This window comes from Antechinus flavipes, chromosome 3 (genome assembly GCF_016432865.1).
Source record: "Antechinus flavipes isolate AdamAnt ecotype Samford, QLD, Australia chromosome 3, AdamAnt_v2, whole genome shotgun sequence".
Taxonomy (NCBI): Eukaryota; Metazoa; Chordata; class Mammalia; order Dasyuromorphia; family Dasyuridae; genus Antechinus; species Antechinus flavipes.
In genome coordinates, this window is record NC_067400.1 from 223,670,728 (window position 1) to 223,742,816 (window position 72,089).

At 33.1% G+C, this 72,089-nt stretch overlaps 1 protein-coding gene across 3 annotated transcripts; it reads right to left on the bottom strand.

The window, feature by feature from the left end:
- Positions 1 to 1,748: 1,748 nt before the first annotated feature.
- On the bottom strand, positions 1,749 to 28,834 carry GYG2 (glycogenin 2). Of its 3 annotated transcripts, XM_051984577.1 has the most exons (7): positions 28,724 to 28,834; positions 27,120 to 27,282; positions 26,056 to 26,182; positions 21,555 to 21,777; positions 18,273 to 18,413; positions 6,258 to 6,365; positions 1,749 to 3,866 (listed from the first exon to the last, which is right to left on the bottom strand). In XM_051984577.1, the coding sequence occupies exons 1-7, from the start codon at positions 28,739 to 28,741 to the stop codon at positions 3,705 to 3,707; spliced, it is 942 nt and encodes a 313-aa protein (XP_051840537.1). In that variant the 5' UTR covers positions 28,742 to 28,834; the 3' UTR covers positions 1,749 to 3,704. The 3 variants fall into 3 exon arrangements, with proteins under 3 accessions (XP_051840537.1, XP_051840538.1, XP_051840539.1); XM_051984578.1 differs by lacking the exon at positions 6,258 to 6,365; XM_051984579.1 differs by lacking the exons at positions 1,749 to 3,866; positions 6,258 to 6,365 and adding an exon at positions 6,374 to 6,799.
- Between the last annotated feature and the right edge of the window lie 43,255 nt (positions 28,835 to 72,089).

The window sequence follows — 72,089 nt, forward strand, 5'->3', positions numbered from 1 at the left end:
AAATAGACACAAAAAATTTAGTCCTCATCCTTCTCTTCTCTCTACACTCTTACATGGAGAACCATTCGATTCCATGGATGACTCTTCATTCTCTGCACCAATGATTCCCAAACCTGTATCTCCAACTCTGGCCACACAAATTTCATATCTCTGCTTGCTGAACATTTACATTTAAATGTCCTGCCATGACCTCAAATCCAATATATTTATATAGATATCTATCAAAATAGATATCTATCAATGCTGTTATGATTCTCCCTATTATATAACCCCCTAACTTCAGGCATTTTTAAACATATGTGTGTTGTTCTCTGAATGTCAGAAACTAAAGCATAAGGAGCTCACAATCACCAAGCCATGGTGACTTTTCAGTTTTCTTACATCTACTCATCCATTCCTTCCTTCCACTGCTATCACTTTAGTTTAAGATCTCTTTTACCTCATTCCAAACTGGTTTTCTTTAGATTCACCACATTCCAGTTAATTCTACTAACACTAGATGGCTCTTCCTAAATACGTATGTGATGTCTAAATATTCCATGGCTACCAATTGCCTAAAAAAGCCTAGGTGGCAAATGAATTTAAACATTAAGTTCCACCAAATTAAGAACCCCTAACTAGCACATTATGTCTAAACTTCTTTGACTACCATTGAAAGATCTCTATACTCTGGCCTTAACCTACCTTTTCCAACTCCCTCTACTGCCCTACCTGAACCCCTTGCTTCAGTCATGCCTCCTTATTCATTATTGTTTTAAAAATTACTAGTGGAATATTGTCTCCATATCTTTATATATACTGTTTCCCTTGATTACAATACAATCCATTTTCTACCAATATGAAGTTATTTATAATTAAAATTCAAGTTGAAGTCCTTAATCTCTGCAAAGATTAATTCTTATATCTCCTCAGAATTTAATAAAATTTATTAAATTATCACTGATTATCATATATTCTGTCTGTATGTATGTGCAGCCCCAAGTCAGTTTCATAGGGTGCTCTTTGACCTGTCTCGGCTTTTCTTTTGTCTTTAAAGCTGGAAACTACACACTACGCATAAGATATAGGACCAGAGGTAAATATTTATGCACAAACACATACGTGCATATATGTGTGTGTATATATGTGGCTCCCAATCATTTTGTTTGTTACTTGATTGCAGATCTACATTTTTCACAGCAGCTAAGATGTCAGACAGTTAGGTAGATCTTTCCTTTGAAATAAGCCAGAAAACTTTAAGATAGGAATCTATTATTGCCTCTATACAGATGACACCTAGATCTGTATCCAATGTTGATCTCTCTCCAAAGAGTTCCAGCTCCTCTTCTCCAATTGGCTATCCAGTACAAATGTCGAACAAGAAATAACCATATTTCCATTATTCTCTTCTATAACTTCCTTATTTTTCTTGAAAGCACCATTATGCCAATGGTCAAACATTTGCCATTTTAGAATCATCCAAATCATTCTTGTTCTCTCTCTCGCTCACTTAATATATAAAGAATGCTTAATATATTATACTATAATTATGTATATAATATAACATACTTAATATATAAGAGTACTTAACATCTCAAGGTTCTTCTGAATTTCCATATGTCTATAAAGAGTCAACCAAAAGTATGTGTAAATATAAAAATATGAAAAGCATCATTGGAAAGGCATCAGCTTTCTCAGGTGTCATTTGAAAAAATAAGCACTTTCAGATATTTTATTTCCAAAAGCAGTTATGAAAAATCCATTTAGCATATATTTGCTTATTTTTTTATTTGGAGAATTTGGAAATATGTAGTAAAACTGCTTTCCTTTGAACATAAAACATCATCCTGTGTTCCCAGAACACACATGCAAAGCACAAATTAGTAGATTATACAACATTTAAACAGGAACAGTTTAAGTCAGAAGAAAAATCCTGATGCTAATAGAGAGTACAGCAAGACTGGCCTGCACAGTTTAATTTGCACCAGGGAAAAATTTAGCTATCTCTGTTAACACATTCCCAAAAACAAAAGAAGCTGAGAACAAAGTTAGTTCACTTAACTCCACATTTTATGTTTGTTTTAGACTTATTAATTATTATCCACTGTTCAATATCATAACATACAATATTTGCATTCCTTAATTAAACAGTATTGAATATAGATCATCAGTTCTATATTTGACCCACAACTCATGCTCTTTTAATGTTATTTTTAAATAAACTTTCCCTAATCAATATGCATATGGTACTAGCAAAGACTATTGGGTCAGCAATCATTCAGTCATAAGCAGAAATAAAGCTTCTAAATCCTTCTTCCTCAGATAAGCTGATGCCCTAACAGAAAAGAGCTATTTTAAAGTTCATTTTTATCTCCTTGACCCAGAACCAAACAACCTCAGGGAGATTTTAAATGTTTTCACATATATTCATTCATTTAAAACACCACAGGATGTAGGTGAACTTCCCAGCCCCTCCAAACTACACTGCAAATTAGTCATTCATTTTTCAATAGGCTTCTAATAAGTATATCACTAAAATTTTAAAAATTAATTTTTCCTCTTATTTCAATAGGATGAATTGCCTGGTTATTATGGTAAATGTGCCTGGTCAGTAACAGTGGTCATAAGAAATGTAACAATATCCATTGAAGGTTCATGAAATACAGATTCTTTTGAGAACTTCTCATGAGATTAAGCAACCAGTCTCATAAAACTGAGAATTCCTTTAAATCTATTGAAAGAGTTTGTAGAGCACCATGATTAAATAAGTTAGTTAAAATTGAGGTAGTGAGTATTAGATACACACATATATATATATGTGTGTGTGTGTGTGTGTGTATGTGTGTGTGTGTGTGTGCATATATGTATATATTGATAAGGAGAGGAGGGAAGAAAGAATTTAACAGAGAAAAAAAGATTTCCTTTTTTTTCAAACAAAAAATATTTTAAGTATTGCTGCAATGAATTGATCTATGAAAAACTAAAATAAACTATGAATTCTTTGGAAACCTTATGGTTAACTCCTTTACATAAAACTAAAGAAATTCTTTTATCAATCAGGTGAACATCTCTCTTTGTGTTATGTTCAAAATCAGTGTTCCTGCCAGAGACATCAAAAAAAGTCCATGAGATCTTAAAACTGAAAGTGAAATAAAAAAGGTGAGTTGCTGAAATTTAACTCAACTCACACAGGAATAGATAAGCATTTATCATCAATCTTTCCCAGAACATCAACTGCATCTTTTAACTCAACTCACACAGGAATAGATATGCATTTATCATCGATCTTTCCCAGAACATCAACAGCATTTTTTAAAAAAAAGAAAATTGCAAGGCTGATCTGTAATTTTTAACTACACTAAGCAGCAATATTTTTGCACCTGAATAGGTCTACATTTTAAGTATTCTTCCCATTATAATGCATACGTTTACCAAAAAGTCTATATTTATTCCAAATCATTTTGCTGGCAAGATTAATAAGGTACAGAGCTAATAGGGAATACTAGAAGTTATTTTTCTTGGGTCAGTTAGGCATTTCAAGCTAGACTTGAATTTTCTGCACTACTTATATTGAGGCACTCAAGTTGGCTGAAAATAAATAGAGGCACATTATTTAAAAGGCCTTTGCTATTACTAAGAGCTAAAAGAGAGTTTTTGTCATTTCACAGAAGCTTGAGCATAATGGCAACAACATTTTCATGAGAATACAGACACAGCTGACAAAATTACTGTAAAAATCTATCCAATTTTTCCTGAATACGTGCAAATGCATCTTTTCCCATGTAGTCCACACGGCCTTCTTCCCATTTCCTTCTTTCTTCTTCTGCACTGGGTTCCTTTACTTTCTGTTGAATGGAAAGCTCTGTTACAGAAAAGGCCAACTCAACCTAGAAGAAAAAAGATGACAAAAATCAACGTTTTCTTCTGTTGATTACAACAGAATTGTACTCAAATAAAATTATGGAGAAAGTCTTCTCACAGGATCATATTAATTGGCTGGACTTTTTAAAGACACAAAATTATACATTTAGCAACTTCTAAGCACTTTAGTGATTTACAAAGCAAATCTTTTTTTTTCTAGAATAACATTCGACTTACTCTTCCATAGAATTATACAAAGAGACACACACAGAGATGCATATATATATGTATTGAATTTATAGGATATAACCTTAGACTTTGCTGAAAAGGTTTTTTTTTTTTAATTGTCCACATAAATGTAAAATCCTATAATATAATTTCAGATTGCTTGATAAGAAAATTGAATTATACTGGTTCTCTCTAATCATACTGTCACTTCTTCATGTAGGTATACAAGAAAAAATGGAAAAAAAGAAAGGAGAAACCCATATCTATGCCTTTCAAAGATCCTTCTATTGACAATATCATTATCTAATAACTTGAGTATAAATACATAATGTATAACTTGAGTTCTTTTGAAATTGAACACATATCCAGTTTCTTTTCTGCTTAATATCTGTGACTATTGTTTAATAATCTTGGTACTATTAGTGGCTCTGCCTCTATAATTGAAAATTTTTGTTATAATAGAGATGTTCAAGTTCTGAAGGTCCAGCATCTTCATGGCTTGTCAACTGTTGGAAAATGAGAAATATAATTTGCTGGTTTTGAGATTGCAAACAGTCTTCTCTGTTGAGAATCCACCCACACACAATTAGTATAAGTAGATTTTAAATTTATTTTCATGTTCCCTGATAGTACAAGATCACACAGTAAGTCAATACCAATTGTCATTCAACAAAATTAGAGTAATTCAATCCAATGAATAAGCATTTATTAAATATTTACCATGTCATTAGCACCAAGGTATTGTAAGTACAAAAACAACAACAACAACAACAAAAAAAAAAAAAAACGGTTCCTGCCCATAAAGAACTTATGATCTGCCTATTACTATGACTTGGCTATTATTATGCTACAAAATACTACACATATACAGAGAGAGAGGGAGGGAGGGAGGAAGGGAAGGAGGGAAGGAGATATACTCACAGATCATTTGTCAAGTGAGTAACAAATTCTCTTAAGAAGAGAAACGCAATAACTCTTAGTCATCAAGCCTATAACTTTAAATCAAATGATAAAAATTATGCTGCTAGTAATGGCTACTGATAAATATTTTCATAGACCATGTACTCATAAAATCATAAGTTTAGATCTAGAAAATACCTGAATGCATTAGGAAAATAAGGAAGCCCCAAGAGTTTAAGTATTTTAAAAGTAGCAAAACCAGAATTTGAACTTTTGGGATTCGAATATAAAATATTTTCACTTTGCCACATTGCTTTTTCAATAATTAAGTAAAATCTTTTATGTCCAAAGAGTAGGTTTCTTTAGGAGGCAGAAAAAGATGCACCAGTAGTAAGTCAGGAAAATTAAAATGGTTTTTAATATACTGGCAAAATAGATAATAACCTCTCATTTTCCAAAATTAACATAATGGCTTAAAATATGTTAACAGAACTCACAAAATTCTGTTCTAAAGAGGTTTAGGAAATTTGAATCAGGGATTTCAGTAAAAAAGAGAAGAAAAATTTAGATTTCCCTTGCCAAAAAATTGCTATATCTAAGAAATATTTTTGAAACTAAAATGATTTTATATTTAATCAAAGACTGTTATTTACGAGAAATTCCACTCCAAATTTACTTTAATCTCAAATATGACCTTAACTCCCAACCTGTACCTGAATCTGTTCTTTATTATTTAATCAAGAACTTAGGTGTATTGGAACTTAACAAAGAGAATGCTAAAAAAACATGGTCCCTGTTCTCAAGAGTAAGAATATAATTCTCAAGAATTCTTCCTTAAGAAAAATATAAGATAACACACTTCTTTTGATTCTTTAAAAAGTAGCATTCTTTCTCTTTGCCAGTATATATCTCTCCAAGTCTGAAAAATGTTTAACTAATTTGTAATCAGACACTCCTTATTTGAAAATGAATTAACTTCGCTATTTACTATTACTATCCCCTCCAAACAATAACAAACCCAACTCCTAATTTTTCTTCATTTAATATGCTTTCACCATGTTAATTTTTTAAGTGAACATAATTATCACATTATTTATATATTCAACAATTAAATTATGCAAAAAATCAGCTACCTTAAGGAAAATCTTTACATGGGAACAGGAATTTGTTATTAAAAGAGAGACTGGCATGCTCTCATTTTAGTGACTGTAAAAATAAAAAATAATATCAATAGAACTGATTCATCAGGTGTATTAGACAATATGGGACATAAAGGTTGCATATATCACCTCCAAATTGTGTAGAGAAACAGGGTCACTGGTAAACTGTGCAGATGGTTCATTGTTTTGTTCCAGGAAACATTCAGGAGAATTGGGTTCCTCTTTATGGACTGGCTGCTAAGAACATAACCATTTTTTCATTAGTTAATAATTTGCTCTTGAGTGACTACACATTATGCAAAATTGCAAACCTTATCAGCCTACAACAATTAAGTTGGAGGTCTGTTTTAATTTTTATTTTGTCCTGGAAAAGACTAAACAAACCAGATTCATCCTCCCCCTGCAAAAATAAAAACAAAACCATTTAAAGGTAGACTGGTATGCTTTAGTTTTAATAATATCAAATTCAAAATTTATATCAATTAATTGACCAAACATTAGGATATAGAGCTGATTCATCAAGTGTATTAAACAAGATAGGACACAAAGGCTGAAAATATCACCTCCAAACTGTGTAGAGGAACAGGGTCACTGGTGAATTCTACAAGTGGCTCATTATTTGGTTCCAGGAAACACTCAGGAGAATTATGTTCATCTTTCTGGACTGGCTGCTAAGAATATAATCATTTTTCCATTAGTTAACAATTTGCTCTTGGGTTACCATGCACTAACAAATACTGTAAAATGTATTGGCCTATAGGAATCAAGTTGGAGTTGTTTTGATTATTTTCGTCTGAGAAAACACTAAATAAAGCAGTCCCATTATCTCTATCCTACCCCACTCCCCAAAAATTCTTAAAATTGCTATTAAAAAGTAGATTAAAAGGTAGACAGACATAAAGATTGTATATATAACTTCCAAAGTGTATAAAGTAATGGGGTTACTGGTAAAATAGGCAGGTAGTTCATTATTTGATTCCAGGAAACACTCAGTAGAACTGGGTTCTTTCTGAACTAGCAGCTGAAAAATAACCATTTTTCCATTAGTTAACACTTTGTGCATCGGCCCTGGAGTCAGTTCAAATCCAGTTCAAATCTACTCTTAAGCATAAACTAGCTGTGTAATCCTGGGCAAGTCACTTAATCCTGATTGCCTCCAAAAAAAAGTTAAAAAAAAAATTGTTCTTAAAAGGTCAAGAATTTCAAAGAAATTAACGGAAAAAATGCAAATGAAGGTGGCCTAGTGGTACCAGATCTAAAACTATATAATAAAGCAGTAGTTGTCAAAACCAATTTGTACTGGCTAAGAAATAGAGAAATAGATCAGTGGAATAGGTTAGGTACACAGGACAAAACAGTCAATGACTGTAGTAATCTAGTGTTTGACAATTCCAGAGACCCCAGCTTTTGGGATAAGAATTCACTATTTGACAAAAACTGTTGGGAAAATTGGAAACTAGTATGGCAGAAACTAGACATTGACCCATACCTAACACCAAAATACAAGATAAAGTGAAATGGGTTCATGATCTAGATATAAAGAATGATACTATAAATAAATTAGAAGAACACAGGATAGTTTACCTTTCAGATTTGTGGAGGAGGAAGGAATTTGTGATCAAAGAAGAACTAGAGATCATTATTGATCACAAAATAGATAATTTTGATTGTATTAATTTTAATTGTATAAATATGCATGCATATATTGATTTAAATATGTATGCATATATTGATTTAACATATATTTCTACCATGATTAACATATATTGGACTACCTGTCATCTAAGGGAGGGCATGGGGGAAGGGTGTAGGGTAAGAGGGAGAAAAATTGGAACACAAAGTTTTGCAAGGGCTAAAATTAAAGAATTGTCCACATATAGGTTTTGAAAAATAAAAAGTTTTAATAAAGAAAAAAAATTGTTTTTGGAAGACTGAATATTATCCAAAATTGTAAAGCCTATCACTCTAAAAGAATCAAGATGGAGGTCTGTTATAATTGATTTTTGTCTAAGAAAAACAAAGAAACCTGTCCAAGCTGCCAAATACAAAAAAGGAAGTAATCCATCCTTTTAAATCACTTTTATATATTCTATCAATTGTACGTAAGCAGGTGAAAAAGAGACAATTCTTAATGTGCCTTTGATTATCAATAGGATCCAATCATGGTTAAAATGAAAAATTAAGCACAGAATCTAAGAAGAGTTAACGTACTTTGCTTCCTTTCTATTCATTTTGTTTTTCATAGATATTAGTGTTTGTGGAGAAATTTTATGAGGGCACTTTATAAAAGACAGATTAGTGTTTATACGATTTCGGTTTAAATCTGATTGTCAAAGTGATGAGCAATCTAGGAAAAAAAAATAAAGGTGTTAGAGAAATGGGTTATAGAAGGCTTTTCAAAAAGGACAAAAGCAGCTATAAACATACATATCCCCCTGCAACTATTCTTTGATTCTTGCTTCCTTCCTGCTTCAGACTTAAAAGACCAAAGAGATATTTAGTTCGAATTCTCACTTCATGGATAAGGAAAAAAAAACCAGTTAGCCTTAGATTCTGATTACTACATCCCAAACTTCCATGGTCATTAATAATAATATTCACTAATTATATAGGCAATAGGAGTTAAAGAATACTTTATATTTTATCCTTCCAATAACTACTAGCTACTAAAAATATTACAAATAAGAAACCTGAAGCTCGAGGAGATAATGTGATACAACTGGGATAAGCAATGGAATTCAAACTCAGATCTCTTCTAACTTCAAGTTGAACCTGAAGTCCCCCTCAGAGACAAAAAGTTAATTGACTTTTTCCTGGCATTCCTTCTCTTTCCTCTTGTTGCTAACGTCTTCCTAATCTCAGATCTTCTTTTTATTTTGTATATACCTCATTATTTACAAGTTGTCTTCTCTATTGAATGTAAGAGCCTTTAAGGAAGGGACTATTTTTAAACCTTTTTTTGTATCTCTAGCACTTAAAAAGGGTGCCTTAACATAGCAAGCACTTAAATGCTTATTGACTGTTAAAGTTCCTCTTTGCAAAAACATTCAAATTCTTTTTTTTTCTTTCTTTTTTGGACCAAGATGCAACATCTTGCATGGTGGAAGGTAATATAGGAACAATTCAGTAGGGTACTCAGGATGAAATAATAAGAACCACTGACCTAGCAATCAGGAAAATAGAGCAGTGCTTAGTGTATTGTTGGCATTCACCAATTCAACTGAATTAAAAAAAAAAAAACCACACATACTATTTAGGAAATGATTAAGGAAGAAAGAAGAAACATTTGTAAATGTCAATGGGATCAATACAAACTTGGCAAACCAAACTGCATTTCAATAGACTTCATAATTTTTAGAAATTATATGTAAGACTGAAAACAACTTAATTGTTAATAGCTTTCTCCCATATTTTATTTTTCACTTTCCCAAAAGGTTCTTAGGATGATGGGGGGAGGGGCAGAAACAAAGAAAAGGGAGGGAAAATAGAAGGAAAGTTAAAAAAAAACATACAAAATAATTTGAAAATTGAGTAAAACCAAGAAACTAGTTTAAGGCAAGAACCAGAACACGTTTTAATACATGGCATATTTTAAAAAACTGATAATTTTTACCTACTTCAACAGTTTTAAAATTTATATAACAACAAAAAAAAAAAAATTGTACTAGCCAGAAAGTCTATCTCCTATGATCTTACTAGCTTGTTTCCACATATTTACATATGATTGTTTTAAAAATAAATTCCGAAATTTTTCAACTCATTTCAAAAGACTTCATAAATCATTCAGACTTTTATTTGTGATTTCAAATTATTATAAAAGAAATGAATAGTAGACAAAAATTAATAAATGTTGCTTATGTCAAAAGTTCAATGTAAAAAATACAAAACTACAATGAAAAATTGTAAAAGTTGGATATGTCATGCCATCATATATTTCTTCCCCCTGCTCCTTTTCCATATCTCTTTATGTCTCTTCATGAAAGTAGAGACAGCCTAATTTGCTCCTTTGTCTTACTATTACTAGCATTGCTAGAGTACCAAGTATTGCTAGTGTTTACAAGTTAAAATGCTCATTGTATCCATAAATTTGTTCTCCTTAACTTCACTTTTTTCTCCCTGTTTAAATTTACAATTAATATTTTCAAATAATGCTTCAAAATACTGATTCCACTGCTATTCGTTCAAAGTGAAAATTATAAGAATAAGCAATTTAGTATCTAATAATAAATTTGAGGTCCTTGACAGATCTACCTTTAAATATCTAGGAAATCTGAAATGATTACTTGAAAAAAGATGAGTGGTTCTATTTATTATTGACATTCAAGATTTATGACATAGAAAACTCCAAAATAAAAAAAAAAATCATTATTTATATTTACTGTATTCATAAGGGCCCTAAAGTATACAGATTTGCTATTGGTTCAGCTATTTCAACTAGGCCTGACTCCTCATGATCCCATGTGAGGTTTTCTTAGCAAAGATATTGGAATGGTTTGCCATTTCCCTCTCCAGTTCATTTTACAGATGAGGAAACTAAGGCAAATAGAGTTAAGTGACTTATCCACAGCCAGTAAGTATCTGAGGACATGTGCCACCTAGCTGCCATAAACTGCTGAAGGAAAACATAAAATTATAAAGACAAGATTCTTGCTATCAAAGATTTCATAATACATGTGGGAATGCTACATATAATCTATGTGTTTGTTACCATCACATGGCATGCTATTTAGTAACTCTGGGATTAAAGACTGGTCCCATAATTTCATTATTATAATGAAATCTCCATGAAGAACTTCCTTCCAATGAGGCAAGTCATAACCTTTTTTTTGGCCACCTAATGTATTGCCAAAAGTCCTAATAGGTTAAATGACTTGAGCAAAATCATACAAGTGATTTCATGTGCCAGAGATGGGAATAAAATCCGTTTTCTGGTATTCAAGATCAATTCTGTAGGTTGCTCCATGAGCAATGTGCTGGATCATGAATCAAGAAGAACCGAGCATAAATCTGGCCTCAATCACTTACTAGTTTTGTGACTTTTAAGACATCACTTAGCCTTAGTTTCTTCATTTTAAAATAGGGATGATAATAGTACATCTTCCAGACTTGTTATGAAGACAAAATGAGATAATACTTGCAAAGTATTTTGCAAGCAGTAAAGTATTTTATGTGTGCTATTCTTGTTGTTTCTTTGTAACAAAAAATCAACACATCTAAATTACTTGTTAATTTTGTTAAAAATATATTTTGCTAAGTGATTTTATTCAGATTGCAATTACTAGTAATTAATACATAAAATGGTTTTTGATTTTCCATGTCTTAAGTTCAACAAAACCCAGATAAATTTGAGCAATATATTCAAATAGATAACTGCATACTCATCTAAATCATTGTTTAATAAAAATCATATTCATGGTTATAAGAAGGTGAGCCACTAATTTTTAAAATTATCTTTTCTGCAACAAATAGAACTTCTGTCTTGAGGTAATTTATGTAATGCAGAGATAATATTAAGACTAGATTGAGAAATAATACAATTCTATAATTTCATAGTATTCAGATATTATTTACATGCATATTTAAACAAATGATGTTAATTGAAGCTTTTTTAGCCTAATATAAAACTATGGTACATCAACACTTGGACTACTGCCTAAATTTATAGTGAAGTTGGAAAAGGATCAAAGAAGAGCTTGCATTATGCAAAAAAAACTTAAAAAAAAAAAAAAGAAATTTTCTTCTTACACAAATAAAAACTATGAAGGTATATCATCTTATGTAAGATATGGATAAAATGACCAGAGCCTTTTTCCATAGTATTCTGGAACTGAAAGAATAACCCTGTTTAAAGTCTAAAGGACGTAAATTTAAGACAGATAATAGAGAATTACAAATCTTTGACTGGTGCTACTGGTGGACAGAAATCTGGTCCCAGAATTGAATAGGAGGGTACAAATGACCTCACAATTGTGTATGGTTGCAATGATCCTGAGCTGATTCATAAACACATCTTTTAAACATCAATATTCTCCTAGTGATATTATATGGCTATGGATCATGGAAAACTATAAAAGAATTATAATTGCAGTGATCAAAAAAAAAGAAATACAACTGTATATAAGGATATCTGTAGGCTGTAGTTTAATACTAATAGTTACTCACACACTATAAGAGATAAAGCTATCATAGAAAAATGTGATATGGTTATGTGCCTAGAATGAGAGTAACAGATAATATTGCCCAAGTAATCACTAAATGCTAAAATCTTTAAATTAAAGTGTGGGAGAGAAGAGGCATTAGGCTGTACTGACCTCATTGTTGTATTGCTGTGAGACCTGTACACTACACCCAAGCCAGGCCAGGAAATTGAATTGCTTCCATTTGGATTGACTTGGGAAAATTCTGAAGATCATCTAGCAAGGTAAGATATTGGACTCTGAGGTCCTTTCTCTAGTTAAATTGCCAAGCATTCAAATTCTTACTGCAAAGAGTGCAACTACAATGGGCTAGCTATGCTATATAAATACCAAACAAAGATTTATCTAGAAAACTATCTTATCAAGAACTCATAGAAGTCAAGCACTCACACATAGGTAAGCAGAAATTATACAAGGACAATCTCAAGGTTTCTCTGAAGAACTTTGGAATCGATTGTGAGACATGAGAGAATCAAGTACAGGACCACCATGACATGTATGCATCAAAGAAGGCTCTATATTATATGAGCAAAGCAGAATTGCAGTAGCCCAAAAGAAATATGAAATGTGCAAATCTAGGCACTTTTTGTGCCTAACCTGTGGCAGAGACTTCTGAGTTCATATTGGTTTGATCAACTTACATCCTTGTGAACTCACACTGCTCAAACAGACTGTATCTTGACCCCAACTTAGTAATGTCATTTTGATCCTCTTAGAGCACAAAAGACAATAACTAAAATATCTATATTTATCTATATTTAGTATACTATATTTAGTAGAGACACTATGGAAGATTTTTGGAAATGTTTACAAAGGCCAAAAAATGAGTTCTGGGTAAATGTCTTATAGCACTAAAAATATAACCCATCATGACCAAATAAAAGACCCAATGATGTGTCTATGTAACACTGAAATACTACTTTTCATGGTGGATAATAAGCTCATGGAATTCGTCAATCAAGGTGATGGTCTAATAGGTATTTTTTTTTAAATACTGGTATATGGAATTCACTCTGTCACTAATGGTACCTGCTTTGTAACAGAATCTTAGAGAGTCTCCTGGCACTGAAAGGTTAACTAAGTTGTCTGGTCAGTTATCACAAAACAAGTATAGGCCAGATACAGGACATGAATCTCTCTATTATTATTTCTTTCTACTTCTGAAAAGATGGCATAAGCTTAATAAGTCATATAAAAGTTAATTTTTAATAATAATAATTTTTAAATATTAATTACAGATTCATAATGTGTTATTTTTAGAAAGCAGGATGCAGTCCCAACTTTTTAAGGCTGGCATATAGGGGGATAAATATACCTTCCCATAAATGTCCCACTGTATTATTTTCTGAGACAGGCTACTGGACTTTGAGCAAGAAATAAAAATGTTTGTAAATCAGTTTTGAAAAAAAACAAAGCAGGCAATTCTACTTATACAATTGTCAAAAGAAAAATAATGGAAAAGATTAGGAGACTGAAAATAAAGAAAGGTGAATTTAATTCTCATCTTTATATTATATGAGCTTAGCTAACTCACCAAATGTCTTTGAGCCTCAATTCCAAATCTATAAAAGCTGAATCAGATGCTCTCTGAGGTTTTTTTACAGCTCAGAAACTTTATGATTCTGTGGGTGATCAGCAGGTGGCAGTCAAGCAACATGAAAAAATGACAGAGCATCCACAGAAAATAAAAAATATCAAATACATTTTAAAACCCAAAGATTATATTGCACTGGATCTATATTTTGTCCATTATATAACCATTCCATACTTTTCCAACCCATATAATTTTTAAACATGCCTTCTCCTTCCTCTGATTCTTTTAATACATGATGGATATTGGGAAGGCACTTAGGCTGACCATCAGTTACATCTTCCTCTTGATACATGACTAGCCTATCTTTTTTTTGGGGGGGGGGGGTTATTAATTTGTCATGATATAAGTTATATTATGTCTCACATATAATTCATTATTGTTAATAATATGCTAAAGTCTACACTTTCAATTCTCTTTTGGTCATTGAGTTACCTGAAATTGTGATTCTTCTGACATAATGGCTTGTGATTCACATCTATATAAGATTAATAGGAGAATTTTCACTTTACAAACATGGTGTTTTGTGGCAATGGGTAGTATGGGATCATTTAAAGTTCTATGCAGTTTCCTCAGTGGAATCTAGCACTTTATCCCCCTATTCAATTCTAGGCTTAGCTCATTGTCTCCCCAAGTGATGTTGATGTACTGATGAATATCACAATCAATATATCATCTTGATGTACATGACAGTCTGGCCAATAAGTATTGTCTGTCCACTTTATTTTATTATGTAGATGGCCAGGATGGTCATGTGCTAGAGAATGGATTAAAACTGCTGGACTGGTAATGGTCTGGGGGGAAATGCTTGAGATAGTCATTTGTGGCTAAACATTGGCAGTCAGTATTGATTTTTTTCAAAAACAGCATCAGTAAGTCTAGTCTCCAACTGTAGAATAAGGTATGGTTTTATACATAATTCAATAGCAAACTGACAAGTAAGTTATTTACAGTCTGACTTGAAAAAAATCAGACACTATTTCATTCTCACAGTAATATTCCATTGGCCAGCTTCAGAATGTTATCCTTTTAGAATGTTAATGATAAACATTAGAGGCAGAACCTGGGACTAAACCTAGAACTGTGATATCATTGGTATGAAGAGTTCTGGGTAGGGTGCTACCAACTTCTATACTTGCCTATAGAACTGAGAGACTATGATTAGTTGAGGATTACACAGCCAGTATATGTCTGAGTAGAGCTTAAATCTAGATATTTGTGCCTCCAAAGTTAGCTTTCTATCTTCTACAGGTGAGATTAAATGGGTTAAAGTAAGGAAGTGCTTCATTTCATTTTAACACTTCAGTCTTGACCTTCAAAGCCAGAGGTAACCTTATTTACTTGACAATATGCTGATGTGAAATCAGGAATTCAGGAATTTACTCATGAAATTAATATCTTCATTCCATACGTCATTGTGAAGTGTGATGTTTTCAGAAGACTAAAAATTATTATCCAAAGGATAATAGAAAAATGAAAGTTCTATGATAATTTCTATATAATTGTGGGTAAACAAGAGCAATGACATGATCAAGGGCATTGTCAAAAACTACAAAATAGCTTTGGAGAGGACAGGTCACAATTTGTACCAGTTTCTCAAATAATTACATTGATGACACCATAAAATATTGCAATATTGACATAAGTGATGTTTTACATAGGACTATTTAGATACTTCAATGGATATTATTAGCAATCAACTTAAAGCCTTAAATCAGACATCTTCAGAGTGATATCAAGAACCATGTCAGATTTAAACAAAAGCATTACTATCTTGGCATTCCCTGTCCAAATTCATCCTCATTTATAAAACTAAAAATTCTTTCATTAAGATAAGTAGTTGATATTTATAGACATATGAAAATATGCTCCAAATCATTATTAATCAGAGAAATGCAAACTAAGACAACTCTGAGATACCACTACACACCTGTCAGATTGGCTAGAATGACAGGGAAAGATAATGTGGAATGTTGGAGGGGATGTGGGAAAACAGGGACACTGATACATTGTTGGTGGAATTGTGAACACATCCAGCCATTCTGGAGAGCAGTTTGGAACTATGCTCAAAAAGTTATCAAAGTGTGCATACCCTTTGATCCAGCAGTGTTTCTACTGGGCTTATACCCTAAAGAGATACTAAAGAAAGGAAAGGGACCTGTATGTGCCAAAATGTTTGTGGCAGCCCTGTTTGTAGTGGCTAGAAGCTGGAAAATGAAAAGATGCCCATCAATTGGAGAATGGTTGAGTAAATTGTGGTATATGAATGTTATGGAATATTATTGTTCTGTAAGGAATGACCAGCAGGATGAATACAGAGAAGACTGGCAAGACTTACATGAACTGATGCTACATGAAATGAGTAGAACCAGGAGATCATTATATACCTCAATAACAATACTGTTTGAGGATGTATTCTGATGGAAGTGGATCTCTTCGATAAAGAGAGCTTTAATTGATCAAAGATGGACAGAAGTAGCTACTCCCAAAGAAAGAATGTTGGGAAATGAATATAAACTGCTTGCATTTTTGTTTTTCTTCCCGGGTTATTTCTACCTTCTGAATTCAATTCTCCCTGCGCAACAAGAAAACTTTTCGGTTCTGCACACATATATTGTATCTAAGATATACTGTAACCTATTTAACATGTAAAGGACTGCTTGCCATCTGGGGGAGGGGGTGGAGGGAGGAAGGGGAAAAATCAGAACAGAAGTGAATGCAAGGGATAATGCTGTAAAAAAAATTACCCTGGCATGTGTTCCATCAATAAAAAGTTATTAAAAAAAAAAAAAGATAAGTAGTTGAGCAATTCTTCTGAACATGGTCATTTAAAATCAGAATCTGTTCTAACAGCACAGAAAACTATTCCAGCTGGAGAGACAAAATGAATGAATCACATAATATTTTACCCTAGAAACCCGATGCCTTATTTTTATTTTTGTTGGCAGATATAATATATTAGAAACAACAATGATATACATGACTTGAGATATCTGTCAATCATTTAAAATGTTGTTTAGAAATCTCTTGTGAATGTGTAAAGTTAGTAAATAATAATATTAACAAAAATAGCATTTAAATAATTCTTTATGGTTTACCAAATGTTTTACAAATGCCTCATTCTAACCTCACAATTACCATGGCAGGTAAATGTTATTATTATTCCCATTGTATTAAAAAAAAAAAAAAAAAAAGGAAAGGTCTATTAAAGTACATACTAAATGCCAGTCACTATGCTAAGTATTTTATAAGTAATAGTTCATTTGATTCTAGTAATAACCCTGAAGGTAGGTGCTACTATAATTACCATTTTATAGTTGAGAAAACTGAGGCAATTAAGTGATTTGTCCAGGGTCACAAAACTTGTAAGTTTTTCAGGTAGGATTGTAATTTAAATCTTCCAAATTTCAGACTCAGTGTTCTGTCCAATGTGATACTTGAATATCTCTAATTAAGGGCATCATAATAGCATCATATAATGAATAAGGAGCTGGTTTTTGAGACAGGAAGATCTGGGTTCTTTTGCCACCTGCGACACATACTGACTGTGTGACTCCAGGCAAGTCACTTAACCTTTCAGTGCTGCAGGAAACATTCCAAAGCCATAGGTTTCAGAGAAGATGCTGACTTACACTGAAAGAAGAATATCTTTATGGAAATTTCAGATGAAATCATAGGAATAAGTAAAATAAATGAATGAATAAGAAGAAAAATAGATAAATTGGTAAGTAAATAAATCAATGAATTAATGAATGAAGGAATGAAGGAATGATGAAGGATTGGGTACGTAGATAAATAAATGAATGAATAGAAGCCTGCAGGTATACAGTGCAAAGTAGTGGTCTGATAACTTTGAAAAAAAGAGAAGGCTGGACCTGGAGAAAAGATCTCAGTTGATTTTTTTTTATCCTAAAAGACTATAAACTTTAAAAAGAAACTTATAGTAGCTTTTCAAAATGCAAAGAATAGTTCAATAATAGGGAGCTATAACATTTTGAGTTAAAGAAAGTCTCCATTCCTGGGCAATTAAGTCAGAATATAAGCCGCTAAGAGTACAAAGAAAGCCAAGATGGGGCTGAACCACTCACCTCCATAAACTGCTATGGAACAGGTCATATCAGAGTGGGATGCCTTGATACTTTTTGAGAATAAGCAGTGTAAGGACATGGGCTTCGTATGCAGCAATGTGTCAGGTCAGAAAAGTTTTCTGGGCAGCAAACATTAGTTCTTCCCAAGGCATTCTCCACAGCTGTCTGGGTAGAAGCTTTTCTCGGTTCTACTTCCACTCTATTACATAAACCCAGCTGTTCATGTACTTATACATGTAAATACATGTAAATATAATCATGTACTTACATCTTTCTCAGTCACTTCTGGTATCAGAATAGGAAGAGTTATTTCCAGTGTCTGTTCTGAAAACTCCTGAACAGGTAAATATTGTTTATGCTCTTGGCTTGAATTTGAACTTTTCCAAAACTTAGTAGCTCTACAAGAAATCTAAAATGAAATAAATCAAGAGAAATTAGACAATAAAATGTCTTAATTTTATACCTTAATCATATACTTTTATGCCATAACCATTTAATTTCCTACATTACTTCCTATTTATATTTACTAATACAGTAAGTTTTATAATTTGTATTTTATTTACACAATTATGCATTTATTAACCATAAATTCTTGAAAAATATCATCTTCCCCCCCTCTTATTAAAAGGGAACTAGCATTAATTAAGCACCTGTTATATACTGAGAACTGGCTAAATCCTTTACAAATATTATCTCATTTAATTCTCAAAACAAGCCTGAGAGGTAGGTGTTATTTTCATTTTACAGTTAAGGCTTGAAGCAAATAGATTAAGTGACTTGTTCAAGATCATAGAGCTGGTGTTTCAGGCTTCTTACTAGTGGGCAACTAGGTGATACAGTGTATAGAGTATCAGACCTAGAATCAGAAAGATTCATTTTTCTAAGTTCAAATCCAGCCTCTGATACTTACTAGCTTTGTGTGACCCTGTTTTATCTCAGCTCTTCATCTGTAAAATGAGTTAGAGAAGGAAATGGCAAACCGTGCTTGTATTCTTGCCAAGAAAAACCCAAATGGGGTCATGGAGTCCATCATGACAGATAGCGAATGATACTTGCAAATTTCAGTCCCAATGTTCTGTCTACAATTCCATCTAACTTCTGCCTTGACCAAAAGATTTAACAAAATTACTCTACACAATAATAGCAAGTGCTTAGTGTTTTTGTTACAAATTCATAGTTCCTATTCAGCAATTGTGTAAATGGGAAATCTGATACAAACTATCATAATAACATCTTTAGCAGTGCTACCAGATTAAACTAAGGAAGCAACTATAAAAGTCTTTGCCTTTTGAGAAGAATCTATAAATTCTCTGGGATGAATAAAAGTCATCCAGAACACTAATAATCCAAATTTACATTTTTTTGAAATGTGTATGTTAGGACTATTTGCTAGGCAATAAAGTGGATAGATTTTTAGACTTGGAAGTAATAAGATATGAGTTTGAATTCTTTCTCAGACATTTACTAAGTAGGTGACCCTAAAATGAAAGAATGGATATTCTTTCCAGCTCTAAATTGACCATAACAGTTCCCAGAAAAGTAGAAAGTATATACACATAAACACAGATACACACACAAACACATATTTTCTGAGGGAAAGCTTGCTTTATATAATATTTTATATGATATTTATGTGTGTACACACATGTATGCATATACACATGTATATACCTACACTCTGTATAGGTATATACATGTGTGTGTTTATATATGCATATATGTACAATGGTATCATTATAAACACATGTATATATACATGTGTGTGTGCAATGATACCATTACAATCACATAAATTATTGGCTTCTCTCAACACTTCCTGTGTATGTCTGTGTGTGTGTGTGTGTGTGTGTATGTGTGTATACACACTCACATAAATATGTGTAAATATATATTATGTAAAACATCTTTCCTTTATGTGTATATATAAATATTCTATTACGTATTCATATATAATGGCTTATACATACAAACACAGAGTTAATTACATCTATATGTGGTTTAATAAAAAAAAAGATTACGGCATTTCGGCATCTTCACAGTTATAGAATTTCATGTTGTCTTAAGATTCTTTCTTCCTTCAGAGCAGTAACTATGAAATGTTCTGTTATAACAACCCCAGCCACTCTATATCAGATTTCAGACTAAGAACTGGAAAGATTTAAGTCAACCATGAAAATGAACACTGACTTCTTAGTCCTAGAAGCTAAAGATAAATTCAATTAGGGCTTTTGGCTGACTTTTGTAGGCAACTTAAAGTAATACCTTTTTAAAATGTTGGATAGCTATACTGCCTTGAGACATAGATTAACTAATATATTACCGTGTTATGATACTCCTAACCTTAAAAGATTGGTGAAATCCATTTAAGCCATAAAAAGTATACACATATACCTTATATATACAATATTTTGCAAAGCAAATTTCCCTATTTAAAATGGAAGGAAGCCTGGGCATACGTGATTATAGGATTTTCTTACATGTGATAAAGAAATCATTAAAAATATATATATATAAGTATAATTCCTTTTCATAATGACAGCTTAGATTTACATAATACCTTGTTGTTTACAAAAGCATTTTCCTCCCCACCACCCTGTATGTTAGGTAGACTAAGAATTTATTATGTACATTTTGTATATGACAAAAATTGAGATCCACAGAGTTGAATGATTTGCCCAACATCAGACAAGTAGTAAATAGAAATTTGAACCCAGGTCTCCAGATTCTAGGAGCAGTGTTCTTTCTATTATTCTATATAGCCTCCTGCAATTCAGATTTATCTAAAGAGATTGTGAAGAATGGATTTCTTTTGAAGTACATTTAAATTCTAGTCTTTATACCGAAAAGTAAAATCAAATCTATCCTACATTTCAATCAAGAAAATAAAGGATTCTTCTGAAGCACTTCTGGTTGCTATTTCAGATTTACTTTGAAATGAGAAAAAGAATTATTCAAACAAAATTGTAATCAACATTCCATTCTATCCACTTACATATCAGTGGCTCTTTCTGTGATAAAAACCCATATAATAAAATATTAACTGCTAATTTAAATGGCCTATTCTTCAGCATTAGAAATTATTCCAACATCTCACACTTTCCTTGTCACTGAATTCTATGCAACCAATAATTTTTCCTCAAAAATAATAATTTTCATCAACAGCATTCTACTACTCAAAACCAGACTTCATACCACAGTGCATACTGCAAAAAATGAATTTGATTTTCAAACAGGAATCTTACTTCCAGAAAAGAATGGCTATACAACGAAAAGGTGAATGACCTTAAAGTCAGAAGACTTGAGTTTTAATTTCAGCTATGGGAACAGCAGCAAGTCAGTAAATGCCTTTGCCCTTATATTTCCTCAGCTATAAAATGTGAATAAAGATATTTTCCCCTCTATCTATTTTATAGCACTATTATAAGGATTAAAATCAAATTACAAATGTCAAAGTACTAGACCAGTGTCAGAATGATTAAAATTCAATGTGATCAACAACTTTATTTTTTTTAATGAGATGGATAGTAGGTAGAATCACCAGTTTACTTACTGTTTGTTCTTGAGATTCATGCTCTGCTACATGCTGGACTTTATCGAAAAAAGGCACAATGCTCTCATCGTATATTTTCCACCAGAGATCAAGAAAGGAGACATGATGCTGAGAATCTGAAGTTAAACTCTCCGAAATCACTGAGCCAGTCTGACGATTATATTTGTAATGCCAAGGCTTTGATGGCCCCAAAAAATGGACCACTTTTACATCCGAGCCAAATCTTGGAAAACAACAATAATCTATTTTTTTTACTTGAGTGATGACATAGCCAAGTAATTTATTCAACAATTGCAAGCTTCTTAAAAATTAAAGGGAACTTGAAGATACTCTGCCTATTTTTAAAATTGAAAATCACTTCATTTCATTTTATATTGAAAATCACTTTCCCTTTTATTAAAAATCAATTCCCCACCAACTTAGATTTCTTATCACTATGTCAAGGAACTCTAATTCATATATGTGAGAACTTCAGACCTTAAAATCTCCCTTCACTGGGATAAATCACAAAGCATTTAAAACATAGAGACTTAGAGAGTTTTCAGAGAAGCAGGAAGGTTAAATAAATGAACCATAATTATGTAGTTTATATATTTTACTGTCAGAGGTTGAGCATGTTTCCCATTCTTCCAAGGTCAGCATTTTATTCTCTGTGCCATATTCCCTTTCATTTTCAGTTTAAAAAAAAAAGTCCTGATGTTTAATATAGCATGAATATATTTTATATAAATAAAAAGGCAATTATGTTTCAAATATCCATATGGGGCTTACCGGGAGAACTACTAGGCTGGGAGTCAGAGAATCTAAGTTTTAATCATAGTTATACCACTAAAGAAGTATAAAATCTTGGGCCATGCTTACCATGCATGTGACCTCAAAGAAATCATGTAACTTTCCTGGATTTCAAATATTCTTATCAACCCAACAAGCAGATTGGATTAAATGATTTTTGAGGTTTCAACCTTACATCTGTGATTCTATGATCCAGTTACTTATAGTCACATAATATTTAGTTTCAAGTCCAAACCAGAACTCATTCTTTCCCTTTAAACTTTTATCTCCTATTCATTACCCTGTTCATGCTGGAAAAAGGAAAGAAACAAATATATTTTAAATGCCTACTATGTGCCAGACATTGTGCTAAGAGCTTTATAAATATTATTTCAATGGTTCCTTACAACAACCATAATTCTCATTTTACAGAAGCATTTTACAGAAAGAAGCTAAATGACTTGTCCAGTGCCACACTGCTACTTTTTGTTGAAGATATCACCAATCTTATAAACACCTAATTTCACCAGTAAGGAGTCATCCTTAACTCTTCAGCCCAACCCATCGTTATTGTATGATGTCAAATAATATGCCAACTGTTACCAATTCCACCTGCCCTACATCTTTCATATTGTTCTCTTTCTTTCTACTCACTTCATCATTTCTCACCTGGACCAAGATGATAGCCTCCTATCTGAGTTCTCTGTGTACAATCTTCTCTCTCCAGACTACCATTAATTCAGTTTCTAAATTAATATTACTAAAATGCAAACCTGATCAAATGTTTCTCCTACTTCACAATCTCCAGTGTTGTTTTGTTTGACATTTAAAACCATTCACAATGTGGCTATAGACTGTCTTTCTAAAGTAATTAATTATTATACTTCCTCATGTGGTCTTTGTTCCAGCAAAGTTGGCCCATTTGCTGTTCCTGATAAAGGACATCCCATTTCTTCCCTTTGTACCTCCACAGTGCCTAGCTTATCCTCCTTCCCTCACTTCACTTTGGAACCTCAAGCTCCCCTTACAGTTCAGTTCAGTACTACTTCTTTCAAAGAGTCTTTTCTGATTCTCTCAGTGATTAGGATTCCTGCCTCCAAGTTCCTATGTATTTATCTTGTATGTATCCTGTACTATCATAACACTCCATTAGACATGCTCTTTGTAACCCCAGGCCTAGCACATGGCCCCACACACAGTAGGCACTTAGATTGTTTCTTAATTGGTTGATTCAGTTGTCAGCTCCATCTACTAAATGACCTTTGAACCTCAGCTTCCTCAACATAGTATGTATGCAATGTATGCAATTATCACTCAGAAAGTTGTTTTTAAGAATTTTGTTTCACTCTAAAGTGCTGGGTAAATGTGAATATTTATAAATATATTATCGACATGTTTTTTGAAGATACAATCTTTCTAGAAATTGAAATTTTTAATGTTACTAAATATAACTTGATTCTATCAGTATATATGTTTGGCAAAATGATGTGAACACAAAGGATAGCTGAGAGCTGCTAATAAATCTAATTGGCTTAGCAGGTTGCTCCATTTCATTAACTAATTCTAAAGGTTTTTGTTTTATTTTATTTTTACTTCATCTGGAACCATTTCATTCCCTTGACTGCTCATTTTAGTATGTACTGCACTAAATCTTTATCACATAATTATCCCCCAAGTTCCTAGAGCAAACAATGAAGAGCATAATGTAATAGAAAGAACTCTGGATTTAGAGTCAGGGACATGACTTCAAGTACTGGCTTTGCTATTTTCTACTTCTGTAATCTTAATTAAAAAGTTTTCTCTCTACACTTCAGTTTACAGCACTGTAAAATAAAAAGATTGAACTAAAGGACTTTTAAATTCTCTTCCATCTCTATATCCATTACTAATAATAGATAATACTGTTAACTAGAAATTTCAGCACTTAGGGTAAATTCAACTAAGCTAGATCTGTAGGGTAGTAGCATGAATGATTGGGCCGAGAGGGTATAGGTTGAAAAGGAAGTTAAAGTACACTGAAGAAAGAGGTCCTAGAGATTAAGGAAAGAACAGAATGTTCCAAGTGGGTATAGGTTGAGGTAGAGAAGAAGACTGTGAGCTAAATATTGAACTAACATTAGCACAATACCTGACACATAGTAGGCACTTAATAAATCTAGTTGACTGACTGATCTAGAGGTCCATAAATATCAGCAACAAAGATCTATTCAAAATGTATTGGAATTTAAAGTGGAAAAGTATTGGTGAGTGACAATAGAGAAGGGAAGATATGAAAGTAGCATTAGAAACAAGGAATATATATATGTCGGCTTGATTTTCTGGCCCTGTAGGTTAAGGTGTGCAAGAGAAAGAGCAGACAAAGCTGGTGAGGTGTCAAAAGACAGACGTGGAACTGAATTTTAGTAAACACCAGACTATGAAATAAATCTCAAAGGAAAACATGGATTTAGAACTGAAGGGGACCTTCATCTTAAGTCTATCTTTATTTTTTTTTCTAGTTGTTCAGAGATAAGAGATTACTTGTTCAAGATCACAAAGAATTCACATTAAATCCTGGGATCTTTCCACTGTACCTTAACAGAGTAAAGCACTTGCACAGTGATGTGAGGGAGTTCTAAAAATGGGTTCCATGAACTTATTTTAAAATATATTTGGATAACTATATTTCAATATAGTTCTCAGGATTTTACTATTCAAGCTTCAGGAAACTGCCAAAGGATTCCATTTTTTAAAAAAGGAAGGAAGAAAGGAAAGAAGGAAAAAAGGAGGGAGCAAGGAAGGTAGAGGGAGAGAAAGAGAAAGAGAGAAAAAAGAAAGAAACAAAGGAAGGGAGGAAGAAATGAAGAAAGAAAAGAATGAAAGAAGGAAGGAGGGAGGGAAGGAAAATGGGAGGGAGGAAGAAGGAAGAAGAAAGAAGGAAGGGAAGAAGGAAAGAAGGAAAGGAGGGAGGGAAGGAGGAAGAAAAGGAGGAAGGAAGAAGAAAGGAAAGGAAGGAAGGGAGGAAGGGAAAGAGGGAGGTAGAGGGAAGGATGGAAGGAAAAAAAGAAAGGACTAAAAACTCCCAGTACAGTATAAAGAAAGAGTAATAAAGTAGAAGCTAGTAATTGGAACAGAGTTATAATTGAGTTTACTGTGGAAGAGGATAGGTAGGGAAGATGATAATGATGGCCAGCTTAACTAGATGGGAACACCCTTCATTACTTATGGCACTTATGATCCCAAACTAATACAAGGAATCCAGTATAGCATGGCTCCCACATGAGGTAGTTTATGTAGAATAATTGCAATCTCTCCTGTCTAGGAAATAAGGCAATGCAGAAAAAGGGAATGATACATTCAAGAGACCCTGATGGAGTGGCAAACTAGGACCTTCAAAAAAGTGAATCAATTGGGCTAATAGTTGGTGCTGGGAGGAATGGATAGTTGACCAGGAAACTGGGAATAAGCCCTAACCATGGAGGATATTCATACTTTCTGAGATGTAGCCTCTTTATCATAGTACCAATCACCCCTATGCTACTACCAGCTCTGCCTATGATTATTACTTGTAAATCAGAAATTCTGGTCTGTGAATAAAGCAATCAAACACTTAAAATCTATGAATCTTGAGCTAGTATGGATATAGTTTGTATTTAAATGTCAGAGTCAGACTGATTGCCATGGAGAGAGAAAAAGTTACTAGATTAAAGAATGGGAAAAAAATAACCAACTCAATAGAAATCAAACTTACTTAGTGAAAGCAGGTCTATATGTATAGATGGTGCTACTGCTCAAGTTATAGAGAAATGGCAAATGTTTGTGAATATCTGAAGTTGCCCAGTTACTGAAGAAACTATTCAGTAATCCTTGGTCAGCCCCTAAATAATTAAAAATGAAAAAGACAAAAGAGAAATGTATAAACATAACATGTAGAGACTAAGAAAATGTATACAAATGAATATTCATGATGAAGGATACTAGGAATTACTAACTTCTCTGCTTTCTGGATAATATTGTTTCAAGCTGTTCCCTCTGAAGAATTTGCAATTACTTCCTGAAAAGCTCTCACAGACAGAATCAGAAAATCAGAACAACATGACCCATTAAAATAGTAGATCAAAAGAAATGGGGTCTAAATGGTTCAAGAAAAAAATAAAATTAATTCACATAACTCCTGTCAACTAAAATTTTATACTTAAATTTCTCTTCTGAGAAGTCTTGCTAATTCAAACTAAAATATTAAGTACATTCATTCTTTCTAACATTATCATCAGCATATCTTCAGAGGAGAGCAAGTTGACATTTTCTAAGCTTTACTTACATGATGTCACCTTCAGTTTCTAATATACTTCCCTCTACATTAAGATAATTTCTATTTTCTGGCCAGATTTATCCTTCATTATTAGGATTTCAAACAACTATGTTACTATGTGCTGCCTAAATTATTACTAAACTTTCCTTTCACTTTAATTCCATTTTCTGATTCTGCATAGAAATATAATAGGTTAAGAGTTTTAATTCTATGACTGAGTGACAAGTTATTTAATGTCTGAGTTTGCATTTCCTCATTTGTAAAAGAAAGGGATTTGAACAAGATGACCTCTAAAATCTGTTCTAGTTTTCAACAATCTTATCTTCTATTCTACCAACTTTGTTGAATATCACTTCAATGGCTCTTTATAGTTATGTCAATTTTGTCCTACATAACCTTGTTTACTGAATTGATTAAAAACAGGTGAAAAAAAAAACAGATAAAATCCAAGTAGGAGTGGGCATAATTTCTAAACAAATAATTCTTTCCTCTCCAAAACTTACCATCAAAACTTCCACATTCCACTGCATGCTGCATCAGGAGGTTATGGGTTTCTAGAGACGGTTGGAAAACAAATACTCCACTGTTGAAACAATCTGGCCATCCAGAGTCCGGGGCTGCAGAGAGCTCTTCACGGTCAAAAAGCTCATCAATATTACACAGCACCTAGAGAAACAGAAGTGAGCCAAAAAACTGCATCAATATTTTTCATATTGGTAACAACCAACAAATGAAATTAATGTTAGAATTGAAAAAAGACAGACACTTTTTTTTGTTTTGTTTTGTTATTGTATCATTTTAAATTTGGTCTGAATCATAAATGAAATTTTCTGTATTTCTAAAGAGAAGTGTTCCTATAACTCTGACTCTGAAATTAATTCTTTTGATGTTCTTAAGATACTACTTTTAAAATTTCACCTGATGTACTCTAATATGGGTGACAAATGAAACTAAGGAAACTTACAAATATACATAAAATCAAAGAACATGTTTAATATGCTATCTCTTCTTCTAATATCAGCATAGTTTCCTCGGTGATTTTTCTAAATGGTGTTTCACTTGAAAAAAAAAGAAAAAGGAAGACAGAGAAAAAAATAGTATTGAATAGCCTTTTGTTCCTGTTTCCTTGCTAATACACCATTTCATTCAGGTACCTTTTCAAAGATACATTACAGAATAAACTAGAAGCAAGTAAACTACAAGCACTCATTCCAAACTCAAGTTTCTGTTGAAATTTGATCATAGAACTTGAAGTTTTATATATATTTTTAATATCTTTTTAAATCAACTCCCTTTATTGTAGAAGTTGAACATGTGTTTTCCAAGTCTGTTGCCAGCTACCCCAAAAAATCAGATGGGTTAGGCACAGCAATCCTATTTACAATAACCCTTCAGTACTTAATGAATGCTTTATATACTTTAATTTATTTGATCCTAACAACCTGTGAGGGTGAAAATAGAAGCAGTAATATTCTAATTTTGCAGAGAAAACTCAGGTCTCATAATAATCAGTAGCTTACTCATGGTCACAAGATTGATAAGTATCAACTTCAAGATTCAAATGTGAGTCCCATTCAAAGTGTAGCATATTTGACTGTGTAAATATTTCTCCTGCAGTACTTCTTGTTGGGCATACACAATTTGGCATATGATTTTATTTGTCTAATAACCCAGGGGTTCTTAATGTAGATTCCATGAAATTTATTTTTAAAAATTTATACCTATATTTTAATATAATTGATTTCCTTTGTAATCCTATGTATATTATTTTAGAATTTAAAAAAATATTCTGAGAAAGGACTCATAGGCTTTACAAGGCTGTCAAACGTATTTATGACAAACAAAATGGTTAAGAACTATTACAAGGATTACAGGAATACCACCTGTACTATGTCTCTTCCTTGATCTAACCCAGCTTCTGAATCTCTGCAAGATTCTTGCTGTTATGTGTATATTTCTGGTTTAGGTAGAGGTTCATTATCTCCATTACCACTTGTGTGATCCTCTGCATACTTCCATCTTTCCATAATCTCCCTAAAATTACTATGAGATTGTTTTTAGCTTTATAACATAGTAACTGATCTTCATCATTTCCTATTGTACTCACCAATGTATCAGCATCCATAAAAACACATTTACTATAATGAGTAAGAGTCCAACAGTGAAGTTTAGTGAATGTTACACCAAGTTCTGGTCTCTTCAGCAAAGCCAAGTGGACATAGTCAGCACTATCTTCCAAATCCACTTCAATTACTTCATCAAAAACTTTGTAGAGAACATCCCTGAAGGAAGAAGAAAAATGATAATATATAATATCAGAGCAAAGAGTAAACATTTTAATACAGTAGAATTTTTTTCTTTAAGCGAATGGCCTCTTGTACTATAAAACCATAGATCACTAAATAGATTTATGTTTAGAAGCCAAAGAGTAGCAAGCAAAATAAGCATACTGTTATATAGCATATCGCATTACAGGCTGTTTTCTAAATCAGTCAGAACCTCCAGGTACTCTTTTCCTAGAGAAATCTTTAAAAAGATTGAAGTATTCATTCTGCTGGACACACAGGAAGAGATTGATATACTGAAATTCACACAAAGAAAAAAAATCAGATTTCTGTGCCACACATATTTATGCAGTAGAATATAGTTTATTTTCATGAAGGGGTGGGTGGGCTAGATATATTAAATAATCTTTTTTTATTCCTGTGACAGTAAATAAATTTAATAACTACATTTCATTTTGTTTTCCATTCAGTTTAAAGAATAGTTTCTCAAGCAATCAACGATATTAATGCTACCACTTGCTAGTTCATACACTTGTTAGTAATCAATCCAATGTTATTTAGATCCAGATTACTTTTAATACATTAAATCACATAATTTTCTTATGAAATTTCATTATATATCATGATTTTATTTAGAAATCTGCCTTTGACCACTCATCTTTTAAATCTATGATGTATAGCTCCACTCAATTTTTTAAAAACATTCCTTTATCATTTAATACCCTTGTTTATAAACTCTCAATTATTTCTCTTATGTTACAGAAAATAATTAAACACCTTAACTGGGCATTTAAAACTTTCTATATTCTGATCTCAATCATTTTCTCCAACTATTTCCTTTTTACTATCCCTTAACAGAAGAAGAGAAACATATGGTATAATGGAAAGAAAACCAACCTTAAAGGTAAGAAAACCTTATTAAAGTCTGACCTGTGATACACTCTGGCTATGTATACCCTATGTGAATCATTTAACTTCTTGTCTTCCCTCTCTCCCCCACCAACTCTCCAGGAATATATGATGCAAAATAAGTATCAGTCTGCAATGTTAGAGTACGTTAACCACAAAATGAAATCTCAGGTCCAGACTAGAGAAAAATTCCTTTACATGAATGCACTGTTCTATCTAAATAATTTTACTAACTGTATCCAAACATGTCTTTCCTACATTGTGTCTATTCCTCAGATCAAATGGAACCCCCCTCTAAGTGAAATTTACTTTACCCATATCATATGGACATAACTCTTCCCTTTTGTACCACTGATTTAGCATACATCATATACAGCTTCATGTTCTTTATTTAGGATCTTTTCAGCATTAGCAATGTGTTTAATAAATTATCTCATTCAATCCTCAACACTGTGAAGTAATGTAATTACTCTCCTCGTTTTCAGAAAAAGAAACTGAGACTAGAAGAGGTTGAGTAATTGTCTTTTCATTAGACAAGTTTTGTTCCAAGTAATGGACTTTATACATTAAAACAGGTTCCTTGAGGACAGATACTGAATTTCATACTCCTTTACCCCTTCCTTGCTCTAAAATAATGTTTTGTACATAGGATGTCCTCAAATCAGTATTTAATTATTGATTCATAAATACATAAGCCTATTTGCAAATGGCTGGGTCATGACCAAAGGTGAAGAACCAATTACAGTAACTAGAATGAGCAACCAGAGTTTTACCAACAAGCTCTGAAGTGCCCAGAACAAACAAAATTAATAATTATTTGAAAGTACCATATACTTTGTTCCCAAGGTAGTTTTTTTTGCAAATTAAACTAGGGAAATAAAAGATAGATATGAAGTCATGGAGTTCATAATCATACCTTTATTAGATATATGTGCTGTCAGCAACAAAAGTGGTGATTTTTTCTGCTGCTTTACATGTAACTTACATTTACTCAGAAATTTAAGATTGACAAAGAACATTATATCTCTCATTCCATGCTCACAATAATCCTATGAGACTAAAATAATGTCCATTTTATCCATGAAAAAACTGAATGTGAATGACATTTTAGAATCTTGGACAGCATCACACTACTAGCAAATATCTGAAGATAGATTCTAAATGAAGTCTTTGTGATTCCAAGTACATGGTGCTACATATAATACATCAAGATAATCTCCAAGTTCTTCCCAGCTCAATGGTTCACTTTTCCCTCTCTCCTCAAAATCAATATCTCTATTTTTATTTTACTTTAATCTATTAATATATTCCTCCTCCTCCTCTTCAACAACTTCTTAAAATAGCCATGAACTGTGAGGATGCTGGGCAGGATGCTTTCCTTAGGTCAGTTAACACTGTCTACTTCAGTTTCCTTATCTATAAAATTATTTGAAGAAGGAAATATCAAACCATTACAATATCATTGCCAAGAAAATCCCATAAGATGTCACAGATAGTCAGGCATAACTGCAACAACAAGATTTTGTTTCTATATTATTTTAAAAAGAAAAATGCTAGAAGTTGATCCAAGATATTGACACCTGAAAAGAAAGATTGATTCTTAATCTATCTCTCTATTTCATCTTCATTTCTCCTATTCTATTTTGTTTTATTTTTTAAATCCCCAGAGTTCAGCACAGTACTCTGCACACAGTAAGCACTTGATAAATGTTTTGTTTTTCATGCATTAACTAATCAACAATTTTTCTTATAAGTGAAGTTGAAAGAAAGAGTGCCTAAACTACAAAATTACTAATGAAAAACTAAAAATGAAAAACCATTTTTAGAGGAGAACTTCATGGTAAAGCATATTTAGCTCTCTGTCAATATCCTATATCTGTCATACTTAGAGCTGAAGTCTAATTGTTCAAATCACAAGGAAGGAGTGGAATACATACATTCATACATACATACACACACTATCACATAGACATAGAAATAGAAATGGAAATAGATACTGGACTGACTAGTGGATGGAGATACAGTTTTACCTCTTCCACATAACTAACTCTGTGACCATGGTCAAGTTACATAAACTCTCAAGGTCAGCAACTCTAAAATTTTAAGTCACAGATTAAGTGAAGGAAGTTTATACCCTGGAATTCCTCAAATTAATTATAATTAAATCAAATATTGAGACTAGTTAGTTACAGCAACGCACTTATTTACATAGAGATATGTGTAATATATATAATATATGCATACATATATTTGTTACATTACAGATCACTAATAGTTCATTGTCAACAAGTGAATTTTTGTGAATTCTAATGTTTTCTAGATAGTCTACAAATGCCTTATATTTTTTCAAAAGATAATATTTATCTAGAGATAGCAAATTAGCAGTATTTATGTTTAGATCTATAATATAAAAATGAATTAGAATATCAGTTCTAAATTAATCAAAAGTGTTCAAATATATACAAATTGGCTTTTATGCAACTTACCTCAATATCCTGGAGACCTGAGATGTAATTAGTATCACCAATTTTCTTGTTAACCTGTGATTTTTCAAGGATTGTCCAAGAACAAGAGCTCCCTGGCAGTAAACATCATTGGTAGCAAGTGTCACAAATGCCTGATCTGTAACTAAAGATTTAGAAGAAAATTAATTCTACTTTTCGGACTGGCAGAGTAACAGACTTATTGCAATCATCTGTCTCCCAAATGTTCATGCTTGACACAAAGGTCATAACATAAAGGTATCACTTCATGCACACGAGATATATTCATTCATGAAGCAATAGGTGTCACAATGGATAAGGTGCCACTGGACTTTGAATTCAAATCTGGGCTCAAAAATTTACTAGCTGTGTGACCCTGGGAAAGTCATTTAACTTGTTTGTCTGTTTATTCAACTTCTTAAAAATGGGAGTCATAAGAGCACCTACCTCCCAAAGTTATTGTGAATATCTGATGAGATAATATTTATTAAAAGTACTTAGCACAGTGTCTAGCATATAACAGTCATATATAAATGCTTATTTCACCTGTCAAGGCAAAGTCAGGAACTATATAAGCAAAACTACAAAACACTTTCTACACAAATAAAGTCAGATGTAAACAATTGGAAAAATATCAAATGCTCTTGGGTAAGGCTGAGCAAACATAATAAAAACGACAATACTACCTAAACTAATCTATTTAGTGCCATACCAATCAAACTCCCAAAAAATTATTTTACAGATCAACAAAAAATAATAATAAAGTTCATCTGGAAGAACAAAAGGGCAAGAATTTCAAGGGAATTAATGAAAAAAATGCCAATGAAGGTAGCCTCGTTGTGCCAGACCTAAAACTATATTATAAAGCAGCAACCATCAAAATCATTTGGTACTGGCTAAGAAATAGAGTAGTCAATCAGGGGAATAGGTTAAGTTCACAGAACAAAATAGTCAAAAACTATAGCAATCTAGTGTTTGACAAACCAAAGACCCCAACTTTTGGAATAAGAACTCACCATTTGACAAAAACTGCTGGGAAAATTGGAAACTAACATGGCAGAAAGTAGGCATAGACCCACACCTAACACTATATACCAAGATAGGGTCGAAATGGGTTCATGATCTAGATGTAAAGAATGATATAATAAGCAAATTAGAAGAACATAGGATAGTTTACCTCTCAGATTAGTGGAGGAGAAAGAAATTTGTGACCAATGAAGAACTGGAGATCATTATTAATCACACAATAGATAATTTTGATTATATTAACTTAAAAAGTTTTTGTACAAACAAAACTGATGCAGACAAGATTAGAAGGGAAGCAATAAACTGGGAAAATATTTTTACATTCAAAGGTTCTGATAAAGGCCTCACTTCTAAAATATATAGAGAATTGACTCGAATTTATAAGAATTCAAGACATTCTCCAATTGATAAATGGTCAAAGGATATGAGCAGACAATTTTTAGATGATGAAATTGAAACCATTTTGAATTACATGATCAGAGAAATGTAAATTAAAACAACTATGAGATACCACTATATACCTCTCAGATTGGCTAAGATGACCTGAAAAGATAATGACAAATGTTGGAGGGGATGTGGGAAAATGAAGACACTGATACATTGTTGGTTGAATTGTGAAAGAACACAACCATTCTGGAGAACAATTTGGAATTATGCTCAAAAAGTTATCAAACTATGCATACCTTTTGATCCAGCAGTGTTTCTACTGGGCTTATAACCCAAAGAGATCTTAAAGAGGGAAAAGGACTCACATGTGCAAAAATGTTTTTGGCAGCCCTTTTTGTAGTGGCCAGAAACTGGAAACTGAGTGGGTGCCTATCAATTGGAGAATGGCTGAATAAATTGTGATATATGAATGTTATGGAATATTATTGTTCTGTAAGAAACGACCAGCAAAATGATTTCAGAGAGGGTGAAGAGACTTACATGAATTGATGTTAACTGAGCAGAACCAGGAGATCATTATACATGACAACAACAAGATTATATGATGATCAATTCAGATGGACATGGCTCTCTTCAACAATGAGATGATTCAGATCACTTCCAATGATCTTGTGATAAAGAGAACCATTTACACCCAGAAAGAAGACTGTGGGAACAGAGTGTGCTTCACAACATAGCATTTTCACTGTTTTTGTTGTTGTTTGCTTGCATTGTATTTTCTTTCTCGTTATTTTTTTCCAGTTTGATTTGATTTTTTCTTGTACAGCAAGATAATTGTAAAAATACATGTGCATAGATTGGATTTAACATATATTTCTACCATGTTAACATATATTGGACTACTTGCCATATGGGGAAGAGGTGGGGGGAGAGAGGGAAAATTAGAACACAAGTTTTTGCAAGGGTTTATGTTAAAGAATTATCCATGCATATGTTTTGAAAATAAAAAGTGTTAATTAAAAAAAAATACTTATTTCTTCTTTCCCTTCCTTCCCTCATTATACAAATGTAAACCACAATTTCTACCCATTTCCAACTCAGAAATTTATTTAATGAGTTGCTGATTCCCTTCTTTTTCCCTTCTCCTGCTATACACACACACACACACACACACACACACACACATACACACACACACTGATGATGAAATGGATGGATGGATATGCATGAGCACATGGACACATATAGGAAAATTGGTCCTTGAAGAATCAAAAAAAACAAAACAAAATATAATCACATAGTTTTAAACTAATTATAAGATATGCCTAGACCAAGTGATCACTTTGTGGTGTAAAAGTAAGTTATTATTCAATTAGAAAGGAAGCACTGGCCACTGCCTTAAAAATGAATGACCATGCCTCTGAATAAACTTATACAACAGTTAAGTCAAAAATGAATAGTCTAGTGCTAATCCATTACAAAAGCAGCTATATGAAAGAGATACCTATAGCTATAACAGAGGGTATAAGGAATAAAAATTGCCCCCTCATTGAGCACAAAGACTAGAGGCAAAGCTACTAGCAATAGAAGATACCATATTCATGAGGTCAAGAGAGCTGTAAGCATAATTTCTGGAATAGACATACTTTCCAGAAAGACAAGGAGATAGGGAAAAAAATGACTTGAAGCAATAGGCCTTTTTTTTTTTTAAAATATGACCTCTGACAACAGAAAAGAGAGCTTATTTTGGATTCAGTTGAGAATTAACTCCTACAATCAAGAATAGAATTGTAGAGAGGAGTAAACTCTGAGAACCCATCTCAGAAACTAGTCAAATAGAGACACTGTGCCAACAGTATGTTATCATAAGGACTCCATCAGGAAATAATGATTGAAGTACCGTGAGGCTCTGTAGTCCAATGCATGAGTTTCCTAAGCCATCCTCACTACCATTATACTCAAAGTTTGTGCTCACTCTTCCTATGGATGCTTTGCAGGTTTTTAGGTGACTGTTATCCAATTTTGTGGTGGGAATGTTTTGTAAACACTGCTCTTACTGTGTCATCTTAATAAATACTTCTTCTTTAAACTAATTGTGTCTACTAGCTGACTCTCAAGGAGAATCACACAGTGGATATGCATTTTAGTTTTAGACACTCAGGGGGAAAAGAAGATTTTTATTTTATTTCATAAATTTCCTAATGTATCTTTTTCAATTAAATAGTGATTTCTAATTAATCATCCAGAAGACTGTTGAAAAAACAAAAAAGATGGGTCAAGTCTAAACTAAACTGAGAGTTAGGACAATTATTTTGGCATATTAAGCAAAAGTAAGACTATTTGGGTGAAACCCAAACACCTCCATGTGAGGCAAAGCAAAATGCTTTGTCATATGAAATTTTTCTTAATAATGATGATTTTTGACTTAGTCACTTTAACAATACAGTTTTTAGCTAGCTTTATTCTCTTCATTTAAAATCCAAAGATTATATTCTTTAGTGACTAGAGGCAACCATGGAAGGGAAGCCAGAGTACAAGTCCCATCATTGAAATATATCAGCTACATAACACTGGGCAAAAAACCTGAACTTTTAGTGCTGCAAGCAACTCTCTGAATGTAAGTTGCAGAGAACTGACTGACGTACATTGGTAGGTTAAGATTTCTCATCTGGGAGAGTTTTTAATACAAACTTAATTATAAGTATAGAACCTATGGCTATGTAACAGTCAGAGATCATTCCTGATGAATGTGTTGTGAATACCACAAATTTAGGTGATTTTACAAGTTGTGGCAGAAATCACAAATGTCAGTAGAGAGAAATGAAAGATTTTCATATTGAGCATCATGTGGTAATCTAGACTTTATCATTTCAAGTATTTGTTTTATTAAAGAATATATATGCCAAATGTCTTTTTCAACAATTTGTAATATTTTATCACTAGCAATGTTTTCGTATAACCACTTTAGTAAATATTTTGATTTTTTTAAACAGAAAGATGTGAATTTCTTGCCAAGATAATTGTGTTTAGGCACAGTCAACTCATAATCAAAATCTCTACCTGTTTCAAAAATCAGATTAAAAGAACACTTCAATTCTGAGAATGAAGGTGGAAAGGGAGGTGATAGTATTTCATTAAGAGAAAAGATTCTCTCTCTCCATAACTTCTCACTAGGGATACAAAAAATAGTGTTATCTGACCTAGTTTACAGTACAACAACAAAGTTCACATACATACCACTACTTTCCACTTCTATAGCAACTTTCAAACAAGTTTGTCTCTCAGGCCCCTGAGAGCTCGTTGCCAAGATAAAGACAATAGTTCTATGAGGAAAAGAGACACACTGAGAAATACTGAGCCTTGCCCAAGGCCACTGCATTGTCTTGAGAAATTTGAATTCCTAGCATGAAGCCTAGTGCCCAGACAACACAGTATCTTAGCTTCCCAAAAAACAGTAATTCCTGAGTTTTGTAAGACTCCAATAGTACTAAAAATCATATAAGTACTAAATGAAATCATAAAATGAAAGCTTTAGAATTAAATTTCACATAGTAAATTCTTTGTTACTAATATTTCAAAGGGGAAAACTATATAAATGAGTCTTTCTAGACATTCTTTATATTCTCCTTCAATTTACATTGAGTACTGTTAGGCTAAGAAAGAAAATTCCAAGTTCTTTCATAGTTATGATCAACTCTGGATTCTAAGAAAGTATGTTAGCTTTCAGGTGATAGTCTCAAGAGAAAAAAATTCAAATTTATCTAGTGACTAAGATTTATAAAGTACTTTCCTTACAACAATCTTCTAAGGAAGAAACGAGTGTTATTAGTCCCATTTTGCCAATGGGAGAATTGAAGTAATGATTTGTCCATGTACATATGCCTAAGAAATGTCTTAGCTTTAATGCAAAACCAGTTTTCCCAAATTAAAGTTTTACACCTTTTACTCCAAGTCCTGATTCTTTCCTCACTATAATCTAAATTGTGTACTGAAGTGACTATTGTAATAAACCTATTTTGGAAAGCAATCGAGTACAAAACAGAAGTGTAGTCTATTAAGTTCGCATATGGCTAAATGTGCTGAATTTCATTATTGATGAAATACTAACAAGTCACTATTGATCCCTTTAATGAGCAAAGTTGGCTTTTTTTTATCAGATTGCCATTATACAGAAGTGGTTAGATTTCACATTTAGTTTTACTTTCTTGGTTATAAGGGACGATGAGTGGTCAAAGTAGGTTGAAGCCAAAGGCAGTCCTAAGAATAGGTAGGTAGCGACAAAATAGATCCATGCTAGAACTCATGTAAGCACATAATTCAGATTATCCAGAGTTAATTTTTTAGAGCTTTGAAGTTGTGGATCATTATAGCCATTCCACATTCTAGATTCTTGCAAAATTTCTCTAGATGTCTAGTTTGAATTCTGTTATTGTGGAAGAAATATCAGACAAGTGGAAATTTTGGCATTTTTATATAAACATCTGAAACACATTTATGTGTTTTATACTTTAAATGCCTGAAGTGTTAGGACAAGCAGCCTTCTTAACATTTCCTCTTACCAGATCTTTTATTTAGTAGGCCATATTATTTTTAAAACTTACAGCATATGGCATAAGACAAATTAAATGAGGTTGAATTTTTTTTTAAGTACGTTAGGAAAAAAGGAAACTGTAAACAGAGAAATCTTTACAAATGTGGAAGCAGGATGCAATTTTGAATTTTTTTCCTTCATCAAAAAGGTTTTTGTCTTTTACATAATTTCCTCTCTAATACATGTTTTCCCAACCCCAACGTGCACGACAGGCCCAAAAGAATATTTAACTATTTTTCCTGCCTGAAAGAAAGGAAACTGCCAAAGCAATCACTAAAATAGTTAGTAGTACCTCTTTCTCTAATATACTTAGGCCTAGATATGTGTCTAACCCAGTACATTCCTTTCATTATCATTTCATTTTGTCCAGAGAGTCAAACATGTTTCTCTTCCTAGTTTAAACTGATTGATTAGTTCAATGGAAATGTCTAAACCTATTCACACAGAATTTATGCCTATATTATGTTATTCATTCTATAACACAAAAATGTTTTCCATTGAGAAAGGTTTCAGGGCATAGAATATCTTGTTAACTTTATTAATTGAAGTTGAAAAATGTGGGATAAGTATTTTACAGACCATCCAATCCCTCTTTTCTACTCAATAAGAAATTATCTTTCATCCAACTTTAGTTTCAAAAATAAATATGTAATATCATTTGAGCTACTAAATTTAAAAGAGAATGAACCCAAGAATTTGGAATTATCAGGACTGATAAGATATCAGATAAGATAGTAGAGACTAAAGGGAAAATCATGCACACTTTAAAAGAGTGTAGTTCTTCCAATTTCCCTGATTTATGAGAGTATACAAAAGTTTTGCATACTCCTTTCTCTCCTTGTCACCTCCAGATCATTCTTCTATCATCATCTTTCCTGAACTTTCTTTTTTTAAAGGCCAGAAATACATTTTATCTGATGACCTTACATATATCCTCATTTACATTATATATTTATACTATTTCCAATTACTCAGCGACCACATTACTTGACTCATGATACTCTTCTCCTACCCAACTCTTGCCATTATCTTAGGAGATTTAAGCATTCATGATGATTTTTCCCCCCTATAAATGATTGCAAACTTCACTGAAATTCTTCACCTCCAAAACCTTCTCCCCACTTCAGCTGTATAGTATAAGGAGAAGACCATGAAATTTACCAACTGTTAGAATTTCACCATCTCTAAGATATAAAACTTTGAAATTCTTCTCTCCAACTACCCTGAGCCATCCAACTATCAACTACCAATACTATACTTGCCCTAGCATACTGCCTCATAATTCTACTCACGGGCGACCTAGCATACAAGTGATTCCAAAAAGGTCTTGGATGAACCGAATAGGTTTTTAATCTAATTAAGATAATTGATTTCAACTCAATAAATTGTCAATAAACTTTCTAGAATTCCACCTGTTCCACATGGCCATATTTTTATGATGACATCTGAACTCCTAATTCATTCTTGTTCTCAAATTATCTGTCTCATTCTGGCTTCCTTTATTTTAGCTTTGATCACATGATTGACTAAAGTTTTATAAATTATAATCCTAGAATACCTTGCACATCTCATCTTCTAATATTCTAGACTTGTGGGTCATCATCAACAGGTATGGGTCCTTGTAATGGGCTGAGGCTCGGGTTGATGCACTGAGGTCCCAAGCACATGAGGCTAAATAGTAATTGGACCATACTCTATTAATATATAAGCTTGGAGAAAGAATGGCCCCCACTCACTCTTTGTGCAGGTCCTGATGTGTTGTATAGGAAATGACAATTTTGGTGGGTGGAGGCTGGGGAGTGGAAAAGGAAGGGGAAGGAGAGACTGCTCCCATTGCCCTTTCGACGGCCTTTCAGCTCAGATCCCCCTCTGCTAGCTGGCTTCCTATTGCAGCTGCCCATATTGCTATCACAATCCTTCTTGCTCATATTGCCATCAAAATCTTTTTTCATCTCTTCACTTCAATAAAGATTGAAGATTTTTCCCTTAACCTGAACTCCTGACTCCGGCTGATTTTAAATATGCGGTCATTATAGGTCCTCAGCCCTGGTTAACTCCCAGTATCCTATAACTACACTGTGACTCCAGGACCACTAAACATCATTAAAGAATATCAAAGAATCAAGCTGATTTCAATCTCCATTCCAATCCTTCCTACATTTCTAGTTTATTTTTCCTAAAGCATATAACAGTATCACTCTGGAGTTCAAAAATATTAAGACATGTCCATCCTATAAACATATCTAATTTAAAGTCCTGTAAATCAAGGTCCTTCATCACATCCTCCACACTTTTGATCGTGATATTTCCTTTCCCTGAGACAAATTTCCACCTTCTCCTTCATCTCCAGTTCTTCTCATTCCCTTTGTATAAGGGACTTGTATAGTCTACCATAATCTCATCCACAACATTTTTCCCCATCTTCCCAAATGGGGGATTCCTTAGTTTTTTGAATATTTGTAGCATTTTGCTTTTATTTCTATAAAAGTAATCATTTACGTCATTCTACTTTGTGTTATAACTGCTTGTTTAGTAAAAGATTCACATAAGATAACATTGAGTAAAGGCTCACTATTTGTGAAGTATCCTAGGTACTAGGGGAAATTTTTAAAGTTTAAAAATAGCCATGTCCCCTGAGCTCACAGAGCTTAGGTCCCATTTAATCCGATAGTCAATTCCCCAAAATAGTTACATGGATTTGAATTCACATTATTTAAAACTGTAATTATGTAAAGAATGGTAATTAATTCCAGTCCAATGGAAATACAATTTTTAATAATGCAACACTTCAGAAAACTTATCATTCATACTATTTGGGTCCCAGGTATAGTCTAGAAGGGGGAAATTACACATAAAAATGAACTGTGATGCAAAATAACATATAGATATATAATCAAGTTTTTACCAAAGTGCTATGTGAAGTTCTAAGAAGAACAATAATTGCCCTTTGGAAGAAAATATGAAGGGGGAAATCAGGAAAGACTTTATGAATGAAGGGACATTTGAATAAAAATGTAAATAATGGACAAGATTTCAATAAGTTGGGTGGGGGTGGGGGTGGCTAGTAAAACACACGTAAAGGCAACAATGTGATATAGGCCAAGGACCAGTATGCTAAGTGACAGGTAATCCATTTTAGATAGTGTATAAAGTATATGAAAGCAAACTTTCCCCCTTTCCATCATCTTTGAAATTTTTGTTTCTTTTGGTCTTTTGAACCCTGACTTTAAATATTTGCTGAAATATATATGATGGTTGTTTCAACAGTTCAACATGCACTGATTTTTGCCACTATGAATACTCCATCAACTACTATTATATTATTTATAATATAATACTATAATATTATAATATAATACTAATATATATTAGTCTTCAGTATTTGTTTTGAGTTGCTATAGCTAAAACAATTTCATTACTTGAAGGCCAACCTTCTGATTATAAGCTTCCCCTAGTTTAGCTTACTAAGCTGGACAAGAGTCATAAAATCCATTGTTTGGCCACTCTTATAGCTAGATTTATAACCTTAAGGGACCTTAAGATCATCATATCCAATCTCCTCATTTTCAGCTGAGAATCTAAGGCCTAGAGAAGTCAAATAATTTGTACAAGGTCATATATGCATATATATGTATATATAGATAGAAATACCTTATACACATGTATACATATGTGTATGCATATGTACACATACATGTTCTTTCCAATAAACCTTCCAGCTCCCTAAGGACAAGAAAATATTTCACATTTGTTGTTCTATACCCAATAATCTGCTGAAATACCTGGCATACAGCAATAACTTAATATGCTTGTTGATCAATTTATCTCCTAATCAATGTTCTTTCCATTATAACACACTGCTTAAAACTGTTACAACCTTGTGAGACTTATCTGAACTTAAGATTTGCTAATTTAACTTTTACAAATCCATGACTATTATAAATGCTATATTGAGACATTTGTGAAGGATGGATTGGAAAAGAAGGAAATCAAGTTATCAAGGTCTATTAAAAGGTTATTGTAATAGTCTAGACAAGTGATACTGAGCTATAGAAACAAAGAAAAGGAAGTATGCAAATAAATACAAGATAATTTTGGAAGGAAAAGACATCATGTAGAAGATAGAACTTAAACTACAATTTAAAGGAAACTAATAATTACTCCATGAGGGAGGACTACAGATATAATTATCCTTATTTTACAGATGAAGAAGCTAAAACTCAGAAAGTTTAAGAGACTTGAATATGGTCACACAGTTAGTAAATATTGGAAACAGAATTTAAACTCAAATCTCTGTAACTCAATGAAGAGAAACTAGGGAAGAAGATAGAAAAGAAATGGGCAGATAAAAGAAAAATGAAGAAGAAATTCAGGATATTCAAAAGCATTAAACAAAAAATAAAGATCAATATGGCAGGAATATAAGTTTTGAGAAAAGTCTATTAGACATAGTGATGAGGAAAACATCAGCACATTTTGAGAGAGAAGTTTCAGTACTAAGATGATCTTATTGTTAATTTACTATAAGGTTATTAAAGTAAACTAATTAATTCAGTAAAAATCAAAGGTGTGGTCTATATGTTTTAATGGATTCATGAAGATTTCATAGAAATATGATCATATTATAAGATATTCCAAGGTTATGAAACAAAAAATTTAAGAAAACTTAAATTTCACAACTTAAAAACATAACAGTTCTATTCACTTAGCTATTTGAACTCCTTGGAACATGAGGAAGATGACCTCCTTACTGATCCTTTGGAATGAATCTGGCTCACTCTGATTTAGGAACATATGTGTTTTTATTCTTTGTACTGTTAAACTGGAGATTACATGCATTTAAAGCAAGAATATTAACTCCCCTCAGTGTTTTCTTTCCTTCCTCTCCTTCAAACCCATGCTGCTTATGGCCATCTGCCAGATACCTGGAGCTCTATGTGATATTGGATCAACATTAGTTTTTTTCCCCAAAAATTCAAGTTTACCTTTTATTAAAAAATAGAGGATAGGCCCTTTTGTTCAGATTTTTCTTTTACAACATGACTAATATGAAAGATGTATAAAATGACTGTAAATATATAACCTAGATCAGACTGCTTGCTATCTTGGGGAAAGGGGAAGGAAGGGAGAAAAATCTGGAACTCAAAATCTTTCAAAAATGAATGTTGAAAATTATCTTTACAAGTAATTGGAAAAATAGCATTAAGTGAAAAAAAAAGAATAGAGGATAGGAAAAAAGTATGTATACATCTAGTTCAAATTTTTAAAATAACCTTTATATTGTAATAAGAAAACTTAATGAATACCAAAATTTGCTGATAAAGAGGAAAGTATATGAACATAATTTCAGTTCTAAATATTAGAATTATCTATATAGAATAAAAAAAGGAGAATTCTTCAAAAGATTTACTTAATGATAACATACATTTATATGGTGCTTTAAAATTTGCAAAGCATTTTATATATATCATTAGATCCTCAAAACATCTCTACAGGGTGGTTATTAGCAATATTATCCCCATTTCATTGATGAAGAAACCAAAACCAAGAAAATAAAGTGACTGCCCCCAGTCATGTGTCACAAGAGAACTTGAACCCTATTAATCTGTATTATTTTCATCACTGTATCCCCAGCATCTGAAACAGTGCCTCAGTCAGGAGTTTGATACATGTTTATTAAATTCAAATATATGATCATATTCCTAAGGCATTTTTAAAATTACTGCACTAGCCTCTCGGGACCCAAGTCTTTTACTATTCAAATGAAAGATGACATTTGGAGGTCGAATTTCTAAAGGCCATCATCTTCATTTTGTAAAGGAGATAGATTCCAAGGGATAAAATGCTGTGGTGAAAGGTGATTTTGTCAAGAGGATCAAAGTGATGTAGATTGGAATGAATAAGTGAAGAAGCTGAGGGGATTGAAGGTATGCTCTATGCAAGAAAACAGCATGTTTTAAGAAAAAGAACATGATTTATGCAATCAAATTTGAGCAATGGTACAGGTTTAAACATTAAATGGGAATCTAAGAACAGTACCTGTCTATAACTGTTCTATCCTTCAAAATAATTAAAATCTACTAGAGAAAGAGCTTCTGTTATTCTCATTCATTGAAGATTTGGGACTTTTTTGGTAAATAGTTGGTGCTTACATAAAGTCTAAATTGCAAATTCCAATGTTGATTAAAATCAATTTTAAATGCTTATTTTAAATGGTTTTCAAATTGGAGAAATCCAAACAAGCAAACTACACAGACATTTTTCTGTTGCCTTACAGGAGGGACATTCTGTGGTATACTCACTCTTAAAAATAGTATGTTGTTTACAATCTAAAAAATATACTGACCACTCTTCTTTCTCAGACAGGAGGAATGAAAGCAACGAGAGCATGATAATTAGACATAATTTTTCTCAAAACAACCTATTAAAATAGTATCCCAGGATGTTAGATATTTATTTTTATTAATATTTTAAACAAGTAGCCCTTTAAAATAAAATAATAAAATATGACAGTACAAAAGTAAGTTAGTGCGATCTTCATTACTTACAAGATTGTTGTGAGGATATATTAGATGAAGTATATAAAAGGTGTTTAAATGTCAAATCACCACATAAACATCAGCAATTATTGTTATTCCTCCTCAAAAATCTTTTATGATTGTGATAAGGACGTGGCCCTGGTTTCTCAAAGATTCTGTCATTGGAACATAAGCTCTGGAAAATACTGCACCAAAATGTTTTAGTTCCAAGTAGCAAAATGACAGCAACCTTTTTGAGGACAGTATAGCTAAGAATGACAGGAATATCATTAGCAGGTTAGCTATTATATTAAGTTATGGCAACAACTGGAGTTTGATATTGGCAACAACATATAATAAAAAACATTAACAGAATTAACTCAATTCTGTATATCCTCTTTCCCCAGAAGAGATGATAAAGAAATAGCAGAAAAGGAAACAAACTATGTGCTAAGAATCAAACAATTTTTAGAAATCTATATATAATTAATAGGTATTGTAAACATGAAATTTGTTCAAGGGCCAAATAAATGCTAAGTTAACAGAGAAGAACCATATCATTATCAATATACATGTAATTAAAAAACATTAACAAAAAGGAAATGTGCAGCTAAATGAAAGATGACTCACTGGTCTTCCTCAGAGAGGCAAGAAGTTCCTGGAATTGCTTTCAGAATGTACATAAAGGCAACAAAAAGCATCATTTGATGGAACTCTACCATCTTGTCATGTAGTGCTCATCATGAGCATAAGAAAAAAAAAGAATATAGTGAAGATAATTGTAATTTATGCACAATATTTGTTGCAGAGGATAAAAAGCAAAAGAAATTCCAGCAAGAAAATAAAGTCTTCCAATTCAACTCAGTATATATTTTGATATTTAGTCACCTTGATAAAAGGGATAATGTAATATGTATGTATTCCTACATACATATGTGCATACACATAAATGTGTATATACATGTCACAATATGGTCTTATATTTTTATACACATTTGTGTATACAGTATATGTTGTAATTATGACAACCTTTAAAAATTAGTCTCAGGAGAATTTAATTCCTTAAGCCTAGGCATATTTCCAAATTACTCAGAAACTATATATGTGTGCATACATACATAGACATGTGTATATGTACATACACATCTGTGTGTACATGCACATGTGTGTATGAGTGTATTGCACACAATGAATACCTTCATCCAAAAAGATTAAGAAAATGATGGAAATGGCAGTAGTATCACCTTTTCCAAAGCAATTGCTTAAAAGTAGAACTATCTTTTTAAAAGTGAAATGCAAGCATATCAAAAACAATTCTATGAATGTTTGGCATGAAACTCAAAGTAGTCACATTATGCTAAGATCATTGATAGATAAAACAGAAGGATAAGAAAAGGAACTTGGAAGTAATGAGTAAGCACTCCATAAAAATCTATTTATATCATTAGTGACAAAACAAGCACTTCAATTGGAGACTAATGCTTTACTTCTCAATGTGTGATAAAAAAATAAATAAATAAACAGAAATTAATTTAGGAAGAAGAAACTGGGGAAATAACCTAGAATACACTAATACACTAAAGAAACTGACATAATTTTGAAAGCACTGCAAGATCACTTCACAAAATATCTCAAGGAATTGAAGATAACCAAAAGAATGAGAAAATACCAAAAGAGCAAAGCAATAATACCTATGCCTATTTCCTTATGCTTACAAAATATTTATGAGAATGATCTACATGTACACAGAGGATACTTTGGATAAAACTGTGAGAAATAATTAGGAAGTTCTTTTTATGATTCCCCATAGCACATCACAACCATACAACTGCATAATGACCAAAAGATGCATAAAACAAAAGTTTATGCAGAGGTTATTTCTTGTTGCCTGGGGGTGAGGGGGGAGATTTGATTTAGGGCACAATGCAGTTCTTCTACAACAAGGAGTCTTTCATACAAATGTTAAGATCTCAGATAAATGAAATCCCAGAGGTAATTTTTTAAGGAACTTCTAATTATTTAAAAAAAAAAAAAAAAAAAAAAAAAAAAAAAAAAAAACAAGCTAGGAAGAAATCAAGGAGACATATACTAGCCAAAAGTGTTCAAATTGTCATGAATAATGTTTCATAAAGGGAAAAAATTGATCAACCTACAGATGGCAAAATCTCTTAAAATTCTCTAATTGTGGATACTATGAGGTGGGATATCTTGTTTTTATTTATACCTTTTGTTTTCATATCACATTCCTTTCCAAATTATATCCCTTCATCCCCATTCAGCCATCCATTGTAATAAATATTTTAAGGGAAAGCAGTTCAGCAAAACTAACACTTTTGACATAACTGTTAAGAGTATATGCTATCTCATACCCATAGTCCATCACTTCATGTAGATAATATTATGCTTACTAATCAAGCATCAGAATATTCAGCACTTTCTCAATGACATCTAAAGTATTCAAAAGAAATGAACTTAAAATGCATGCCAGAAAAAAAAAAAACTAAATAGAAGAAAAATACCTATTCTCAAGATTATGGTAAGCAACTGAAATTGCAAGACCATTGAGTTAGTACATCAGAACACATAAATCACAAGTAGGGCTCAGAAAGAGTGAGTTGGCTATCTTTAGTAAACTATGTGTGATCCAATGGGCAAGGAGATTCATTGTGGTCCCAAAGAAACAGCAGCAAAATACTCATCATAATCTGTGCTTTAGAAGAGGCATAACAAAATGTTATCAATAGATATCCATTATGAGAATTTTTTAAAAAATTAACGCGAAAAGGAGGTAAATCAGGAATGAGGTTTGAGCAAATAATAACAAGATAAAATAAACAGCAAGTAATAAGCAAATAAATAAGAGTGATTCAATGGAATCTACAAAATGTAAAAAGAACTAGAAGAAAGCCACAACTACATCAGGTAGAGATTTTGTAGAAGAATAAAGACAAGAATCACTTAGGATGGAAAGCATAGATAGATGAATCAGTCTACACACATAGAATCTAGAAACAATGAGATTATGGATCTATTAAAATATTTAATTATTATCTACCTTATAGCTTAGTAGAACAGAAGTATAGAGTATAAGCAATATACTTGTAGTCACACAGATATAAGATATCTTTTTTCTTATAAAGGTGAATCTAAATGTCATCACTTTGGGTTTCTAAGATCAGCTTTTCATTTTTATATATTCATTATGTTTAAAGATGAGGAAATGAGTAAACTCACTTTCTGGTGATTAGATTTGGCCCAAATTGGATTTAGTAATCAGAAGATATGCAAACTAACTACTCAAGAGTATTTTTAGAGCAAGTTGTTTGAATAAATCTACTTCACAACAGTAAAAGTAAATTACAACAACTAAATTCTGGAAAATCTTATTGAGATAACAACATTGACTATCTCAGTTTATATATTTGTGTAAAAATATATTAGAGCACATATACACACATATTTGTGTTTGGTGATTAAAAGCTACATGGCTTTAAAAATACCTCTGAAGCAAATGCATATTCATTAAGGATATAAAGATTCTGATTATAATTTTGAAATGATTTTGCTGAAAGAAAAAACGAACTAAGAAAAGTACTACTAATAAAAATGAAGGCTATGTTTATGGTTGACAAAATATTTATATATGAATATAGTATTTACTACATATGTTATATGCTATATGTTTGTATGTGTATATCTGTATATGTATGAATGTATATTGAGTATATGTATATGTGTATATGTATATGTGTGTGTGTGTATAAAACTGGAAGCTAGGGAAACAGGCTTTTAGTTTTTACATATGAAGAAGCTTTTAAACATGAAGAAATTGATTATAGACCTTGCCTGGAAACCCACATATATAAAATTGAGGCGGGGAAGGTGCAAAATCTTCTGGCTCCAAGTTCAGAGCTCTTTCCACTGTGCCATGCTTCATGGCATTCTACAAATATACTACAAAAGAAACCAACACATGGAAAGATAAATTCTCATTACTACAGGAAACCCAAAGATAGGAGGAGTCTAATTCCTATCAGCTCTCCAGCCAGATGGTAAAATTTCTTCTGTGTCTGGTCTATTTATGACAAAGCATCCTGATAGCAGTAAATAACTGAAAATGATTTTCTTTGCTTTGCTTCCCAACAAGGGCAGTCAAGGAGGAAAAGTTAACATGAAATATATACCCACAGCAGAATCAATTTCAGGAACTGCAAATTTACCACTGAATAAGACACTCAAAATAAATGGCTTGTTTACCACCCCCAGGATTGAAAAAGGGAAGAAAATACACCTACTTACCAGACATCATCTAAAGCCAACAGGATAAGGGGATGAGAACAGGGGGCGTGTATATGTGAATGTCTGCACTCCAGCCCACAGTGAAAAAGCAGCAACTACAGAGCCTCAATAGCTCCCAGAAGGGGCCCAAGATGAACAAATGAGGTTTCTGCAGAGGAAGAGGGGTGTGGGGGATGGGGAATGGAGAAAAGCATGGGAAACCTTGTCTGGTTTTACAGGTCTCTTGCCTGCAAAAGAGAATAAATTAATTTCCCTCGATCTGCCCACTGCTGCAAATGTCCCCTCCCCCTCCAAGTCAGCAGAAGCAGTCAAGCATAGCCCCGCCGCCGAGCGTCCAAGCTCACCCGCAAATATTCTGATTGCCAAGGGCATGACATCCCTAGGACTGAACTGCTTTCGCCCACGCCTGTCTCCTTCCTCCCCTTCCACACCTGCGAGTGGCTCTCCCTCCTTTTTTGCACTCGGTCAGTGCCCTTTCCCCAACGCCAATTGTGCCCCCATCCCCGGCCCCGAAACCTATTGGGTGCTGAATAGGGACAGCTCCGGCTCAAACCTGCTCCGGCCCGAAGTAACCCTGCACCCTGCTCGACTTCTTCCCTCTCCCCCCAGCTGAATCGGGGGCTACCTCTTCCCTACAGTACTTGGGCAGCCTCTGTAGTCCAGGTCTGGAGAGCAAAGAGTCCCTGGAGCCTTCTGCCCGCCGGGATTGGTCGCTAGCTGGAAAGCCGGCTCCGCCCCAGCCTCTATGCAGCCGCCCCCAACCCTACACCAAGCAAGCACTGTAGCCTCCAGAGCCCCTTCAGTCTTCTCTGCCCCACCAATCGTTTCTAACCCCAGGATCTTTAGGAACACAGAAGTACATCTCGTTATTAATTGGAGGAAGATGAAGGCAAGGAGAGGAGCTCCTCTTTCCGGTCCTCTAAATATCCAGTGATTTCTGTGCAAGAACATTTAACCTTTAACCCATCAACCCCAAAGTCAATGTTTACAGTGGCCTCTGGGGGTATAGGCAAAAGGCCAGAACCCTGTTCTCTTGCAGAAATCTATCCATCCTAATAAATGGAGAACAATCCTGTAAAACTTTACTGACTGAAAATCAAACTTCCTATTTGTAGATTGGGAAGACAAATTAACTTAGGCTCATAGGTGGACTAAATGAGGAGTTGGAGATGAAGATTGGTGGATTTCCCAGAAAAAGCCCAAGACTATCCAAGGAGCAATAGGGCCAAGAGGAATGAACTGTGTTGTCAGGGCAGGTGTTGGCAATAAATACTTGACTTTCTCCTAATATGGGTAACAGTAAGCAAAAAAGGAGACACCAGTGACCAATACTGAGTAGATGTAGTCAAAAAGTAAACATTCTGCCTTTCACAAGCTTACCCTCACCCTAGATATAAAAAACAATTATAATACACTACAATCTGTGATGAAGTGCTAAATGATGGGATTGGCCACAGGAAAGTCATGAGTGCTAGAGACAATGAGATAAAGGAGAGATCTGAGTAGAGAAGATTCCTCTAGGAATGAACACTCCAAGAAGTAAGTGATAGTTGAGCTTGGCTTTCCAAGAAAGGTAAGAATTAAATTAATAGAGAAGAAAGAGATCCTTCAGCAATTATCACCCAGGACAAGCACAGACTGATTTTATTTGCCCCTATGATTTGTGGGCACTCCAGAGACATTTATTGGCAAAGAAATGTTTTGCTCTTCTAATAAATTTGTTTGCTCTGCACTTAGGGTATATAGCTAATTGCTCTGAGGAGAACTGGACTACCTCCACAAAACAAATTGAGCAAATCCCCATGATGCCAGGTCATCAGGCAGTTTGTAGAGGTAACATGCTTTTGTTTTTCCTTTCTTCTTCAATCTTTCTCTTACATACCACTCCTCTCCCAAGTACTCCCCCAGAGACATAAACATGAAAGACTTGGTGTGTACTTTGTAAAAAGGTGGGGGGAATAAAGATTGCCTTTTTCAGCTTCATCAAGACCTTTCATCAAGTCCCAGAAGCAGGAGAGAAGATATGGTTATCCTCAGATTGTGGAAAGCTGGAGAATAAGTTGCTCCTATACAGAAGATAACAATAGAAGAGCAAAGAAAAAAACCTTTCCCTACTACCTTGCATAGGTCAATTTTAGACATCTAGTGGCAAAACTTATTTCCATTGTCCCTAAGTTGCCACTGCCACCATAGGAAAAAGAACAAATTTTTAGAAATTTCAATCCCAATCTTTTGATATTATTTGTCTGTGTGTTGGTGCAGATACGTACACATATGCATATATATTTGTATATGCATTATGTAGTATGTATGTATATATGTGTACATATATTCACAAATGTCTGATCTTGACATAATCCTGCATCAGTCTTAATATGATTGTATGTGAGTGTCTTTGAGTAACATGAATCAGTGTATATTGTCTGCTTCCTGTCCTCAATTCACACGGGTAAAGCTGTCTACAGAGAGGGAGATGGATGAGGAAAAGATTATCAATGAGGACATTTTACTTACTTTACTGGATTGACTTCTGAAGTTCTGTAACTTATTCACTAGGAAATAGGTGCCTCTGGAGCATGATGGCATTAATAAATCGATAAACATTTATTAAACATCAACCATGTGCCAAGATTGTGCAAAGTCAAGCAATCAAATTTGATAACTTTATGTTGATAGACTAATCTTAATTTCTCTGTCCTCTCATTATTCATTGGGCTATTATATGTTTAGATCCTTTCTTTCCTGCCTTTGACAAAAAGGGGAAGGTTCAATAGGAAAAGTTATTTTGGATACAAAGCCTTATTAGTCTGTATATTGCAGGAAGAAGGTGGTACATTTTATGTTTGATGAAACTATCTTCTGCTTCCTGTAAGAAATGTCAAGAATATACCCAAACTTAAAGAATATAATTCAAAATAATGGTCAAATGTATTTAATAAAGTATAGATGGTTTGGAACCTACTTTGTAGTACAGGTGCTAATCTCCATGTTCAAATTCTTTATATTCTAATGGCCAGAAAAAGAAGGTGGGATAGATAAAGATATTTTCATCTGTAGGGCATCTCCAAGCCTGGTTTTATCTTGGGCCTTCATATATGTATAAAGGCAGGAATATGGACCTAAAGGTAGAAAACCATTCTCTTGGCTCACCAATTGTGTTTCTTAGATTCTTTGCTTGGCAAGCCTCTTAAGATTTGGGGAAAACTTTGGTTTCTTGGATCCACATGCCTTTTGGGGTTTTTCAAATGATACTCCTTAAAATGGACTGATTAAATATGAAAGTGGACAATTACAGACTTATTAGTTTTCATGTGAACTTTTGAACCATAAGTCAGAAATAGAATAACTAATAAAAAAAAAAGTTAGAATAGCTCAACACATACCATGAGCAGGAAAAAGTGAGATCAGAGACAAACTAAAAGATTATAGTCTTTAAATAACTGCTTACTGTTGGATTGTTGACATGGCTGGCAAAGGATCTATGTTTGCGCCTATGCTATTTGACATTTTTATCAATTACTTGAATAAAGGGATAGATGAAGAGGATTATGAAATTCTTGGGGACCACGACTGCCTTTTGACCCTTTTTGTATCCCCAGTGCTTAGTGAAATGCCTGGCATATAGTAGGCACTTAATAAATGTTTATTGATTGATGGATGGACATGTTCATCCAATTTGCAGTTACTGAGGGCTAAGAAACATACCTATAATATACTGGATAATAGAAGTAGGATCCAAAAATCTATATAGCCTTGGGTTGAGTCTAATTAACAAGGAATTCAAAAGGAATAGATGTTCAAAGTGGGAAAGACATAATTTGTAGGAGTTGTTTTTTAAATGAACTAGAAATTTTAGGGGGCTGACAACTTGATGTGTGATTTGGCAGCCAAAAAAAGCAAAGGTAATTTGGAACTATATCTTAAGACATAGCTTTCAGGAATAAGACAGGTAATAGTCCCATTGTATTCTGTTCACTTCAGACCTCATCTGGAACATTGAATTTGTGCTGCCATAGTTTAAGGACATAAATGTGCTGGGAAAATCCAGTGGAAGACAACCAGTATTGGTTGATAATTGAGTAAGAATTGAGTCAGTGGGGTCATGAACATTGTCATTAAGTATTTGAAAGATTCTCTTGTGGAAGGGAGGAAGTGGAATATGATTCCTCTTTCTTTTGAAGTCTTCAAGCAAAAGCTGGTTTTGGCTCTCACCTAAATGTAGGAGTTTGGGCTAGTTGCCAAACTGATGTGAAGACATTTCTTTGGATCATTTGGTTGCACATTTTAATGTATTTACAAACATTGCCAAGCCCTTATGTAAGAAGTAAGAATTAAGTCAGGAACTAAGAAATATGTAGCTTTTTAAGTTGGATATGCTATGTTCTCCAGTCACCTTTTTTTTTTTTTTTTTGCTATTGTGTGCCACAAAAATGTAAAATCCATATTTGACTCTAGAAAGAAAAATGAATGTACATGGTAGCTAGGATTCATTTGATACAAGCAATATGAACTCCTAGAAATCCTCAGAGCCTCAGATGGGCTTTAATTCTTTTTGTCCAATTTGACTAGCTAAATCATTATGCAAAAGGTATAAGGTTTAATCTTTGCTTTTTGTGGCTTGCAGGATGGAATCTTTCAAAGTTCCCTCATGGTACTATCATTATTGTGCCTATGGGTTGATCTATTCTATCACCTATACTGAGATGATAAATGTTTTGAAGTGTGTGGTAAATAATTTAATTGCTTAGATGTAGGACTAGTTCTCAGCTCAGGGTTATCTGAAATCTTTTATGTGTAAGCTAAATACTTTATTTAAGCTACATTTTGATAATCCAAGTGCACTTTTCAGTACACCTACCATGTTAGAGAATACATATTTTCTTGGGGGGAAATGGGAGATGTAATTTTTGCTGTTTGCGCCAATATTTAGCAAATATTTCAACAACCTATTGTGTTACAGGGGCAATCAATTTCAATTCTTCAGCTCATCCTTTCTTCTTCCTCTTGTCTTCCAATATCTCCAATGTAGAATCACTATTTTACTTTAGTATTATGTATTAGAGAAAGAAACATTTCTTTTTAGAGAAAATTATTAATAGTATATTATAAATGAAAAGGAGAAGCAATTAGCCATAGTGGATAAAGGACTAATCTCAGAGTCAGAATAATTTGATTTTAATTTGGGTCATACATTGTCATTTGACAATTTGTCAAATAGTCAAATTGTAATAGAAAATGTAGAACAACTATAGCTCTGTAGAGACTTTCCATACCAACAATGTATAAAATCAAAGAGTTTTGACTTTAAAGGGCCTCTGCTAAAGTCGTACATTGCCAGTATTATCTAAATGACTTCAGAAAAGTCACTTAACTATCCTGGGCCTCATTTTCTTCAGCTGTAAAATGGAAAAATTAGACTAAATGATCTCTCAGATATTTTCTAGCTCTCAATTTAAGCTCCTAATAAAAATGTTGATTTATATTTCTTTTCAACAAGAAGAATATAATTTAAAACAACAGGAAGTTAATGACTTCTCTGGCTTTGGGAGATGAAAGATTATTTTAGCTTTGAACTTTCCTTGAGGTTCAGAAATTGTTCCACTGTAATTGAAAGTTTTCTAGATGTAAAAGGACCTTTAACTTCAGTACAAAAAATCCTGCAGGTTCCTTAGCACAGAAATCAGCCTTCATGTTTTACACTTCCTAGGTTTCTATGTAATTGTCTCTTAGAACCCTTAAATATAGTTGACCGAGAACTAACACAGAAAAAAAAAAAAACCTAATCACAGTGGAATATTATTTTGAAAACATTTAAAGAGGGGACCTAAAGGGCTTTTTAAAGAGAGAGATAAAAAGAAAGGTTTTCCTTACTTAAGGCAGACTTCTCTTTTCCCTATTTATTATATTTTCCTTTTGTAAGCAGGGCAAAAGTTTCTGAGCTTCTTGCCACATACAACTCTGAAATGGGCATTCTTACAGAGGCCAAATAACATATCAAATTCCAGACTCCTTACTTGTCTTTCACTCCTTAGAATACAAAGTATGTGACAGAGGGCTCCCCAACAAAGGATTAATTAAGCTGAAGGATGAAGCCAGTTCAGCTGACAAGAAGAATTACTTATTATATTCTCTCACTTTCATATTGTCCCCTATTAAATTTAGGTATGAAAAGAATAACTTGAAATCTAAAAGCTCTGGACAGGCCCTTTCTCCAGTTTCCCTAAAACTAACTGATTAATGACAATTATAACAATAGAGATACTCTCAGAAAGCCATTTTATTGTAAATTAAAATTGTTCTTCAGACTTCTAAGAAAGAAATGAAATTCTAATAAAATTGAATTTTTTAAAGCAAGGTTTATTACTAAGTACAGCTACTACATCTCAAAGTGAGAAGAGACAGATATCAAGAAGACTGTATAAAATAACTTAGGATTTTATTGAACTATACCAAATATTAAAACTTATCAGTCGCTATAGTATTAAGGTTCTGCCTCCCTCACATATTTCAGTGAAGTCATTAACAAATGATGTATAGGTCTTGATGTCATTTTATAAAACTGTAGAATTGAAGAACCCAAAGGGAGTTAAGTGAGAATCTTAAATCCTCCCAGTTTTACTAGATAGGGGAAAATGAGATTTTGAGAAGTTAAGGAACTTGTCCAACCAAGCACATAGATAGAATCTAAAGCAAGACTAGCAAAACCAAGAAAATCAGATGTCTTGACTTCTTATCCCATATTCTTCCATTCTGCCTCTTCTCACACTTCTGTTCCAAAGATATTGGTGTACAGATATGTCCAGATTAGCACAAATAATGAATCCAGCCAAGAGGCCATATTATCTAAATTTGCACTTTAAAAATTTTAATTAGATGTAAAATGTGATCATTGGTTTCAGTCTAGTGGAAATATATAGTACAAATTAAAAACAATAATTCCACCACTATATGGAATTCATTGTGCTAATCAGGATCTAGCTCTATCATACTAGAAGCTCTATAAAGTATAACCAAAAAAATAACTTCAAGAGTTAAAATTTGGGGGCAAATTGTAATCAGTTTTACCAATCATAGCCAGCAAATGATTAACTGCTCTTTCTTTATCTTCTCAATGGTCAAAAAGAAAGCATGGTCACTTCCTAAGGTTTATGTGCCCTTGAATGGGGAGTGATCTAGCAGACAGCAATCAGCTCTGATTAACAATTAATGAGAGGTACACTTTACAAAGAGAAGAGAGCTCACTCCCAGGAGGGGCCAAGAGTGACAACCTGTCAGTCTTGAACAGAGAGCCTATCCCTCTACCCTATTATTGTTATTTTGTCCTTTGTCCTTGAAGAGGATCATGACATCAGGAAAGTTATGCCATGACATGCCAGTGAATTGAATTTAAGTGAGGAAGAACTGTTTAAGATCACTTAGTTCACTTTTTCCTCCAGATCCATCTGGGTCCAGTGGCCAGTATAACTGGAGATTACCCTGGATATTGTGGAAAACCTTGACTTTTTTAAGCTAAGATCTTTAGCAAGTCTCATTTTGACTGAAGAACATCCATTCAGTGATAAAGACTAGATAACAATAGAGGCTAAGAATCCTTGAAACCCAGTAAATCCTCAGCCTTGGGCAGTTTAGATAAAAAGATCTATCTTCACCCAAGCTTGAATGAGTAAAATTCTTCTTAAACTTCGAGATTCTTTGTAAAGCTGGGTGGATTAGTTAGAAGAAGAAGCTTAACCTTCACAAACTGAAGTTTTGAAATGAGAATAACAGAAAAAAGGGAACTTTGGATCTTTCCAGATAATTGGTTATTAATAGTCATTTCTCTCAAAGGAAAAAAATCTTTTCTAAATTATATATAACAGTTTCTACATTTACTCAAGAACTCCGTATACAGTAGGTGTTTAATAAATGTTTGCTTAAATGAACTGAATATGATGTTGTATATATTAATTTAGACATATTTCCTCAGAGTTTGTATGTTCTTATTCATTTTTTCTAAGTTCATTATTTCTAAACACAGACTTATACTAATTCTCTGTAAAAAGTTTGTGAAGTCTGTGAAGATTTGTGAAGTCTGATTAGAACTTCTTTAAGATTTTAAAACAATGACATATTCAAAAATTCAACTTTAAGTAACTTTGTAGTGAAATAGCCCAGGCAATAAAATTCAAGACAGCCGCAATGAGGAAAATTTAGAATTTATATAGTACCGAGCTCGGGTCGGAGTTCTAATCGAATTCCGTACCTTACAGAACTAAAGACAGCCTTATAAACATTTTTTGTTCGAGCTTATTACATTTTAATCTGTGATTCGCATTTTACAACAGGAAGACAGGGGGTTTTACAGGATAAGAGGAGAAATCCCACCAGGGCATTAACATAGATGGTTTCGGTACCACCCTCTCGGTACCACCCTCCCAGAACAGATATCCTTAAGGGTATTGTTGAGCCCGCCTTTTGGAATGCAGAAGAAATCCCCCAATCTAGCTGAGCAAACCTTCTTCTGCTGGCCCAAGGCGGAAAGGAGGGGAGAGGAGGGCTATTTGTCCATTTCTGTAGTTCGAGTATTTTCCTAGCCATTTGCTAGTTAGCTTCCATTAATTCCTGTTATTGATAGAAAAAACTCACCATCAAAAAAACAAAGAAATTCTCTTCAATTCTTTGAAGACTGTATGTGGGAGGGGTCCTATCCAATTGTCCCAGCTCTGAAAAGATCTTTCTGAGTATCAATTGAGGACTGGGCAAGCATGGATAAGTTAGTCTCCATAAACATCAGCTTAGCTGTAGTCAAATGTCCTGCAAGTGCTCTAGTAGATATAATAACAATGTCAATTTCAGGATTCAAAGAAACTTGGGAAATTGTCATACTATTTTTCATCCATGCATCATTTTCTATTCATAGAAGAAAACTTAATGTTTTGACTAGTATTCCTTTAACCAGCTAAAGAACAGAAGGTAAGGATTAGGAAATGAGACAGAATGACAGATGTGAAAACAGCTAGAAATAAGAGAGTGTTCTGAACTTATATGTGGAACTGGATGCTCCAAAAGTATCAGTCTAAAATTGTGCTTCAGGCAGGTAGTTGAGACTTGGATTGAAACCAAAAAAGTAACAGGAATATGATTATCCTAAAACTCTTCCACATTAGACAGAACAGTTTAGTATTTTAATGTGACTGTAGGAAGGATTTTTCTTTTGGCTTCCTATAGAAAGCAGAATAAATCCATCTCTTTAACACCTTTAACACATTGTTATAGTTGTATATGCATTATTATTCTTTTGATTCTGCTTTCTGCATCAATTTATACAAAATTTCCCCATTTCTCTCAACTCTTCGTATTTTTCATTTCTAACTGAATAATAACATTCCATTATGTTTACAGATCATATTTATTTCAATTATCATTGGATAGTGACTTTCCATGAAGAGCACTATTATACCTAATTTGTTTATACTGAACTTGTGTTTCTGTCTTTAACTTTCTTTGGAAAGTGCACATTAGTGAGATTGTCAGAGTAAAAAGTATAAATGTTTGATTATTAAACACAAAATAGATAATTTTGATTATATTCAGATTAATGCAGACAATATTAGAAGGGGAGCAATAAACAGGGGGAAATTTTTCCTTTCAAAGGTTCTGATAGAGGCCTCATTTCTAATATAGAGAGAATTGACTCAAATTTTTAAGAATTCAAGCCATTCTCCAATTGATAAATGGTCAAAGGATATGAACAGACAATTTTCAGAATTGAAACCCTTTCAAGTCATATGAAAAGGTCTCTAAGTCACTACTGATCAGAGCAATGCAAATTAGGACAACTCTAAGATAGCACTACATATCTCTCATTGGCTTAGATGACCTGAAAAGATAATGATGAATGTTGGAGGGGATGTGGGAAAACTAGTGTAATGCCGGAGAAACTGAGGCAGGAGAGAGATTAGAGAATTTTAATATTTTATTAATGGGAGAGTAAGATTGACTGGACAGGACTCTCATCTCAAATTATCCAGTCAGACAAAGCTAAGTATACTGGGAGCAAGGAATTCATGTTGGTCCCAGGGCTGGAGGAGACCAGCATACAACTGCCAGCCGCCATACTCCAGCAATGAATGGAGGAACCCCAACTTCTTAAATACCTTTTTGGAGACACAGAAGAGAAAGGGAGGGAAAGTTTTTATCAGGGAGGGGAAGCCATAAAGCCCTAAAAAATTCGGAGACAAAGAAGTAAAGATATCGTGAGTTATCTTGGAATATTTTAAGGAATATTGTAAATCCATAAAAGAGTCAGGAGATCTACTCTTTTATCTTGCTAATTTATAAGAGCTTGAGACAGAACAGTTAAGGAAACTGGGGCAAGGGAAACTTGTACAGGGAAACTGAGTCAGGACAGTTAAAGAGAACTGTGGCATAACACTAGGACACAAATATATTGTTGGTGGAACTGTGAACTGATCCAATCATTCTGGAGAACAATTTGGAACTATGCCCAGAGGGCATACCCTTTGATCCAGCACTGTTTCTACTTTCTTATCCCAAAGACATCATAAAGGAGAGAAAGGATCCCACATATGCAAAAATGTTTATGGCAGCCCTTTTTGTAGTGGCAAGAAACTGAAAAGTGAGTGGATGCCCATCAGTTGGAGAATGGTTGAATAAGTTATGGTATATGAATGTTATAGAATATTATTGTTCTACAAGAAAAAATCAGCAGGATGATTTCAGAGAGGCCTGGAGAGATTGACATGAACTGATGCTAAATGAAATGAGCAGAACCAGGAGATCATTGTACACTACAACAATAATAATATATGCTGATCAATTCTGATGGAAGTGGCTCTTCTCAACAATGAGATGATTCAGACCAGTTCTAATGATATTGTAATGAAGAGAGCCATCTAAACCCAGAGAGAGAACTGTGGGAACTGAGTGTGGATTACAACATAGCATTTTCACTCTTTTTGTTGTTTGCTTGCACTTTGTTTTCTTTCTCTTTTTTCCCCTTTTTGATCTGATTTTTCTTGTGCAGCACAATAATTGTATAAATATGCATACAAATATTGGATTTAATATATACATTTTTTAACATGTTTAACATATATTGAATTACCTGCCATCTAGGGGAGAGGGGAGAGGGAAGGAAGGGAAAATTTTGGAACACAAGGGTAAATGTTTAAAAATTATCCATGTATATGTTTTAAAGATAAAAAGCTGTAATAAAAATAATAAAAAATTTAAAAAAGAATATAAACATTTGGTAATTTTATTTTTGCATAATTTCATATTAAGAATCAAGTTGATAAGCTTCATACCTCCATCAATAATGCATCAATATTCCAGACTGCCCTCAAATCTTCCATATGACAGTTCTCAACTTTTAAAATTTTACCAATTTGAGAGGAGTAAGTGAAAGTTTAGAGTTTTTCTAATTTGCATTTCTTTTATTATTAGTGATCTGGCATATGTTTTTATGCAGAAAGCAAATTCTCATTCTTTTACCACTTATCTGGTATTTAGAAAGTGGCTCTTGGTCCTATATGTGTACATATGTCAAATCTTTGTATGTTTTATTTACCAAATTTTTATCAGTAACATTTAGTGCAATGCACTTTTCTTTTTTTTGTTTAAACATATACCATTCTTCCAAACATATTTCCACATTTATCATGCTGCCCCCCCAAAAAAAACCCAACCAAACAAACAAAAAACAAGCAAGCAAGCGAACAACAACAAAAGTGAAAATACTATGTTATGATCCACATTCAGTCCCCACAATCCTCTCTCTAGATGCAGGTGGCTCTTTCCATGACAGGTCCACTGTAATGGCTTGAATCACCCACCCGCTGAAAAGAGCCAAGTCCTTCACAATTGATCATCATATAATTTTGTAGCTGTGTACAGTGTTCTCTTGGTTCTACTCACTTCACCCAACATCAGTTTATGTTAGTCTCTCCAGGCTTCTCTGAAATTATTCATGCAATACATTTTTCTGATTATTTTAATTGATTTTGCTTGAACAAAGTATTTTTAATTTTATGTATTCGAGATTGCTCATTTTATCTTTATGATCTCCTCTTTTCATTGTTCAATTAAGAAATCACCATCTAACCATAACCTATGATTTTGTTTGCTCCTAGTAATGTGTGCATTTGTGTACCTGTGCATGTATGCTTGCATGTATATGTGCATTATGAGCCTTTATATTCACCTTGTATATCCAACTAATTGCCTCAATGGATAGAATGAGAGACTTAGTTTTTCCATGTAGTTTCAATGACTACATCTTTATAATATTGTTTGAAATCTGATTTTATAAATCTGTCATTTGTACTTTTCTCAATTATTTTCCTTGAAATTCTAATATATTTGTTTCAAATGAATTTTTTTATTATTTTATCTACTTCTTAAAAGTATCTTTTTAGTAATTTTATTGCTATATTGCTAATGACTACATTAACTTCAGAAATATTTTTTGTTAATTTATATTGGCATAATCTGACACAAGGAATAGAATAGCTTTCTAATTATTTGTGTTTTAAAAATTTCTATGTATGATTACAACTGATATATATGTATATATATACTTTATATTATGAATCTGTGCTTTAGTTATTAAGCATATTAATTAACTTTTTGCATAAGTCTTAATTCTGGAAAGCTTTTTTAAAGTCATATTTATGTAAATCATATACATATCTTGGTAGGTTAATTCCCTGCCATTTTATAAATTTTGTAATTAATTTAAATGGAAATTCCCTCATCATTTTTCCTTGTTTTTTATATTATGAAAACTTATTGTAACTATTATTTCAATTAATTTCTCCTCTGATTTTCTGGGGCTATTTAAGAATAGCATTATGTCATTTGTTATGAGGGTAAATTTTTTAAATAATATTTATAAAATGCTTTGTAAATATTAAAATGCCATGTAAATGCTATTATTGTTACCCAAAATTAAATTAAATATAAGAGGAAGAGTATGTACCCAGTTGCTATGATTCTAAAGCCAGTATTCTTTCCACTATAATACGCTGCCTTTTAAAGGGAATTTTTATTTTTTTACTGTATTTAATGTGAAAACTTTTATTGTCTCTCCATTGTAAACAATGCTAATTCTTGGTTTTTAATATATGATTTTGGCATATTAAAGGATGACCTTTCCATGACTAAGCTCATTAGTTGTTTTTTTAATATTAAATTATTATTGAATTTGAACAAAACATTTTTGTATTTATTAAAAGAATTATGTGATTTCTGTTATCTCTGTTGTTTATATGATTAATTATACTAATTATTTTCCTGATGTTAAATTTTCTTGATCTTAGTGAATTATTGAAACTTCTGTGATGATACACTAAAAAAAAATCACATTAAACAATGCAAAGTATTAGTGATGATACTGGTACTTAAGGCAACATTAACTTAAATGTTAGAATATGTTATGATGGCTCAAAAGCAGTCATAATTTCTGCTTTTTATTAAAAATAATAAAAATGGGTCCTGAAAACCAGTAGAGTGATAGGATTCCAGAGAAGGCAAGTGCAAAACCATTGCCCAGTGAATTGTTTGAGCAGCTTCAATTTATAGCTTAAATTCAAAGAAATGTTGGTTAATGAAGTTTCCAGGCCATCAGTGTTGAGTTAAATAATCCTGAGTGTATCATTGGTTTATAACACTTTCCTTATGAAAGTATCTTTTGGATGGGCTAGATCTCTTCCACTTCAATGTGTCTCTGTGTATGTATGTGTGTGTGTGTATATATATATATATATATATATACACACATACACACATATGTAAATGTATATATCATGGGATAGGAAAACAGGATTTTAATTTTCCCTACTAGCTTGATAATATCAGCTTTGGAAATTTAGTGCATCCGACAACTAAATAAATATTCTGAAATAATAATAATTTATATGTTTTTGTTATAAAAAGAAATGATTAACTAAGTCTAGTAATATGCCTCTGGGCAGACTGATACTGAAGAATCATTTGAGCTCAGGATTTTTGAGCTATTCTATGGCTAAAGTAAATCAGATGCCCACAGTTAGGCTGACACTAATCTAGTGAGCTCTAATCATCTGGGTGGGCCTAAGGAGGGTGAACTAATCCAATTCAAAAACAGCTGGTTAGAGCTTTTTGCTGAGCAGCAATGGGATTGGATCCAAGAGTGAATATAATATGGTTCAATCTACATTTAGACTCTATAATTCTTTATCTGGATGTGGGTTACATTTTATATCATGAGTCTTTTGGAATTATCTTGGATTATTATATTGCTGAGAAGACCTAAGTTAATCATTATTAATCACCACACAATATTGCTGTCATATCAGTTCATATAAGTTTTTCTAGGTTTTTCTGAAATCCACTTGTTCATCATTCCTTATTGAACAATATTATTCCATTACATTCATACACCACAACTTATTCAGCCTTCCCTCAGTTGATGAGCATTCCCTCAATTTCCAATTCTTTGTCACCACAAAGAGAAATGCTATAAAAGTTTTTGTACATATAAGTTCTTCCCCCCTTTTTATAATGTCTTTAGGATGAAGATCTAGTAGTGGTATTGCTGGCTTGAAAGGTATGCAGTTGTTTGTTTGTTTTTTTTGGTAGCAAAAGTTAAAACTTTTATTTGTTTTTTTAGTTGGACCATATAATCAGCAAGTACAGCAGATACAATATTTTACTTTTACTGCTGGGGTGCATTTTTCATTGTCTACTAAAGTTTCTATTATTTGAAGCAGTTATCATATCTTTTTATATGGAGACAGATCAAAGTAGATTGAAATATTTAATGTCCTTCATAGCAGCCCATAATTTAAAATCTTTTTTAATCATGAATTTAACAAACACCAAAGCTTACTAAAACTTCCACATACAAATAATAAGATAAAAGAAGATTGTTTATGAAATTAAAAAGAAATAACTTATAGTTCTCTCCTGAATTTTCTCTTTTATATTCCCTCCATGCTACTTCATTTGATGATCTCATCAGATGTCATGGATTTAATTATGTTATGGATAATAATAAAATTTATGAGAATCATCATATATATGATGATTCTCAAATCTAACTTTTCTGTCATGATCTCTTTGATGACCTTCAATCTTGCATCTCTAATTGCCTCAGAAACATGCCAAAATAGGTCCCCATGGACAAATTTAACAAAACATTTCCAAAATAAAATGGAGTATCTTTCCCCCAGACCTTCTGCCTTACCTCCAATCTTCACTATTTTTAAAATAATAGCCTTTTAATTTCAAAACATATACAAAGATAATTTTCAACTTTAATCCTTGCAAAACCTTGTGTTCCAAATTTTTCTCCCAACCTTACCCTCATCCCTTCTCCTACTCAGCAAGTAATCCTTATATATGTTAAACATGTACAGTTCTTCTCAATATGTTTTCACATTTATAATGCTAAAGATCAAAAAGGAAGAAAAACAATGAGAGAAAACAAAGCAAACAAACAAAAAAGTGAAAATGCTATGCTGTGATCCACATTCAGTCCAACAGTCCTCTTTGGAGGATTGTAAAATTCCATAACATTCATACACCATGGCTTATTCAGCCATTCCCCAATTGATGGCTATCCACTCAGTTTCCAGTTGTTTGCCATTACAAAAAAGGCTGTTATAAATATCTTTATACATATAAGACCTTCACTATTAAAATACAAGTCAATAACATCATCTTTCCATCTCTTAATCTCATGATTTAGATGTTGTCCTTGACTTGCCTCTTTCTCACCTTCCATATTCAATCTTTTATTTCCCCTGAAGCAACTGGGTTAAAGTGACTTGCCCAGGTTCACCCATCTAGGAAGAATCGTGTCTGGGGCCAGATTTTTTTTTTTTATTATAGCTTTTTGAAAGGTATGCAGTTTGATTGCCTTTTGGGCATAGTTCCAAATTATTTTCCAGAATGGTTAGAGCACCTCACAACTCCACCAACAATTCACGTGTCCCAATTTTCTCACATTTTCTCCAATGTTTGTCCTTTTGGGGGAGGGGTTGAGGGAAATAATCAGAGTAAAGTGACTTGCTTAGGATCAATTGTGAAGTTTCTGAGGCTGGATTTGAACGTAGGTCCTCCTGACTTCAAGGGCAAATGCTCTATCCACTTTGCCATCTAGCTATCCCTTGTCCTTTGTTCTTGAAGAAGACCCATGACTTGGGTTATATCTTCATTTGTACATGAATTGGATACAAGTGATGGCAAACTTCTCAAAGTCATCAGCCTCATTCTTTCTTCCAGAGTCATCAAAGTCCCATGGTGAGATGTAAGTCAATTTAGAATGCATAATAAGGCTATAGATGGGAGGCAGGTTGTAACTGCTTTTAAAAGTCAATTGGAGGATAGAGCACCAGCCTGTAAGTCAGGAGGATCTGAGTTCAAATGTAGCCTCAGATATTTAACACTTCCTAGCTGTGTGATCCTGGGCAAGTCACTTAACCCCAATTGCCTCAGCAAAAAAAAAAAAAAGTCAATTGGCGGATCATGTTGCCATTGGAGTTTGAAGAGGAGACTGACAGATTCATGAAAAATCTCTTAGATTATCTTTTCAAGACGTTCAGATTTCAAAGGATTTCAAATGGGTCTCACAATCTAGACAAAAAGATTCAGTCAGAAGAGAATGCTTGGGGGAAGGGCAAAATTCAATGTTAAAATGTCTAATTTTCTTCTTTTACAATGTGAGTCTTAAGGACAGAGACTCCATTTACTTTACTTTGTATTCCAAATTCTTGGCTTATTGCTGGATGCATAGTAAACACTTAACATATGGCTTGATTTGATTTCTACCTTTGTTATACTAAAACCACATATGTTACATTTTAAAATACCAAGAAAAGGTTGTTTGGGTATTTAGGGGAAATAAGATAGGAGAGAAGATGGTATCTCTAATTATAGGAAAAACTGGCTGCTGAAGGACCTTAAGTAGAAGGAATGACAGCAATAAAATGATCATTGGTGGAAGAAGAATAGAGCTGATGGGGTGCCTCATTACCATGTCAAGAACTAACATGAAGCTAGGGAAGTGTTATCTATAAGAGTGGGCATTTTTAAAAAATTGTACAACTCTTATCAGTTTAAAAAATGGGTGCATGTATATTTACTTATTGGGCAATTAGTAATGTAATGAATAGGAAACCTGTAAGAAGTCAGAAAGGTTCATCTTCCTGAATTCAAATCCAGTTTCATATTCTTACTAGCTGTAACTTTGCCAAGCATTAAACTCTGCTTGCCTCACTTTCCTCATCTGAAAAATGAACTGAAAAAGGGAAATGGCAAACCACTTCATTATCTTCACCAAGAGAACCTCAAATGGAGTCATGAAGAGCTGGATATGATATGATATCACTGAGCAACAACAAAATATCTACTTATAAATTACATACATGTATTATTTTATTAAAATTATAAAATTTAGGGAAAAATGTAATTTTGACATGATGGTATAAAATGACATATTTGCTCCTTAGATCAATAAGGAACTACTAGAGTTTATTGCGATAGGGAGCAACATTGTTAGACTTGCCTTTAAGGAAACTCACCCTCAGTTTCATGGAGAATGAATTGGAGAGAGGAGAAGCAGGAGAACAATTAGGATGTATGCAGAAAATGAGTTTTAGAAAAAATAAATCCTTAAAAATCGAGATGAAATGAATGTAGCTTGTATAAGTAAAGATTCTCAGTTTAATTACTGAAACAGCTAGGTGACCCTATGGATAGCATGGCAGGCCTGAGTTCAAATTCAGTCTCAGACACTTGCTACCTAGTGATCCTAGTCAAGTCACATAACCCTGCTTACTTCAGTTTCTTTATCCATAAAATGAGCTAGGAAAGGAAATAGCAAACCACTCCAGTACTTTGCCAAGAAAAACTCAAATGGAGTCATGAAGAGTCAGATTGAAACAATAACAACTCAACTTGATTCCATCTCAAGGAAGGTTTCCATGGCAGAAAAAAGACAGGGACTCTCCTGAGCTCTCCCAAATGTCTTCTCAAAACAAAAATGCCAAACCCACAAAAACACAGGATAAAACAATTTTCTAGCCCAAGACAACCTAGAAGGTCTGCAGGAAAGGTGAGAGTAGAGTAAAATCCAGTGCATCCAAGCCAGTACAGACCAGGAAATTGCAAAGCAGCAGTGGACCTTAGGAACTATAAATCAGCAGGAACAATGGCTGCTTCCAGAGATCTCATCCCCACAGACTGTATGGGGCTTCAATAACTGACCAGAAGATTGCTAAGATCCCTTTGCTAGCACTGGGAGCAAGACTATTGCATAGCCCATACTCAGATCCAGATTGCAGTCTTGGTGGCAGTTTAAGGATAGGAAAGAGCACTAGCACATTGGAACTTGTGGCCACAGAAGAGCAGGAGTCTGATCACAGTTGCAGGAAAGAATGCCTGTTGTCACTCAGAGCATAGGCTGGGAGAGTAGTAAATACACCTCTTTTTAGGTCACACAACCTTGGAAGAACTAAAGCTTAGGACAGTGCACCCTTTACCTCAGAAACGATGTTAAACAAAGAGTTAAAAGTCAAATAAGAGGCTGGGGAAAATAAGCAAACAACAGGAAAAAAAAGTCTGACTATAGATAATACAATGGTACCCAGAAAGATCAAAACACACAATCAGAAGAAAACAATAAAACCTCAGAGAAAAATATGAATTGGTGCCAAACATGGAGGGACTCAGAAAAGATTTTAAAATCAAAAGTTAGAAGAAAAATTGGGAAGAGAAATAAGAATGATGCAAGAAAATCATGAAAAAAGGTCTCCATTATCTTAGGTCTCTTGGTCCCATTTAGATGTTCTCCTGAATTTAATTGAAGATGGTCCACCAAGATGGTCCAATGAGATTAACTATGGGGAAATAACCCTACTGGGTACCATCAATGTTACTCCAAAATTAAAGCATCTATCTTACCCCATCCCAAATCACCTAGTCTGGCCCTATTGTTTAACTTTGGAAATAAGGGAAGTGGCTAAGCAACTTACCCCATAGGCTTCTTTTGTTGCCTGCCCTAAAGTTGTATAAAATCCTATAAATGTGTCTATCTTCCTCTGTTCAGAAATACCTGGTAACTGCCCATTAACTGATGTTAATTCATCTTTTTTATTTCTTGAACTTGCTTTTTGATTTATTGATTTCCAAACAAACCTACCTAGTAGATAGAATTACCCTTCTGGAGGATCTTAAGATTTTTAGGTCAAGAAATTCCCCAATTGAGACTTAGATTAAGTCTATGTAAAGAGGTTTGAAGTGGTGATCCTTGGATAGTGATCATACTAGTAAGGAGTAGGGGACAGATTGAGAAATGTTGTGGTGGTTAAAAAGATAATAATTACCATAAGAATCTATATGTGGAATGAATGCAGGGTAAAGAGCAGAAAATTTCCTTGAGGTTGTGAACCTTAGCAGCCGGAAGTTAACAATAATAGAAAAGTTAAGGGAAGGAATGGGTTTTAAGGGGAAAATAATGAGATTAGATGATGCTTGTTCATCTTGTACCATTCATTTTATCTCATCAAAAATAAAATAGTGGTACACAGGCAATTGCTAAGGATCCTTGGATTAAAATTTGGTGATAACTGTCTTAAGAGACCGATACCTCTGGGTCTAGTGGTAAGAAGTACCAAAGAAATATTAAATGATGAGTGAAAGAGTTCATGGTATGCTTTTGTTGCATAGAAGACCAAGAGCAAGATGGTTTTTAGAGGGAAAAAAAAATTAGTCATATTAGGGCTGGTACTTCATTAATCATTATTCTTTTCTAATTAAAACTAAAATAGCCTCTGTGAGTAAGATTTTTTGTGTGTTTTTTTAATGAAAAAAGTATTTGATATCTCTATTATAAAGAATTAGTGAAAATAATTGTCATTGTCAGTGGCTCTTAAATGCTAAACAAATCAAAATAATCTAGTCTTGGCTATTATACACAATCATTCCTGCAGCAGCTGTATCCTGTAATCAAAGGCACTCATGCCAAGTGTGCAGTTTATGGTAATAGAAAAATTAGAGGAGAAAAAAAAGACTATAATAGTTCCTCTCCACCCTGCATAGCACAGTAGCAACAAACATCGCTAAAAGTATTTTTGACAGATGCGTAGGCTCCAAGAATGTTCAGCTGTTGCCAAGAAAATACTTTATCACGACTTCAAATGCTTTTAAGAATCTATATAGGTGTGTACATTTTACTCAAGTAAAACAAAGACTATTCTTTTGTTGTAATACCCTTCAAATTTTCTATTTACAATGATTTGTGGTTCTCAATCATAATGTATGAAGTGAGTACTTATTACTTAGCACAGTATGTGATATATAGAAAACATTTTAAAAGTCCTTTTAAATCATTTTTAATGATTTTTAATTATTAATTATTTTTTAAATAATTTAAAAATGATTGGTGATTGATTAATTGCAAGGAATTTTTTGAAGCATCTCATAAACCTCTTTGAAGAAGCATTCACTACCACATGTACGAAACTTTGTAGCAGCCCTTTTTGTGGGTGACAAAGAATTGGAAATTGAGTGAATCAGTTGGGATGTCAGAATAAGTTATGGTATATGAATATAATGGAATATCATTGTTCTATAAGAAATGATGAGCAGGGTGATTTCAGAAAAGTCTGCAAAGACTTATATGAACTGATTCTGAGGGAACCAGAAAAACATTATAGACAATAATAAGCAAGATTATGGCATGATCAACTATGATAGGCTTAGCACTTCTCAAAAATGCAGTGATCCAATGCAATTCCAATAGATAGGATGGAAAATTCCATCTGCATCCAGAGAGAGAACTCTGGAAAATGAATGCACATTGAAACATACTATTTTCACTTTTTTTTCCTTTTTGTTTGCTTTTTCTTTCCTTATGATTTTCTTCTTCTGTTCTGTTTTTCTTTCACAATATGACTAATATAGAAATATGTTTAAAGTGGTTGCACATGAATAATCTAGCCTATATCAGATTGTTTATTTTCTTGGAGAGGGAGAAGATAAGGGAGGAGGAGAAAAAAAAAATTGGACTTCAAAATCTTACAAAAATGACTGTTGAAGAAGTGAGTGTAAGGGATAATATTGTAAAAAATTACCCAGGCATGGGCTCTGTCAATAAAAAGTTATAATTATTTTTAAAAATGTGAAAAAAATAACTTGAAAACTATCTTTACATGTAAGTGAAAAAAATACTATTAGAATTTTAAAAGAAAAGAAGCATGTCACTAACAAGAAAAGTCTCAGTTTCTCATACTCTGAATGAAAGCTGAACTTTTATTCATTCAGAGTTTGAGAAAGTGAGACTTTTCTTGTCTCCTGCCATTATATTTGGAATATTCTGTAAAGTTTTTTTTTAATGTTACATGAAAATGAGTTAAAAGCAGAAAGTGTCTGTCTCTCTTCTTTAATCTCTCCCAGTTAAGGATGGCATCTTCCTCAAATCTCACAAAAACTTAAAAAAAAATTTTTGATAAACCAATCAAATACATTTATTATGCATCAGAGGCCAAAATTAGGAGCAACAAATATAAATAAAGGACAGGGAGATGCCAATTCATGCATGATGTCTGAAAAAAAAATTCCTAATAGTCAGAATTTTCTCAAAATAGAATGGATTGCTTTGTGAAAATGCCTTGTGAAATAACAAATTCCTTAATAGCTCTTCAAAAGCAATGTCTTGGAAGGTCTTTAGATGAGAATGTTATACAGTAGTAGAAAATTGGAAGGGAAGACATTTGGATTGGACAACATAGCTGCTGAGATCACATCCAACTCTAAAATTCCATGATTCTGTAATAAAAATATCATTTAATATTATATACATATGTATACATATATGTCGATCTTGTTGAAACAATTTCCTTTAAAATATAGAAAGCTAGATTGCTATCTTTTAATTTACTTTGAAATTGAGAAACAAGATTTCATTGTACTCAAGAAAAAAATGGAACATTCCTATTTAAGAGAATTTGCTTATGTCATAGTTTTCCAAGAATGTAAAGGAATGATAAAAGCCACTAATTTCTGTCTTTTATGACATGTAGATCTATTCATTCTTGAAAAACGTTAGGATTATATGTAATGGGAAAGATCCAAAAACAAAGTATCTACCAATTCTGGAATGTCTGGGGAAAATATTATACATGAATGCAGTAGAATACTATGTAATAAAATAATAAAAATAATAAATTCAAAGAAACATGGAGATATTTGTAAACTGATACAAAGCAGTGTCAAGGGCTGTTTTTGTCTCTTTGTATTTTTAGTGCTTGGCATAGTACCAGGTTCTTGATAAATGTTTATTGATTAGTTGATTACATAAGAAGGGGAAAAATAAAAATACAACAAAGTAAACTTGAAATACCACTAAAAAGAAACCAATTATCCTGAAACACACACACACACACACACACACACACACACACACACACACACACACACATACACGCACACAAATGAAAGTCCTAAGAATAGATAAACATTTTTTTTTTCTCATGTATATATTTGCTATATATTGGCACTTCATGATAAATTTATGCTGTTTGGGGAGGGCTCACAAGGGAAGGTTGAATTTTGAGAGAGTGAATGGCAGGGATTTTTTCCAAACAGAAATGACTAGTTATTATCCCTTCTACATCCCAACTTTCCCCATCATAGTTTTGATATATCCCAGGTTGGCATAAAAAATTAAACGAGAAATTTGGGGGAGTTTGTTAGAAGTTGCAAACCCTTAGAGGTTAGCAGATGACAGAGCCTAAGGCTAAATATTTAACCCAAGTTTTACACTAAAGTATTGTAAACACCACATAAAAAAAAAGAAAAAAAAATCAGACTACATATTATTATTGTCATATTAATGCTAATTACATTAGTATAACTTAAATTTTTATAGTATTTTAGGAATTTTAAAGTATTTTCCTTACAACAGCCTGGTGAGGTAATTAGTATGGTT

What these genes read in the sequence shown, in the direction of transcription:
- GYG2 (XM_051984577.1), bottom strand. An exon ending in CAGAAGTGACTGAGAAAGAT is followed by an intron (nt 6,366 to 18,272) that starts GTAAGTACATGA and finishes TTATGTTCTTAG; the next exon opens with CAGCCAGTCCATAAAGAGGA. An exon ending in TTTCTCTACACAATTTGGAG is followed by an intron (nt 3,867 to 6,257) that starts GTGATATATGCA and finishes TTTTTCTTCTAG; the next exon opens with GTTGAGTTGGCCTTTTCTGT.